Raw genomic sequence first — 60,948 nt, forward strand, 5'->3', positions numbered from 1 at the left:
CGATCCAAAATAGATCTGCTCATGAGGCTCACCTGCAACAAGGGGTCAACGAACCCTGAGTACAAAAGTACTCAACAAGACTTAACCAAAACAAAATTGAGAAGACTCAGGAATGCAGGCTCAGGGATTCAAGGTATAGCTTTAACAATAATCAAAGTTCTTTTGCGTAAAAGCTCTTTAACAAAATTCTTTATATAGAAAACTTCATAAAATCATATACAAAGCTAACACGATCCATGTTGAGATCATGAAACTTCATATCCAACACCTTCACAAGCCTTATTCGAGTTCTAGTTGTTAGTACTACGATGATGAACAGACAAGTGAGTCTCCATAACCGAGGAGCAACGACGATTCGAACCGATTAAAAACCCAGCTGGGGATTCCAGACCACATGACATATGTAGGTCCCCGACCTATATATATCAACCCACTCTCGGATCCTCTAAAGCAAGAACGGGTCCGCACCACCCGAGAATACAGTACTCCACCAATCCAGCCCATTGCCACATGGGCACACGCTATTCCCACCATCTCTCCACTCCCAATGCGCGAGTAGCCATTCTCATAATAGAATAGCCAAGTTAAGGCTTACCAGAGTATGTGGTTAGTACTACAAAGTCTCACTACACACAGTTCAACAACGGTACGGGCCTTAATCGACACAGGCGGAAAGAACCCGCTCACAAGACCTCCATGTCTTGTGGCTCACACACACCGAGTCCTCCCGGTCTAGATTTATTACTCCACCTTCCCATATCACATGATAACATAAGTTAATCAAATCCCGTTTAAAGTTCGCAGGTGACAGGTAATCACCTGACTTCATCGTTCTACGCATAGCTAAGCAAGACTAGGCATATACGAATTTAAAACTGGTAATATGGTAAATATGGAATAATAAGATTGGTAATGCACCAATTAGGCTCTTACTTAACTCCTAATCACTTAATGCAGTAACGGAAAGCAAAAGCGAAATTAATTTGTAAAACACAAGGTAGGGTTGTATGCATCCGGGGCTTGCCTTCGTTGACGGAAAGGTCTGGCTCCTGCGACGTTTCACAAGTATTCGATCCGACCTCAACAGACGGATTAACCTCCTCCACAACTTGATTAACTACCACGTGCTCACCTTCGTTCACTACACGTAGTAACAATGCCATGTTTAACATGATGCGAGATACAAAATATGATGCTCGATGATGGATGCCAATTAACAACTAATTAAACATATTCATAAAACTTATTTCAATTGAACTCAAAATTTTTGTAAAGGTTCATCACATGATAACAAAGTGGCAAAACAATTTTCGTAATTTTTGAATAATTAATTAAGCCTAGAAAAATCATGGAAACTTATTTATTAATTAATTGAGCAATTTTTTTCACATTCAAAAATTATAGAAAAGTAACATTTAATATTTTTTCTAAATAATATACATCACAGAGAGGTCACACAAAAATTTTCATAATTTTTGGAGCTCTAAATAAATCTACACAAAAATAACAAATTATAGCACTATTCAATCATTTCTGAAAAAGGAAAAATTCCATTTTGAACTCACCCGCTCACACAAACAACTCCGAAAGAACCAGGAGTCACACAAACAACTCGGAAAAGAACCTGGAGCTCACAAAAACAACTCGGAAAAGAACCTGGAGCTCATACAAACAACTCGAAAAAGAACCTGGAGCTCACACTAACAACTCGGAAAAGAACCTGGAGCTCACAAAAACAACTCGGAAAAGAACCTGGAGCTCACAAAAATAACTCGGAAAAGAACCTGGAGCTCACAAAAACAACTCGGAAAAGAACCTAGAGCTCACAAAAACAACTCGGAAAAGAACCTGGAGCTCATAAAAACAACTCAGAAAAGAACCTGGAGCTCACAAAAACAACTCGGAAAAGAACCTGGAGCTCACCCCGAACGCACTGGAGCATAAAGCTGGATCGGAAGAGCAATGGATGAGTGGTTCGACGTGCACAGGAAGCACCAGTAGCTCACCCTAAACTCGATGGAGCAAAGAACAGGGCTAGAGAAGCAACGGTGAAGCAGGTCGACGATCCGAGCAACCACGGCGGAGCAAAACGTCGACGGTGGCGGTGCTCCGGTGACTGCGGTGGACAAAACGGAGAGCTCTAGCCACGGCGACACGCTCACGATGGTGGTGCTGCCGGCCGCGAGGAAGAAGAGCAACGAACGGGGGTTCCCAGCGAAATCAAGTGACCAAAACTGGCTGGCTGGGTGCGCAAGGATCAGGCGAAGCTAGGACAGGCTTTGCTGGGACGGCAACGGCGCTGAATCGATGGTGAAAGCTCGATAGAGCAGCGGCGATGGCGACGGGAGAAAACAGAGGAGAAGGGAAAACGAAGAACAACGACTGCACAGGCTTTATAGGGCGGCCAGGAAGCAAAGAGAAGCCACGCAGGGGCCTTTCCGATGCCAGCGCAAAGCCAAGGGCGGCCACAGTCGCGTCTGGAAGCAGAAGGAAGATCGCAGACGGTGAGTTGGCTTCCACGGTTACTGTTCATCAGAATTACCAAACTGCCATTCGATTTAAAAATCCAAATTACTCCCAAATTTATGTAACAACTCAAAAATCTCCAAAAATAAAAGTTGTTCCAAATTTAAAGTTCTAAAACTTTGCTTTTATAACCATACCCAAATTCGGTCTACATTTTGAAATGCAAATTTGAATTCAAAAAGGGAACATTTAAAGAATCTCGCCTTTTCAAATTACTTCAAATTTTTCTAAACAACTTTGAAAACTCCAAAAACAAACTTTGTATAACTTGACAAGCTCTACACTTTTGCTTTTAGGCTCAACCCCAAAATATGATTAGATTTTGAAATGAGTTTTTCAGGGTAGGCTTTAAATACTGAAAAATCAAGGTTTTCTTGAAAATTCAAAATCCAAACCAAATTTTTAACTCAATTCAAACCATACAAGGCAACACTCATAACATAAATGTAAACTTGTTTTAGTGAATGCATATCAAAGTTTTCCATATGACCAAATGCTTTGCAATGCATATGATGACATGTCATGTTTCAGTATTTAAACACCCGAGGTGTTACAATCCTTCCCCCTAAAAGAAATCTTGTCCTGAGATTCAAAGTCATAGGATAAGTAATGGAAAAGGAAATGTGTCAGTCCAAAAATATCCAAAATCTGTTCATAAAACAGCTGAGGTTCCTTTACAAACTTGATTGGTAACAACATAGTACACTAACATTATTCTATATTGCCGCAAGAAACTCTAGAAATTTTTCTAACAAGTAATCTTCGGATTCCCAAGTAGCTTCTTCTTCTGAATGTTGATTCCATTATATTTTGTAGAACTTGATTGTCCTCCTTCGAGTGACACGATCTTTCTAATCTAACACTCGGATAGGATATTCAGAATAAGTTAAATCCGGTTCTAGTTCCACTCCTTCAACTTCAACATTCTGTTCAGGCACTCGGAGACACTTTTTCAATTGAGAAACATGGAACACATCATGCACAGCTGCGAGATGTTCAGGTAATTTCAAGCGATATGCCACTTTTCCATACCTCTCCCAAATTTGATATGGTCCAATGTATCGGGGTGCCAACTTTCCTTTAACACCAAAACGGTTAACTCCCTTCATTGGTGATACTTTTAGATATACAAAATCTCCTTTGTTGAATACCAATGGTCTCCGCCATCTATCCGTATAACTCTTTTGGTGGGACTGAGCTATGTTCAGATTACTCTATATTTGCCTAACCTTGTCTTCTGTTTCTTTCACAAGGTCAACTCCAAAGAATCTTCTTTCTCTAGGCTCAGACCAACTCAATGATGTTCTGCATCTACGACCATAGAGTGCTTCAAATGGAGCCATTCTAATGCTTTCCTGATAACTATTGTTGTATGAGAACTCAGCCAAAGGTAAGCACTCATCCCACTTATTGGAATAGTTAAGGACACAACACCTTAACATATCTTCAAGTACTTGATTGACTCTTTCAGTCTGTCTATCAGTCTGTGGATGATAAGCTGTACTATACAAAAGTTTGGTACCCAATGAAGAATGCAATTGTTTTCAAAAGTTGGAGACAAACTGTGTACCCCTATCTGACACAATAGTCTTGGGTACTCCATGGAGACTCACAATTCGCTCTAAATACATCTTGGCATACCGTATAGTGGGATATGTATTCTAGACTGGAAGAAAATGTGTTGATTTGGTTAGTCGATCTACAATAACCCATACTGAATCAAATCCCTTTGATGTCTTGGGTAGACCAATAATAAAATCCATACTTATGTCCTCCCATTTCTAAGATGGAATAGGTAATGGTTGTAATTCACCAGCAGACCTCAAATGTATAGTTTTCACCTTTTAACAAGTATCACACTTTGCTATATATCTAGCAATCTCTATTTTTATTTTAGTCCACCAGAATCTTTGCTTTAAGTCATGGTACATCTTGTTGCTTCCCGGATGGATAGATAACCTAGTAGCATGTGCCTCTTCTAGAATTGACTGCCGCAACTCAGGAACTTTTGGTACCACCAGGCGATCCTTGAACCATAACACATCTTCATCATCTATGCTGAAGCATTCTGCTTTTCCATTCTTGACTCTTTCCTTGATATGGGCTATACCCTTGTTTTCCTTCTGAGCAACAATAACTTGATCTTGAATAGTGGCTTCAACAATTATGTTGGTCAAACTACCTTGTTGAATTACTTCTACATTCAACTTCTCCATTTCTTGACATAGCGTCAAACCCATTGTTCTCACTGCTAGACAATTGCAATAACTTTTGCGACTAAGGGCATCTGCAACCACATTTGCTTTACCCGGGTGATAATGTACTTCCAAATCATAATCCTTAATCAGTTCTAACCATCTTCTTTGTCGCATGTTCAATTCTGACTGAGTAAAGATATACTTTAAGCTTTTGTGGTCTGTATAAATATAGCACGTATTACCAAGCAGGTAATGCCGCCAAATCTTCAGAGCATGGACAACTGCGGCTAACTCTAGATCATGAGTTGGATAGTGTTCTTCATGTTGCTTAAGTTGCCTGGATGCATAGGCAATGACTCGGCCTTCTTGCATCAACACACATCCAATACCAATACCTGAAGCATCACAATAAACATCAAATGGCTTCTCGATATCAGGTTGGGCTAATACTGGTGCAGTGGTTAACAGTCTTTTCAAAGTTTGGAAAGCCTCTTCACAATCAGATGACCAGACAAACTTGACTTGGTTCTTCAACAACTCAGTTATGGGCTTTGATACTTTAGAGAATTCTGGAATAAACCGACGGTAATACCCTGCCAATTCAAGAAAACTCTGAACTTGATGAACTGTGGTTGGCGGTTTCCAATCAAGCACATCCTTCACTTTACCGGGATCAACTGCAACTCCTTCGGCTGACAAGACATGTCCAAGAAATTGCACTTCCTTAAGCCAAAAATCACACTTGCTGAACTTGGCATATAGTTGATGTTCTCTCAAGCGGGTCAGAACAATCCTAAGATGTTCCGCATGTTCTTTCTTATTGTTGGAATATACTAAAATGTCATCAATAAACACCACTACAAACTTGTCTAGCTCAGGCATGAATACTGAGTTCATCAGATACATGAAATGAGCAAGAGCATTTGTCAAACCAAAAGACATTACCAAGTATTCATATAATCCATATCTTGTGGTAAATGCTGTTTTGGGAATATCTTCAGGCTTTATCTTAATTTGATGATACCCTGATCTCAAATCTATCTTGGAGAAAACTTTGGCTTCGGCCAATTGATCAAAAAGCAAATCTATCCGAAGTAAGGGATATTTATTCTTGATGGTCACTTCATTCAACGGACGATAGTCAACACATAACCTTAGGGTCTCATCTTTCTTTTTCACAAATATTGTCGGATATCCCCAAGGTGAGGAACTAGGTTGAATAAACCCCTTCTCAATCAATTCTTGTAACTGAGTCTTCAACTCGGCCAATTCCTTAGGTGGCATCCTATAAGCTCTCCGAGAAATCGGAGCTGTTCTAGGTTGCAACTCTATGTTAAACTGGACATCCCAATCAGGTGGTAGACCGGGTAGATCTTCTAGAAACACATCTGGAAATTCACACACTACTGGAATATCTCTAATCTCTTTGACAGCAGTTGCACAAACCTTGCCCATAGATCTTCTTAGAGTTGGAAGTTGGATGAGAAGTTGAGAATTACTATCAGGCAAACTTACTCTTAATGTCCTATTCAAAGCATCTATAATAGCCTTATGCTGATACATCCAATTCATTCCCAAGATTACATCTATATCCTGATCCTTAAGGATAATCATGGTAGTGGGAAAAATATACCCACCTAGGTTTACGGGTACCTAGTATACCATTTCTTTAGTACACAGACGTCCCCCGGGCGACTGTATAAAGAAACTTTCCTTTGTTGCCCCAATTGAAATTTCATGCTTCATGACAAATGTTCTATTGATGAATGAATGCGATGCGCTAGAATCAAAAAGTATAACTGCAGGGTGATTGGCAACAGGAAACATACCCATCATCACTGGCTCCCCTTCTGGAATTTCTCTAGCTTGAATATAGAACACCCATCCTGTCTTCCTCTCATCTTTGCCCTTCTGAGCATTCTGATTGGGGTTCTTGTTTGGTACCTGAAACTGTTGTTGATTGGTAGGGGTCTTCTGATAATTTTGATTAGCCTGCCTAGGATATGGACATTCCCTAGAGAAATGACCAGTCCTTCCACAATTGTAACACGGATAGTTGTGACCCTGGGACGTTGGAGCATTGCCACTAGGAGCATTGGTTGACTGTGAGTTTGGATAGGTTATAGCAGGACGAACATTTGACTATTGCCCGGCTTGAGACTGTGGTGGACGGTAAGGAGGACGATTATGATGTACTGGATGATAAATCACCCTCTGCCTCTTCTGATTTCCCCCAAAAGATCCAGACGGCATACTCTTTTTCTTTTTGAGCTCCTTATGCTGTCGATACTTTGACTCTAAAGCAATTGCAATATTTACGGCCTCATGGTAAGTGACATTGGTGCAAGTTGTCATCATTATTTGTAGCTTGGTATTCAAACCTCTCATAAACCACCTCTTCTTGTTGACATCAGTATTGACATGTTCTGATGCATATTGTGACAGGTGATTGAATCTTCCCACATACTGCATCACTGTTTGATCTCCTTGTTTCAAAGCAAGGAATTCATCTAGCTTCATTGCCATCACTCCTTCAGGGATATAATGGGCTCTAAAGGCAGTACGGAACTCAGCCCAAGTTATTGGAATGCCAGCTAGTTGCATAGCCACTAAGTTTGCCCACCAAGCACTTGCTGCACCTCTTAGTTGTTGGGCGGCAAACGTAGGTTTCTGATATTCCGTGCATGGAATAAGGTCAAATTTCTGCTCCATGGTTCGAAGCCAGTCATCAGTCTCCAATGGTTCATCTGCCTTGGTGAACACTAGTGGTCTTGTGTCTGTAAAATCAACATATGTAGCCTCCTGTCTGTTATGGTGACGACCATGGTTTCCTTGCATCTGATTCTGATTACTTAGGGTGATCTCATGAAGCAAACGGGAATTTTCAGCCATCACATTGACAAGTGCGGTTATAGCATCAGCTAGATTTGTTGGAACTAGTGGCAGATCTGGAATACCATCCTCATCTTGTGAAGTTCCAAGAACATACGAACCCCGCGTATGATGCATCTGCTCATAACAAACCAAACTTTATTTACAAGCCTTTATTGAATTGCACAAAAGCTTACTCCAGACATATTACATAGGGTTTACTAATGTACAGACAAACCCACGAGTACGAAAACAAAACTACATAACTTAACTAGAGTTACTATTATACAACTCTACTCCTTTCCTCAATTACTTCAAACTTCAGGCTCGGTATCCATTCCGGAATTATTACCGCCTTCATCATCACTTTCATCGATCATTACTAATTCTTCAGGATCTTCTTCCTCTTCCTCTCCCGATTCATCATCATCGGCAAGGATGACACCGGGGTCCATGGCATTAGCTTGAGGCTCATGATTCGGATTTAGTAGATTGCTAAGCCTATGAACTTCCTCATGTAGATAGGTATTATGTTCTTCTAAATCTTCTACATAGAATTCTAGCTCATGAGTTCTAGCTCTAGCTACATTTTCCCTCTGCCAAGCTTCATTTCTTCCCTCCACCATACAAACCAACATACGTTCGCAGTTCCTATGTGCGGTGGTGAGATGCCTCAATTGACCCTATAATTCTCCTATTTGTATAACATCCAAAGCCCTATCTCTAGTAGATTATGCTAACTCTATAAAAACCCTCAATATCTCTGCCTGGGGATCAGGCCTAGCACTGCTACTGCTAGCACCATCATTTCTAGGGGCAAGTTGGTGACAAGGAACTCCTTTGGGTCCAGTGGACTTACAGGGCGTCATCTTGCCACGAGCCATACTGTAGGAAACCAATTTAATCTAAGTAAGACCATTTGATCAAAGTCTAAAGAGCAGCTATGATGGATTACATTACTCAAACCAGTCTCACTACTCAACTCCAGACTAAGAGGTGAAGGAAGTAACGAGTGAATTAATAATGATGCATGAATCGTTCTTACGAACCAAAAACATCAAAGTTTATAATGCACATAAACAACATTTATTTTTATATAGGGCATAGTAATATTACTACTCCACCACACAAAACCTTTTTAATCAAATACGGAATAGGGAGAAAGAAATGAGATAAGTCAGAAGCAATTTGAACCAAATTATCAAGTTAAATTTAGTCATCCCAAATCAATTTGAAGTTTTTGTAAAACAATATAACAAAAACCTTGTAACGATCGCTCTGATACCATTCTGTGGCAGAACCTCCTAAGTTATAGGGCCCACATGCACCTGTCACTGTCCGACGACCTTTGACATTTTATGCATACATTTCCATTAACTTAAAAAGACTGTTAGGTGTCCTCGGGGAACCCCGAATCATCCACGATTTTCGAGCAAGATCATGTTATAGAGTCATTGTAGTATTACAACATTTATTCAAATATCAATACCATAGTAAAAACAGCGGAAGTCTTATGATAACATAGTTTACAAACCAGTTGTTTCAAACCTTACAAACTAAGTTCGATAATTATTACAAACCTTAGTAGTAGTGGAGTGGCATAATTAACATATACATAACACACAAAATAAACATCCTGCCCAAGGATCATACATTTACTTCTCATCGTCAGAACGAACGATAGTCATGCAGCACGATCCAAAATAGATCTGCTCATGAGGCTCACCTGCAACAAGGGGTCAACGAACCCTGAGTACAAAAGTACTCAACAAGACTTAACCGAAACAAATTTGAGAAGACTCAGGAATGCAGGCTCAGGGATTCAAGGTATAGCTTTAACAATAATCAAAGTTCTTTTGCGTAAAAGCTCTTTAACAAAATTCTTTATATAGAAAACTTCATAAAATCATATACAAAGCTGACATGATCCATGTTGAGATCATGAAACTTCATATCCAACACCTTTACAAGCCTTATTAGAGTTCCAGTTGTTAGTACTACGATGATGAACAGAGAAGTGAGTCTCCATAACCGAGGAGCAACGACGATTCAAACCGATTAAAAACCTAGCTGGGGATTCCAGACCACACGACATATGCAGGTCCCCAACCTACATATATCAACCCACTCTCGGATCCTCTAAAGCAAGAATGGGTCCGTGCCACCTGAGAATACAGTACTCCACCAATCCAGCCCATTGCCACGTGGGTACATGCTATTCCCACCATCTCTCCACTCCCAGTGCGCGAGTAGCCATTCTCATAATAGAATAGCCAAGTTAAGGCTTACCAGAGTATGTGGTTAGTACTACAAAGTCTCACTGCACATAGTTCAACAACGGTACGGGCCTTAATTGACACAGGCGGAAAGAACCCGCTCACAAGACCTCCATGTCTTGTGGCTCACACACACCGAGTCCACCCGGTCTAGATTTATTACTCCACCTTCCCACATCACATGATAACATAAGTTAATCAAATCCCGTTTAAAGTTCATAGGTGACAGGTAATCACCTGACTTCATCGTTCTACGCATAGCTAAGCAAGACTAGGCATATACGAATTTAAAACTGGTAATATGGTAAATATGGAATAACAAGATTGGTAATGCACCAATTAGGCTCTTACTTAACTCCTAATCACTTAATGCAGTAACGGAAAGCAAAAGCGAAATTAATTTGTAAAACACAAGGTAGGGTTGTATGCATCCGGGGCTTGCCTTCGTTAACGGAAAAGTCCGGCTCCTGCGACGTTTCACAAGTATTCGATCCGACCTCAACAGACGGATTAACCTCCTCCACAACTTGATTAACTACCACGTGCTCACCTTCATTCACTACACGTAGTAACAATGCCATGTTTAACATGATGCGAGATACAAAATATGATGCTCGATGATGGATGCCAATTAACAACTAATTAAACATATTCATAAAACTTATTTCAATTGAACTCAAAATTTTTGTAAAGGTTCATCACATGATAACTAAGTGGCAAAACAATTTTCATAATTTTTGGATAATTAATTAAGCCTAGAAAAATCATGGAAACTTATTTATTAATTAATTGAGCAATTTTTTTCACATTCAAAAATTACTGAAAAGTAATATTTAATATTTTTCCTAAATAATATACATCATAGAGAGGTTACACAAAAATTTTCATAATTTTTGGAGCTCTAAATAAATCTACACAAAAATAACAAATTACAGCACTATTCAATTATTTCTGAAAAATGAAAAATTCCATTTTGAACTCACCCGCTCACACAAACAACTCGGAAAGAACCAGGAGTCACACAAACAACTCAGAAAAGAACCTGGAGCTCACAAAAACAACTCGGAAAAGAACCTGAAGCTCATACAAACAACTCAGAAAAGAACCTGGAGCTCACACAAATAACTCGGAAAAGAACCTGGAGCTCACAAAAACAACTCGGAAAAGAACCTGGAGCTCACAAAAACAACTCGGAAAAGAACCTGGAGCTCACAAAAATAACTCAGAAAAGAACCTGGAGCTCACAAAAACAACTCGAAAAAGAACCTGTAGCTCAGAAAAACAACTCGGAAAAGAACCTAGAGCTCACCCCGAACGCACTGGAGCATAAAGCTGGATCGGAAGAGCAATGGATGAGTGGTTCGACGTGCACAGGAAGCACCAGTAGCTCACCCTAAACTCGATGGAGCAAAGAATAGGGCTGGAGAAGCAACGGTGAAGCAGGTCGAGGATCCGAGCAACCACGGCGGAGTAAAATGTCGACGGTGGCGGTGCTCCGGCGACTGCGGTGGACAAAACGGAGAGCTCTGGCCACGGCGACACGCTCACGACGGTGGTGCTGCCGGCCGCGAGGAAGAAGAGCAACGAACGGGGGTTCTCGGCGAAATCAAGTGACCAAAACTGGCTGGCTGGGTGCACAAGGATCAGGTGAAGCTAGGACAGGCTTTGCTGGGACGGCAATGGCACTGAATCGACGGTGAAAACTCGATAGAGCAGCGGCGATGGCGACGGGAGAAAACAGAGGAGAAGGAAAAACGAAGAACGACGACTGCACATGCTTTATAGGGCGGCCAGGAAGCAAAGAGAAGCCATGCAGGGGCCTTTCCCATGCCAGCGCAAAGCCAAGGGCGGCCACAGTCGCGTCTGGAAGCAGAAGGAAGATCGTAGACGGTGAGTTGGCTTCCGCGGTTACTCTTCATCAGAATTACCAAACTGTCATTCAATTTAAAAATCCAAATTACTCCCAAATTTATGTAACAACTCAAAAATCTCCAAAAATAAAAGTTGTTCCAAATTTAAAGTTCTAAAACTTTGCTTTTATAACCATACCCAAATTCGGTCTACATTTTCAAATGCAAATTTGAATTCAAAAAGGGAACATTTAAAGAATCTCGCCTTTTCAAATTACTTCAAATTTTTCTAAACAACTTTGAAAACTCCAAAAACAAACTTTGTATAACTTGACAAGCTTTACACTTTTGCTTTTAGGCTCAACCCCAAAATATGATTAGATTTTGAAATGAGTTTTTCAGGGTAGGCTTTAAATACTGAAAAATCAAGGTTTTCTTAAAAATTCAAAATCCAAACCAAATTTTTAACTCAATTCAAACCATACAAGGCAACACTCATAACATAAATGTAAACTTGTTTTAGTGAATGCATATCAAAGTTTTCCATATGACCAAATGCTTTGCAATGCATATGATGACATGTCCTGTTTCAGTATTTAAACACCCGAGGTGTTACAGTTCAGAAGCGGACAGGGACATTTTGACCTTTCTCGTTCGATTCTAACCTCGAGCCAGACCCACAGAATCTCTATCGAGGAGAGGCCAATGGGCCACCTGAGCCCAGCGAACGGCTCGGGCATCTGCCGGGAGGTGGGTTAAGAAGTTGTGGAATGCCACATGAGGGCTCTACCGACCCCGTCAGTAAATGATGGATCCGGATTCCACACGAACATACCCGTTAGCGAGCTCATTGAGCGCAACACTCAAGCCATCAAGGCAAGTGTCGTCAACTCGGCCCCTCTGGTCGCAGAAACCGAGGACACGATAGCGCGCGAAAACACGGCCGACCCCTCGCAGACCCTAAAGGGCTCGCGGGCTCAAGCCGCTCGATCCAAGATCAAGAGACCGAGGTTCGAAGGCTGACCAGCGAAGGGTCTAGGGCCGCCTCGCGTCAAACAAGAGCTAGGGGAGAAAGCACGAATGAGCCTCAATGGCCTTTGCCCGACCCGCATTAAGGTGAATAGGGTCATCTTAACCTTCTTGTTCAATCCAGCCTCTAGCTGAGCCCATAGAAACCCCATTGAGGGGGAATCCGTTGGAAGGCGGGCCAAGGAGCAACAAAACGCCACCCGAGGGCTTCACCGACCCTGCTGCGAAGCAAACGGGATCGGATTCCATCCAAACATCCCCATTAGCAAGCTCATAAAGCACGTCGCTCGAGCCATCGAGGCAAGAGATGTCGCCTTAACCCCTCCGGTTGCGAAAAACCATTGATGGGATGATGATCATGGGCGAGCCGACCCTTAACCAAATCCCCACCATGCACGGGGGCTCGGGGAAGGCCGGACCAGCGATAAGACCGAACGCATGGTCACATAGTGATCATCAAGGTCCTAGGTAAGGGGTACGAGTAAATACAAAATGTGAGTTCACCTCCCTCGATCCGGTCTCTAGTAACAACCGACCCCAGCAACCGCAAGGGGTCGGATCTCACTGGGGGGCTGATAAAGGTATGGGTACTTCCTTTCTTTTTTTCGAAAAAAACATTACATTAGATCTCCTCCTCGCATCAAAACTGGCGGCAAGATTTGGGGGAACAGACTGGTAAGACCGCAAAAAGCCCACGCCCCAACAGCTACGGTGATTTTGCTCACCAGCACACTTAAAATTTCCTCCACAAAACTTCGGGCCCTACGGTCTTCACAAATGGAAGAGTCAATTGTTGAAATCTTTCCATCACAAAAAAGAGAAGAAGGTAAGATTAAACAAACGAAACGAAAATTATGAAACCATTTCCAGGACATAAAAATACTAACACTTGTTCACATATTACAAATAAGTGTTTATCAAGCTAACTACTTCCGCGAAGGGAGAACCCCTTGTTTCAGCTGGTCCGCCAGTTTCCACACGAGGGGAGCCACTGCCTTTTCCATCTTGTCTAGCTCATCATCAACATAAACAGGCACAAAACCATGACTCATTACCTTCAGGTTGATCTCTTGATTGTAATGGGAATGGGCGACGGCAAAGGCTTGGGTGATCCCAGCATGAAAGGCGTCCTCCTCAAGTTGGCCTACCCGTGTCGTGATTCCCACGGCACGAGCTGCAAGCGAGCTGGATCCTTCTGGCTATGCCACCTCCAGGGCGTCGGTGACCACACTGATGGTAGTTTGCAGAAGGTCATGCTCGTAGCTTTTGACCCGGAGGATCCCTCACACCTCGGCAAGCTCCTTCTCCAACCTGGTAACAACATTCTCAACGTCCAACCTCCGGCTCACTGCATCCCCAAGATCCGCCCGGAGGAAGTCAGCCACCCCACGTGCCTCGTCGTGCTCCCGGATGGCCTAGTCCACCCTCTGCTGCAATGCCATGGACCTCTCCTTAGCCTTAAGCTTGAGATCTTCCTCCATCTCTAGCTCTGCCAGGAGCTCGCCAACCCACTCACTGGCCGTGGCGTCCTTCTGTAGTAGCTCGTCCCGCTCCTTTCGAAGCCCAATGGTTTCCTCCTCGTCCAGCTTCACCCTCGCCAATAGATCCTCAAACATTCCATTAGCCTCCTCCACATCTCGATGTGCCTCGGCGTCCCGCTGCTATACGACAGCAAGTTGCATGCCTACATCTCCTCGTAGCCTTGCCTCCTTAGTAAGGCGGTACCATTCCACCTTTTGCTCACGAAGGAACCAGGACTTGTCCCGGCTATGAGCAACAATGTTCCGAAAAAAGACCATAATTAGAAGACTCGAAAAAATGTGAAGAAAGAAGAAAACAAGCGAGAAGATCAAGCGGATACCTGGCCAGAAGGAGCGAGGATTTTGCGCCAAGCACCAGTGGCCTCATTCAAGGCATTCAACGCAGCCGAGAACCCGATGTCGAGGTTCTCCCGCTCCAGGCTCTCAGCAGCATCGTCGAGCGAGAATAGAGCCAATGATGGGTCCTCGGCGGCCATCCACTGGAGCAGCGGCTCTCCCCTCACGGGAGAGCGGTTGCCTCTCGACAAAAGGGCCAATGGCGGCTCCCTTTGGGTCCTCCCCACCACCGTCATGACGACCGAAGACCCTCTGGCCATGTCCTCCTCCATCCGACCTACCCCGGGCACCACAGCCTGGACCACCGGTGGTGTGGATTGCGCCGCCCCCTCGGACACCACCACGGCAGTATCTGACCTCGCTGGGATTATCGTGGTCGCGGCCACCTCCGGCTGGGCCCCTGGCGGTGCGAGCTGCGCTACTCCATCGGACGCCACTACAGCGGCATCCGACTCCGCTCAGCCCACATCTGGCGCCGTCACATGGGCTGCCGGGGGCGTGAACTGCGCCACTCCATTGGACGCCACCGCGGCGGCATCCGACTCCGCCCAGCCCACGTCTGGCACCGTCACATGGGCCGCTGGGGGCATGGAATGCGCCACCCCCTCGAACACCACCGCGGCCGCATCCGGCTGCTCCCAGCTTATCGCGGTCACGGCTGCCTGCTCGACGACCACCAAGGGCACGGGTGCCACCATGGACGCCTTCGGACCAGCCAACGAGGCCACAGCGACAGCGTTACTCCTGCCTGGAACAGGGGTGACGCCGGGTAGCATGATCCATCCCTCCTGAAGGGCAAGGCTCTTTCTAGGTGCCGGCCCCAAAGGGTGGCCCCGTCGCAAGAATCTGCAAAATAGAAAAAGAGCATAAGGTTGGAATGGAAAAATAAAGGGGGAGAACGAGGGGAATCAGCGACATACTCTAAAGCTTTCAATCGACGGGTACATTTCGGGGATGAACCCCTAGACCCCTGCTCCAATTCATGTGGGCGGGACCATTTCAAGCCTACCCCTGCTCTGACGTAGGGGGGCTCGTCTCTCTTGCCTCTAGGGGCATGGCACTAGAGCCGCTCCTCTCCATCGGCTCATGGGGCACGGCGCCAGAGCTGCCCCCCTCCATCAGCTCATAGGCCATGGCATCGGAGCCACCCCCTTCGCTAGTACCTCAAGGACGGCCTCGGATCCGCCCCCTCCCATCCACTAATCCGCTGCCGGCACCCCACGGGTGACGGTGGATCCTCCGGCTCCCGCCGGACCTAGAGGTAGGCCCAGCTCTGCTGTCCTCGCGGACTCATTTCCCTCCACATGGAATGGAAGGGGTCCCTGTAGGGACGATGAGTCCTCATTCACCAGGTCACCCCAATCCACGCCGGCTACCATCTCATCATCATAGTCATCATCATCATCGTCGTCGTCACTACTAGTCTCCTCTCCTCGATCGCGAGCTTGCTACTTTCGTATCGCCTTCTTCTTCATGAGCTCCCTCGTCTTCTTGTCCCAACCGGCCAGGGCACGGTTTGCTGCCATCTAGGCTAGGTCCTTCGGTAGCGAAACTGGGCTATTCTTAAAGAACAGTCCCCCCCGGCTAAACCCGCTATCCCACAGTTAGCGTCAGAGGATCGAAAATTTCAAGCGAAAGGAGGAGCAAGGGAAAAGAAAACTTACAAAGTCGACAAATCCCGGCTCTGGCCGCATCGAGGGATGTCTCAGCACTGGATACACAAAGTCGAGGACGGCGCCAACAGAGTCCTTCATGGGCTCCATCGCCTCCTTAATACGTTGTGCCACCTCGGAAAGAGGGAGCGCGCCATCAGCAAGCATCATCCCTTTGAACGACGCTTCAGGCACCATCTGATACAGGGGAAGCGCGTGCACCATCAGCGGCGCGGCCCTCCTCGCGTGGTAGGCACCAATAATCCCTAACCCCTTCACACCCCTCTCCTTCAGGGTTCAGAGGGCAGCGAGAAGGCCGTTGAGGTGCTTCTTTTCCTTGGCCTAAACGCCCCATCCCCACGACTCCAGGGCCTCCAAGATGTAGTGCCCAGTGAAGGCTGGCAAGGGAGCGGTGGCGTCGTTCTTGACGTAGAATCATTACGAATGCCACCCCTTGTTATAGGTGGTCAGGCGCATCAATGGATACGCCCCGCCCATGTGCTGTGGAGGTGGATGCTGGCGCACCCCACCGGCGCGTGCAGATCCTCCTTCCCGACCTGCCTCTTCACGAGATTAATGGTAAAGAGGTACCGCCACAGGTCAAAGTGGGGATCGATCCCTAAGAACCCCTCGCACAGAGCGACAAACGCTGCAATATGCTGAATCCCGTTAGGGGTAAGGTGTTGAAGCTCCACCCGGTAGTAGTCCATCAGTCCCCAAAAGAACTGATGGGTGGGCATGGCGAATCTCCGCTCGTGGAAGTGGGCGAAAGAAATGACGTACCCTTTGGGTGGCTCCGGTTCCGCTTCTTCACCGGGAAGCCGCCACTCCACGGCAGCGGTCAACGGGCGAAGGAGGCCTTGGTGGACGAGGCCCTCTAAGCGCTAACGAGAGATGTTGGATTTGTACCCTGGGTTCATTGAGACGGTAGGAGCAGCATGGGGAACAAGGCAGCAGCGAGATTAACGACGGAGGCCAAGGACGCGAAGGCGAGGAGGCAAAATGTGGAACCCTAGGGATGAACCTCATGGTTTTATAGGGGCGATGGATGCGAGAAGGGCAACCATCCCCCTCGATCTTTGAGCCTGCCACGCGCACCGCCGTGTCACCTCGTGGGATACGCGCACACGATCCCTATCCCTTCCCGAAAAATTGCGCCGGACGGTTTGCCTTCCCCCGGCGGACTGGGACTCTCTATCCATCAAGGGGACATGGGTGAAGGGTCAAGATGGCGGACTAGAGGGGGGATGAATAGTCTTTTCTAAAATTAATCATGTTGGCTAACCAAAACAAGTGCGGAATTATAACTATCGGTCTAGCCAAGACTACACCCCTCTATCTATGTTCTCTAGCACCTTGCAAAGATACTAATTATGCAACTAAGGTGCCGGGCTAGCTAGAGCTCTCCTAAACAATTCTAGGAGCAAGGTTACACAAACCTATGCCACTAGTACTTTAAGCGACAAGGGAGCTCCTACACATGCTAGTAAGCAAAAGCACAAAGCTAACTAAGCTCACTAGCAATGCTCAATAATAAGGCAACCAATGCCTAATTAGTGAGCGCAAATACTTAGCTACACAAACTAAGCAATGTGACTAACAAGGTTACTAAAACCAAATTAGCCATGCAAGGGAGCTACTTCTATGCTACACAAGCTATCTAATTACAAGAGCAACTACACAAGCTTAATATGTATAAAAGTAATTGCAAGCTTGTGTAATGGGGATGCAAACCAACGGGAAGAACAAGATTGACACGATGATTTTTCTCCCGAGGTTCACGTGTTTGCCAACACACTAGTCCCCATTGTGTCGACCGCTCACTTGGTGGTTCGGCGGCTAATTAGCATCACCCGCTAAGCCCACACGTCGGGCGCCGCAAGAACCTACCCCGGAAGTCAGGGTAGCTCAATGACATGCTTTACTAGAGTTGCTCTTCGTGGCTCCCGCAGGGCGAGCACAAGTACCCCTCACAAGCTCTTCTCCGGAGCCCCGCACAAGCTTCTTGCGGGCTTCGACGGAGACCACCACCAAGCTGTCTAGGAGGTGGCAACCTCCAAGAGTAACAAGCACCACCGGCTTGTAACTCGATCACCTAGTGCCACTCGATGCAACCTCACAATGCAATCGCACTAGAATCGCTCACTCACACAGTCGAATGATCACTATCAAGTATATGTGTGATGGAGGGCTCCCAAGCACTCACAAGCATGGACACTAAGTCCCTTGAGGTGCTTTGCACCAGCCATGGCCGAAGGCCACTTTTATTTATAGCCCCAAGGGCTAAACTAGCCGTTACCCCTTCACTGGGCAACGGTTGCGCCGACCGGACGCTCCGGTCGAGTTGACCGGACGCTGGACCTCAGCGTCCGGTCGCCCGTAGATGGCCATGTGTCTCGGTTCCAATGGTCACTTGACTTGACCGGACGCAGCAGCTTTCAACTAACTGGACGCTGAACCCCCAGCATCCGGTCGTTTCTAGTAAGGTACCGACCTCGACCGGACGCGTCCGGTCACACTTGATCGGACGCAGCCCAGCGTCCGGTCACACTCCAGCTTCTATGTCACCGTACGTTAGCCTGACCAGACATAGCCAGCTAGCGTCCGGTGCTTTCAGACCCAGTGTCTGGTCAGTTGACCGACGCCAGCATCTTCGCGATTAACTCGTTTTCACTTCTAACTTCTTCACCCTTGCTCCAATGTGCTAACCACCAAGAATTTGCATCTGGCGCAATAGAAAATAGGCATTCCATTTTCTCGAAAGCACCGAATGTACACCACCATGTGTATGTGTGTTAGCTTTTCACAATCATTTCCCAAAGGATGTTAGCCACTCAACTTGCCACGCCACTCGATCCTAGCGACGACGCAAAGTTAGATCACTCGAGTGGCACTAGATGACTGATATGCAAACAAGTTTGCCCCTCTTGATAGTACGGCCATCTATCCTAAACCCGGTCATAAACTTCTCTATACACCTATGACCGGTGAAATGAAATGCCCTAGGTTATACCTTTGCCTTGCGCATTCCATTCCATCTCCTTCAATGTCGATGCAACACATGCACCAACATGATCAACAATGATATGATCCACTTTATATCATCATGTGATCATATTGGTTCATCGATCTTGACTTTACTTACTCTTCACCGTTGCCATTGTCCATCGGCGCCAAGTCTTGCTCAAGCTTCACCACCACGCGGTCCATCACTCCAAAGCCTTCGACTTGCCCTTTACGCTTGCAACCGGTCCATCAAGCCAAGTCTTGTCTTGATCTTCTCCACCTTGATCACATGACTCAATGTCATGTCTCATGTGCATTTAAGCTCCTTCATCATCATGTGTGTGAACTTTGCAACATCTCCAAGCCATTTTCACCTTCATGGCATATGTTGCTCACACACATGTACCTATGGACTAATCACCTATGTATCTTACATAAACACAATTAGTCCACCTAGGTTGTCACTCAATTACCAAAACCAAACAAGGACCTTTCAATGGGTCATAGAGCTTTTCCCTCCGGCCCACCTAGGGTCCTGAATCCAAAGACCCATCCCAATGAGGGATAGGCTCGCAAACTATTAAGACTCAAGGGTGCAACCGTCACCGGGGCCTCGATCCGCAGTCAGGTCCTAGCTAGGCCGGCACTAACTGAAATATCCTATCGATGAAAAACCAAGTCTTTCAGCCTTACCCATGAAGGGTCTGATACTACCCCCAGGTGATTCTACTCAAATCACCCAGGGGCTCGGGGGGCTACACCCATCAGGTGCGCCCGTGCGCACCCTCTAGCAAATTAACTCCGACGAAATCAAAAACACCCCCGAGCGATTCTGCCTGAATCACCCGAGGGCTCGGGGGCTACTATCAGGGACCTAACACAGAGGTACCCCAGGAGGTGGAACCAATAACCATCGAACGTTAAAAACTCCCGGACGGACAAGGACGCTGCTGCTTTCCTTGTCCAAATAATGGGAGTTTGGTTCCACCTCGCCCGACGCCCTTGGGCTAGCCCCTCCTCGCCCGAGGGCTAAGGGCTAGACTTTGCCTTGCCCGACCCCCGAGGGCTAGGCTCGGTCTTGCTCGAGGGATAAGGGCCAGCTCTGCCTCGCCCGAGGGCTTAGGGATAGACTCCGCCTCACCCGACCCCCGAGGGTGGGCTTCGCCTTGCCTGATGTCCAAGGACTGGTTTCATCTCACCTATCAACCTCTCCCCGCCCCCTCATGATGATAGGTACAGAGTAGGACAAGATGTTCAGGTCAACCGCGGCTTCAAGGACCATACCCTGCGCTCCGATAGGAAAAGTACTGCTAGGGAACGATGGGATAGGTGCTTTAGACCCTCCTAGGCATAGCAGAGCCTAAAAAGTGTTATGAGTGCATGCTCTTCGCCCTACAAAGTTGTAGGCGCTGCCTTCAGCTCTCGGACACAGAACCCGACGTAGACATACGACAACCACTACGGTCCAGGAAAGGACTCGCTTCCACCACAAATGATGGATGTGCTGTCACCATGTTATGGATCCAAGGGAGCGGTGCCCGCTCCATAGCCCCTTGGATCCACCAGATTGGAGCACTCGCTTTAGCCTCCGGACACCCTCTTCGATCGGAAGGCCTTGCCCACAACGCTACTTTTGGACCCTGACCCCGCATCCCTCCGATGGGGACTCATAGAAACCAGAAGGCGTGCGGAGCAAGGCTAGGCAAGGCTCATAAGTCAAAACTACTATACCAGAGTTCATACCCTGCGCGAAGCAGTACTCTGTAGCCATCCTGACATTCTATAGTGGCATCGACAGTATTATAGGTGCTTACCATCCTCTCGCACCCGCCGGAATGGACTACAAGGCTTGGTAGACGTGAACAATAAGGCTGGGTAGCATACGCATCCTTGCCCTCTCACTTGTAAAGCCGTCCCCTTCATCTATAAAAGGGGGTGTGCTTCCTCCAATAGAGAGGGGGAGAACTTTTGGACAACACAACACACATCACACACAGTCAAGCTGCTAACAAGCTCTTGGCATCCTTTCGACCCTTCCATCAGAGACTTGGGACCAGTCCCTCTCTTGACCGTTTGTACCCCCTACTATGAACTGTTTTCGGTGCTAATAACACGAGCAGCAACAGACTGGACGTAGGGATATTCAGCCCGAACCAGTATAAATCTTGTGTCCTTTAGTGCACCATCCGAGCCTAACGCGCATCACTATAAATTTACTTGCCGGTGCTTGTATGAAACACTGACACTGCCGTCACGCGTATAGCATGGAGGAGAGATGAAACCATAAGCTGAGGAAGCCCAAGTACTGAGGAAGCCCAAGTACTGTGCATATCCTAGGCATGTCCATTTACGAAACCACGGGCAACGACACAGGTAAGGCACAAGCCGGATGAAGAAAGGAGAAGGAAGGAAAACACAGGACGCAGGCCCACGGACGCGAATCCAGGTCGGGTGTACTGCCAGTGATGACCCTGCCACGTGGGTGGCGCACGCCTGCCTAGGTGTGGCGCAGGGGGCAACTGTGCTGGGGCCGTCGCTTCAGAGGCCACCCACGGCGGTGCGCCGCCCGCGTAGGGGCCTAACGTGGCCGGCTCGCCCATCGCTGCTCCGGAGCCACCAGCGTCGGGGAGGAGAAGAAGAGGACGCCCACGGCCGCTCCGGGGGCGGCCCGCGTCGGGGTAGGAGAGGAAGAGTGCGAGGTACCGCCAGATTGAGGCACCAAGTTTCATCGCCGCCGTCGCCGACGGCGAGAAAGAGGCAGCTAGGGTTTCGTCGAGCACACGTGGACCGGCGGGATGAGGCAGCGTCGGGGGAGAGCAGGGGCTCGGACGCGGCCGCGGCCACCAGCGTTGGACGGCGCACCATGGCGCTGTGCCGGGGGACACCACTGCGCCGCGCACAGGGTACGAAGAGCCTCGGCGGTCGCGACGAGGAGCGAGGAGAGAGCGAGAGCGCGGAGAGGAGAGAGAGGAGGGTAGGAGTGGAGCTGCTGTCGCCTGTCATTTACATGAGAGAGAAAGAGAAAGGAGCATCATTTTATATGAGAGGACCACGGTGGAGCCCAGCTCTGCAAAGCAAGCAAGGCCCCAGCAGCATGCATGCACACGTACTCATATACGTGTCGACCACCATGCTAATTAGGCACCGGTCATGCATGTCGAGAATTCATCGTCCCCTGCTATACGCCACCGTCTATTTGCGTGCCGGGTACGATCACTAGAGAAGCGATATTTCATCGAATACGTTCACTTGCTTCATCTATCTACTACCGAATACACGTAGAAAGACCGGTTATGGCGCGATTCATGTGAACGTGGAATTTCTATCAAACAGAACGTACGTAGAGCTGTAAGGCCGCCTATTCGACGTGCCTTGGTATCGTAAATCCTCTAGTCCACAAAACAAATCCCCGATCTACTCCCTGGCCCTAAGCCAAACCCAAATTCCCCACCCCACGCCGCCACCGCCATGGGAAGAAAAGGCTCCTCGTCGTCCTCCGAGGCCGCCGGCGGCGGGAAAAAGGAGAAACCTATGTCGGTATCCGCCATGCTCGCCTCCATGGACGCCCCCGCGGCGAAGCCCAAGTCCTCCAAGTCGGCTGCGCCGTCCAAGGCCAAGGCGAAGCCCTCCAAGGCGCCGGCGTCCTCCTACATGGGCGACATCGACCTGCCCCCCTCGGACGACGAGGACGAGGAGGAGGCCCAGCGCGCCGCCGCCGCCAAGCCCAAGGCGGCCCGCGCCGCCGCCGTCGACCTCAGCGCCGGCGTCGCGCCATCGCAGAAGGACGCCAAAAAGAAGGACAAGCGCGAGGCCGTGGCGGCCGCGGCCGCCGAGGCCGCCAGGCAGGAGGCGCTCCGCGACGACCGCGACGCCTTCTCCGTCGTCATCGGCGCGCGCGTCCCCGGCGGGTCGTCCGCCGCCGGCGACGACGGCGGCGTCGACGACAACGTCAGGGACATCGTGCTCGAGAACTTCTCCGTCTCCGCGCGCGGCAAGGAGCTGCTCAAGAGCGCCTCCCTCCGGATCTCGCACGGCCGCAGGTACGGCCTCGTCGGCCCCAACGGCATGGGGAAGTCCACCCTGCTCAAGCTCCTGGCCTGGCGCCAGGTCCCCGTGCCGCGGAATATCGATGTCCTGCTCGTCGAGCAGGAGATCATTGGCGATGACCGCTCGGCCGTTGAGGCTGTGGTCGCCGCTGATGAGGAGCTCACCGCCCTCCGGGCCGAGCAGGCGAGGCTCGAGGCCTCTAATGATGCTGATGACAACGAGCGGCTCGTGGAGGTGTATGAGAAGCTGAATCTCCGGGACTCTGATGCGGCCCGGGCCCGAGCGTCCAAGATTCTCGCGGGGCTGGGGTTCGATCAGGCGATGCAGGCCAGATCCACAAAGTCCTTCAGTGGTGGCTGGAGGATGCGTATTTCGCTTGCCCGTGCGCTCTTCATGCAGCCAACGCTGCTGCTCCTTGATGAGCCGACTAACCACCTGGATCTGCGAGCTGTGCTATGGCTGGAGGAATACTTGTGCTCGCAGTGGAAGAAGACATTGATTGTTGTGTCCCATGACCGCGACTTCCTGAATACAGTGTGCAATGAGATCATACACTTGCATGATAAAAGTCTGCATGTCTACCGTGGGAACTTTGATGATTTTGAGGGTGGGTATGAGCAGAAGAGGAAGGAGATGAACCAGAAGTTTGAGGTGTATGAAAAGCAGATGAAAGCAGCCAGGAAGTCTGGGAGCAAGGCCGCACAGGATAAGGTTAAGGGTCAGGCGCTGTCCAAGGCTGCTAAAGAGGCAGCGAAGAACAAGGGGAAGGGTAAGAGTGCTGCAGATGACGACGATGACCAGAAACAGGTGGCTGTGCCACAGAAGTGGCGCGACTACAGTGTTGAGTTCCATTTCCCAGAGCCTACAGAGCTCACACCACCACTCCTTCAGCTCATTGAGGTGGGGTTCAGCTACCCTGGTAGGCCAGACTTCAAGCTCTCAGGTGTTGATGTTGGCATTGATATGGGAACACGTGTAGCTATTGTTGGGCCCAATGGAGCTGGGAAGTCTACCCTGCTTAATTTGCTTGCTGGTGATCTTACCCCAACTGAAGGGGAGGTAAGGAGGAGCCAGAAGCTGAGAATTGGGCGATACTCACAGCATTTTGTTGACTTATTGACAATGGAGGAAAATGCAGTTCAATATTTGTTGAGGCTTCACCCAGATCAGGAGGGAATGAGCAAAGCAGAGGCTGTCCGTGCTAAGCTTGGGAAGTTTGGGTTACCTGGACACAACCATCTCACTCCAATTGTTAAATTATCTGGTGGGCAGAAGGCCCGAGTTGTGTTCACTTCTATATCAATGTCTCAGCCTCACATACTCCTGCTTGACGAGCCAACGAATCACTTGGACATGCAAAGTATTGATGCATTGGCAGATGCACTGGATGAATTCACTGGAGGTGTCGTCTTGGTTAGCCACGACTCACGATTAATATCTCGTGTTTGTGAGGATGAGCAAAGGAGTGAGATATGGGTTGTGGAAGCTGGGACTGTGAATAAATATGACGGCACATTTGAGGATTACAAGGATGAACTAATGGAAGAAATAAAGAAGGAAGTTGAGGAATAATGCTGCTCCAAGTTAGTTGTGCTTTCCTGTTCTTTTATAGAACAGGCTGTTTTCTTGAACTGAAATTGCATGTACTATTAGTGAGTTTTCTTTACTCTGGTTTGCAGAGTACTCATATTCATATGGTTACAACTCTGGAACAATATGAGACACGCTTGTTTTATGTTATATACAAGAGAACCTGAGAATATGGTATTATTTATTTGTATCTTTTGTTCCGACATATATGTGACTGGACTGGAGCAGTACTTCTCAATCTGCCCTCAAGATTATAGAAGCTGAACAATCGAATACCCTTTTCTTTACCTTTAGCATAGCTACTCTAGCAGTAAAAGCTTCTTAGAGTAAGAGTCAGCAGAAGCTGTCCATCTGGGAAGGCCTGTTTCTTTTTTCCCTGTGGTGTGAGGAGCAGCTTTAGGCCTCTTGTGAAGTTGGCAGACTGGCTTTTTATTGGGTAGACTAGCTATCTGAATTCTAGTTTTCGACCAAATTATCTGCAGTCTGATCAACTAAATTTTTGTAAGTAAAAGGTTGAACTTCTTACCTTTTTAATATTCTAAATTATTGTGGCTTGTTTGTAAGATGACCGGGTCAATTTGCTTTTTTCAGAACTAAAATTCGTTGAATTGCCACCTGAACTCTGCATAAATACTTCTCTCAGCTTCTTATTTATTTCTTATACAATAATGACATAATGTCTCAGATCCAGTGCTGCTTCTTTCTATGAAGTTGAAAATCCAATAGGCCAATAGGCTTCAATAATGCACCTGTTTGACTTAGCAGCACTAAAGGTTCCATTACTGGTTCAAATTTGAATTTGTGTTTATGTACAGTAAAGGGCAGACCCAGTGCCAGAGGCTCCCACATGAGTGGGGTCTGGGGAAGGGAAAAACCGAGGCAAGCCTTCCCCCCGCAAAATCTGCGGAGAGGCTGCTTCGAACCCGTGACCTGGTGACTCAGTGAGACGGCTCTCACCACTGCACCAGGCCTGCCCTTCGTTTATGTACAGTAACAACTTAAATTTATCTAGCTGCAAAATCAGCTTGTTGCACTTTGCACATGAGAACATACGTCTTAGTTTCCCATAAACTGTAGTAGATTGTGGGCATAAAGCTTATAAAGGTTCTGTTCACTTGTTCGTCACATCTTTTTTGCTCAAATATACTATTAGTTCTTGTCATCATGGTTTACCCCCTTGAGTTTCTTGGACAAGATATACAAGTTGTTCCATATCCCCTTTGTTTATTTTCATTAATGATTGGAATGTGGGAGCAGCTCATCATTTGTTGTCAACAGCATGAATATCCTCCCTCTGCGCTTTGTCTTCACAAAAGCGTTTATATTTACCACTTGTTTGCAGATTCTGGAAGCACTTAACAGCAAAGAAATGGTAAGAAGAATTTTTGCAGGAATCATTAGAAATATACTTGGGGATTCTTTCCTAGTATATCACAACTCAACATGTTTTAGCAAATAACAGCATCAGCATCAGGGCATGCTCATCAAGAAGCAAAACTAGACTTCGGATGCAGCTTGCGCCAGCTGCAGTAACGATCTTGTGCTACTCTTACTCCTTGTCTCTTACTACTAGTCTAAAATAATCTTGTGGTGCTCTTACTCCTTTTCCAAAATATTTTTTGATTATAACATTGACGTGGTCTCTCTAAGGTTTGATACACTAACTGTGCATTTCTATTAAAATATGTTATTTCTGATAACAAGACACCTGTGAAAGAATTTCATGATGTAGATGGTAATATCAAGGCATTCTAATATATTGATGCACAAAAGTATATTTTTTGACTAATATGAACCAGATGGAATACATACAATGGTTCCGCAAACTACAGACCATTTCAGCTCGTTATGATTTGAAGTGATGAGCTATCTATAGCTAACTTTGTACAGTAAAACATGCACACCTTTTGACCTTTATATACTTTATTATCACCACCACCACCACCACTTCATAAACATTGGTTAGGGCCAGTTTAGTTCACAAATTTTTTTGGCCAAAAGCAAAAATTTTGGCGTTTTGGCATTTGGGAACTAGACAGGCCCGAAAAATTTTGGGCCAAAAAATTTTGCGAATTCGGCCAGCTATGGCCTTGGCCTGCATGCCCAACTCTATCCCTCCTTCCCGCAGCAGACGTCGAACCCTATCCATTCAGCTTGCTCACCCAACCCTATCCGTGCCTCTCTCGCCGTCTCCATCGCAACGCCGACGCTCTCGTCCTCGCCATCCCAGCGCCGCCGCACTCGCTCCATTCCATTGCCGGCGTTCAGATCCACCGCCTCCACCTATAGATCTACCCCACCGTCGTCCGGATCGACAAGTTCCTTTGCGCGGATTCGATGGCAAGACATGGCGACGACTTCAATGGCGAGCCCGCCGCATACGGGGACGCCGACGCCGGCTTTACCCTGGATTTCTTGGGTAATGTCGGAGCGAGCCTCGTCTACAACGACGCTCCGGGTTCCAGCACGTTACACGCCGCCGTCGGGTCCAGCAGCCACCAGAACCCCAACGAGCAGATGGGCCGGCTTGACCTAAACGGCGGCTTCGCCGGCATTTACCAGCAGTACGCGGACCACATTTAAGGAGCCCAGGACGTCTTGCCTCCCGTTCGCGTTCCGAGGGCCGGCGTGTCTCGGAGCCTCAGTTTCCGACCGCCTAGCCACGTCAGAGTAGGTGGAGCTACAGAAGGCGCTGCCTTCGATGGTCCGTCCGCATCTGTCGGAGGTGGCTTCATCTCTCCTCTGCCGCGTCCAGGAAGCGGTTCAATCCGTCGACGGGCCGGCCGCCCGCGTGCACGGGGGCCGGGGCCAGCCATCCACGACGACAATTTCGATGGCTCCTACGTTGTCCCTAACCCAGCAAGCACCTTCTCTGATGCATGTCTATTGTTCAAGTATGATGATGTATGTTGATGTGTTACAAGCTCAGTTAGATCATGTGTATTGTTCAAGTATGATGATGTATGTTGATGTGTTACAAGCTCAGTTAGATGCATGTGTATTGTTCAAGTACGTTGATGTATGTTCATCTGTTAGAAGCTCAGATTATAAATTGTTCATGTATGCTGATGTGTTAGAAGCTCAGTTTTTGAATTGTTCTTGTATGCTTGTTAGTGTTAGCTGCATGTGTATTGTTCAAGTATGTTCATGTATGTTGATCTGTTAGAAGCTCAGTTTATGAATTGTTCTTATATGCTTGTTAGTGTTAGTTGCATGTCTATTGTTAAAGCTTGTCAGTGTTTATTGTTCAATATTATTGTCCCTCTTCACCGTTTAGGTTTAGAAGCATAAAGCAAATTGGTTACCAGACAACATAGAGAAGTTTTGTGACTGCTACCTTGCCGAGATACATGCTGGGAACTGTCTAGGAGGATAGATGAACAAATTTGGGTGGAAGAACGTCGCTCGGAGGTACTATTTAGCATCAGGCTTGATGCATGACAGAGAACAGCTTCAAGGCAAGCTGAGGACACTCAGGAAAATATGGACATTGTGTGACAAAGCACAAAACCACACTGGCTTAGGTATAGATGCAGATGGAAAGATTCATGCTTCTGACCAATGGTGGAATGACAATGCTCAGGTAATTTGTTCTATAGGTTGCTCTGTTATTAACAAATGTTAATTCCCTAATTGATTGACAACTACATCGGTCTATATTGTACAGGGTGACAATGATTTGTTGAAGATTAGAAGGGATGGTGTGCCTGCATACTTGGACCAGCTGCATGGCATGTTCAAAGGAAACACAGTTGATGGCACAACCTCCTTTGTTCCTGTTGCAAGAGAGACCATTGACTTGAATGATGATGATTCTGATGAAGAAGCAGGACAAGAGCAGGAGGATGAACTGACCCCTATGAGTGTTGGAAACAAGAGGACCAGCAGTACAAGCACAACTGCATCCAGCCCCAATAAGAGGTCAAAGAGCCCAGCAGTGAGGGCAATGACCATCCAAATGACCACACACAATGACTTAAGCAGAGAGAGGCTACAGTTCTTCAAGGAGAGAGAGAGAGCAAAAGGGAGGAAGTGCTGCAGAGATTAGTTAAGGACAAGTCCTGGAAGATAACAAAGTGCGCCAGGATAGCTCTACAAGAGCTGGGCATCAGTACTACAACAAAGACTTTGTTTTCTGGGTTGCACAAGCTAGTGCAATCAGAAACTGAAATGGACTTCTTCCTTGCCCAGGACACTAAGGAAGGGAAGATGCACGTCATCGAGCTGAATATCCCGCAGACTGGCCTGGTGGACAACTAGAAAACTTAGCCTTATTTGCATGTAGAGCATTTGGTGCAGGGCGTATGAACTTATTGTGTCCTATTGTGTTGTGTCAGTTCAATTTGAACTTATTATGCAGTATGATGGGTTCATTTGCTGTTTTCCTATATTAACTTGTGGAATGGATATATGTGCTGTTTTGAAACTTGATCATGTGGGATGACAGGGAGTGATGCATGGGATTCATGGGTTGTTTGATCAAATGACTGACTTGCTCTTGTCTCTGTCCATGACAGGTTGGTGATGATGATCAAGATGCAAGAAGACAACAATTGTTGCAGATGATATTGGATGATGATGATGATGATGATGAGTTGATGGAAGAGCTAATGAATGATGATGAGTTTCTCCATGGTATGTACCAGTTTGCTGTGCACATTGACAAGTATATGAATAGGACTCAGTATAGGACTCCAAGAGTTAGTGGTTTCCAGTGGGTGCATGATAAGCTTGACAACATTAAGTCTTGTTACAACATGTTTAGAATGACCCCAACAATGTTCCATAGCCTTCATAACTTGTTAGTGGATAAATATGGGCTCAAGTCTACCACTAAGTCCACATCTGTTGAGGCTTTTGGGATGTTTCTTTGGATGGTAGGAGCACCACAGTCTGTTAGGCAAGCAGAGGACAGGTTTGAGAGGTCATTGGGCACTGTTTCAACAATGTTTACCAAAGTTTTGAGGTGTCTGGTCAGGCTTGCTATAGACATTATTAAGCCAGTAGATCCACAGTTCAGAACAATGCATCCTAGACTAAGAAGTACTAGATGTTATCCCTACTTCAAGAACTACATAGGGGCTATAGATGGGACTCATATCCCTTGTGTTGTGCCAAACCATTTGTTTATTCAGCACTTGTGCCGCAAGAGCATCACTACACAAAATGTAATGGTCTGTTGTGACTTCGACATGAGGTTTACATTTGTTAATGCTAGCTGGCCTGGATCTGTTCATGACATGAGAGTGTTCAATGATTCAACAACAACATACTCCGCAGTCTTTCCACATCCACCAAATGGTACGTAGGTACACATGAGTGCAATTGTTCCTTGTTGGTTATGTACCTGTTGCTCATAATTTGTTTGCTGCTGTAGGCAAATACTATTTAGTGGACTCTAGGTATCCTAACCGGCTGGGTTATCTTGCTCCATACAAGGGAACCAAGTACCATCTCCAGGAATTCCGCGACGGGCCCGAGCCACAACGTAAAGAAGAGCTCCTCAATTACACACACTCTTCTCTTAAGAATGTTATTGAGAGGTCATTCGGGGTACTGAAAATGAAGTGGCGGATCTTGCAAAAGATCCCTCCTTATTCACTTGAGAAGCAAGCCTAAATCATTGGTGCATGTATGGCTCTTCATAATTTTGTGAGGACTAATGGCTTAGCAGATAAGCATTTCGGTAGGTGTGACCGAAATGAGAACTTTGTGCCGAGACAAGCTTATGAAAATCAACCTGAACCCGAGGTAGTGGAGGATGAGGAGTGGTCATGCATGAATGCCATCCGTGATTCGCTTGCTAATGCTCTGATGGATCGTAATTGACAGCTTTGTGTGGTTCAGTATATGTTTCTATAGTACAGTGTGTTACGGCTTCTGTGAATGCTTGAGCACAGTCTGTGATGTAATAGGGATGAATAATTGTTGTGAATGTTGGATGAGAAAAGTCTGTTCATTGGCCCCGTTCGCTTGTCTTAAAAATGGCTTGTTCGGCTTCTTTTTTCAACCGGAACAGTATTTTTCTCTCACAACAATTCAGCCGGAACAGTGTTTTTCAGCCAGTTTCAGCCAAGTTTCAGACTAGCGAACAGGGCCATTATATGTGTTTGAATAATTGTTGAATGAGAAAATTCTGTTCAATAATCTGCATGCAACCAGTTTGTAACTGCATGAAAGTACCATGCGTACAGTTTGCATGGAGTCTGCACCAGCAGTTTGCATGGAACACAATTAATGCAACCGAAATCTACTATTCAATGCTGATATCGATGCAAAATTCTTGGCAACTAAACAGCAAAATACAAAAACTTTTGGTGTCAGCATTTTGGTGTGCTGCTACCCCATTTTAGCTTTCATGTATTTGGCAAAATTTTTAGGGAACTAAACTGGCCCTTAGTCATGCTTGTTCCAGGTGCAAAGCCATATCTGTTGACTGTTGTTTCTATTTGCTAGTTTGCTTGCTTCTGGCTGCTTCAACGAAGTCCTGAACTACTACTTCTAGTTTCTATCAGTCTTCTGTGGTTCTGCCCCTGCTGTTGGGCTGGTCCTGCTACTGGATAGTGGATATGTCATGGTCGGCCGCATGTACCGGCGGAGCCGACGGGCCAGGGATGCACGCCGCGACACCGAACGCGCTGAGCGCGCACTGGATGAGCGTGCGGGCGTGCTGGACGCCAGGCTAGGGCCACGCCTAGTGGCTAAGCATGGAAATAGGAGATAGCTTTTAATTAGTTTCCTTTTATGTTTTATTTCCCTAAATTATAGGAGCTGTGGCTCACGTCAGGTTGGGCCTTAGGCCATATATATATATATATATAGTCTGTATTAGGCTATTGAAAAGCAAGCAAGAATTATCAATCCAATCTGCTATCTCTCTCTACTGACTTAAGCCTGCGGCTAGGGTAACTTCGCCGGAGAAGACAACGGACCAAGGCTACGAACTCCGTAGCCGAGGGCCGGCTACCCGGGGGTTTAACGCCCTTGACAGGATACTGCTTACTGAAGTCTTAACTTACGTTTTCTGTGGTCCTCAGTTAAGCCTAAACTTATATCAATTGTGATGTAGAACCTTATGTGTCATTTGTCTTTGTGAGACTAAGCTGTTATGTACTTATGCCTCAATTCTGTTATTTACTGGTGAACTTCTGTCACTTCACACAGGCACTATGATGCAAATATGTGTCATTTGACTTTGTGAGACTAAGCTGTTATGTACTTATGCCTCAATTCTGTTATTTACTCTATCTGGTGAACTTCTGTCACTTCACATAGGCACTATGGCTATGTTTAGTTCCTAAAAAGTTTTCTAAAAAGTGCTACAGTAGCCATCACATCGAATCTTGCGATACGTGCATGGAGCATTAAATGTAGACAAAAAAAACTAATTGCACAGTTTGGTTGGAAATCGCGAGACGAACGTTTTGAGCCTAATTAGTCCATGATTGAACACTAATTGCCAAATAAAAACGAAAGTGCTACAGTAGCCAAATTCCCAAATTTCGCGAACTAAACACAGCCTATGATGCAAATATGCAATATATTTCTTCTGGCTAGGGCCTTGTTTAGTTAGCGAAATTTTTGGTGAAATGGTACTGTAGCACTTTCGTTATTATTTGGTAATTAGTGTCCAATCATAGTCTAATTAGGCTTAAAAGATTCGTCTCGTGAATTTCGTCTAAACTGTGTAATTAATTTTATTTTTTATTTATATTTAATGCTTCATGCATGCGTCCAAAGATTTAATGTGACGGAAAATCTTGAAAATTTTTGCAAAATGAAAGGGAACTGAACAGGCACTGGGCTAAACTACAGAAGCGCAAGCGTGCAGCTGGCCTGCTCCCTGCTATCTGCCTGTCTCTGCTCCAATCAGGAGGTTGGTCCCGGTTTGGTCTGGCAAAACTTCGGTTCACAGATTCCATACACCTTTAAAAGCCAAAAGCATGAAATCTGAGTTCCAAACCTACAAGAAGGGGGCTTGTCTATTTTGCAATGCACAAATGATATGGTTATATTTAAGCAAGCAAAAGACATGAAGATACTGCTATGTGTCTTGAAGAAACGATAGTCTCAAAACTAACTTTAACGAAAGTGAACTTTTCTGTTTTGGACAAGCAAAGGATTGTGAATATCAATATTCATTATTGTTTTGTTGCCTTACGTTACATATTCATTCTGATGCACTCTAGATATCTCGATAACAAAACAGTAATCTGTTGGTGGTGGAGACTAGGCTTGATTAATTGGGTTCTATCTATCCTACCTATATGCTTTATTTTTTTAATCCCTAGATGTATCTTAAAAATTGATGTATTTTAAAACAAAATTTATCTGGAAAAATAATCAAAAGGGGGAATTTAGACATTCTAGAGTTTTGGCAAGAGTTGACGAAAAATAAGTATATCAAAAATCAAAATCAAAATCAAAACTTTATGTCATGCACAAAAGAAACCAGGAGACTTTTCAATAGAAAATAGTCCACAGACCTCAGACATGTTTGGTTGGGCGACCAGGCAAGCAACAACTCTAGGTCATGGATTTTGGTCGGCTGATGGCTAGCCAAGCAGGATTGATGTCTGGCAGGCAGACCTAGGGTATGTTTGATTGGGCGGCCGGGCAATGGCTTTAGGCCATGGATGCGAAGCCACCAACCAACACATGCCCTAATACATGTCAAGAAACAACTTTGAAAATCACCAATGAAATTAATGACAACCAAAATTGGATTTGGGAAGATAGCTGGACTAGGAACCACAATAAAATACTAGCATCCATCTTTACATAATAACATTGTTTGCTGTTGCTAATGTTTTATGTACAGGCCTACTAAGAGCATTATCGGGTAGCAAACTAGTATACTAGAATGGCATTTGGTTGCTAGGATTGCAAATGTTTACATAAATGGAGGAGTGATAAGTTTTTTCCCCAAATCATATTACACATAGATAATTATACATGCATGTACATTTACCTTTATGAACACGCGCACCTCCGGATGACTAAGGCCCCGGACGACTAAGGTCATGTTCGCTTTACTGAAAAGCCATGGTTGAAAGTACTGTTCACTGATTTATTGTGAAAAAAAAACACTGTTCGTTCGCTGAAATAATACGGCTTATAAGACAAACGAACAAGGCCTAAGTTGTGAACTTCAAGATTCACGGTAGATAGAACTTCATTAGCAAAGATTTGTAACTAATGCCTTACATTTGAGTTGCTATGAAACTTAGGCCTTGTTTAGTTTCTCTCTATAAAGTTTACTCCCTGTTACATCGGATGTTTAGACACATGTATGGAGTATTAAATATAGACTAAAAAAATAATTAATTGCATAGATTGCGACTAAATTACGAGATAAAATTTTTAAGCCTAATTAGTCCATGATTTGACAATGTGGTGTTACAGTAAACATGTGCTAATGACAGATTAATTAGGCTTAATAAATTCGTCTCGCAGATTATTGAGGACTTCTGTAATTTGTTTTATTATTACTATCCAAACACTCCCATATGACACCCCGATGTGACATCCTAAACTTTACTTTCTAGATTTAAACACCACCTTATATATAGTTTTATCCACTATTTGGTGTGCACTATTCTGCGACTTAATAATAAGTTTGGACTAATACCAATAAATGCCCCTAGGAGGCTGAAGCCGAAAGTTCTTTCATTTTACAAAAAGTAAAATGCATCGGAGGTCCATTAACTTTCATTGGGGTGTTATCTAGGTCCATCAACTTTAAAACTGTATTTTTTGGTCCATTAATTTTCGTTGGGTGTCATCTAGGTCCATCAACTTTGAAACTGTATTGTTGGTCCATGAACTTTTAAATGGTTCACTGCAGGTCCACGCATGCATGCATGCACGTCGGCTTCGGCCTCCGGTCTTTGCGCGCGTACAACAGCCACTGCATGGACCTCCGGCGGCGCTCCCGTAGTCCACGGACCTCGTCGCATCGTGGCTGGGCACACGGATCACGGCCGCCTCCAGCTCCGGTCTCCTCAGCGCCGGCATAGCCACCCCAGAGGCCGGTCGTGGCTGCAGCGCCGCCACGCGCGTCAGGTGGCGCGGCAGGTCTCATCGTGGAGCTTGTGATGCTGCAGGTGGCGCCGCCGGGGAGGAGCGGTTGTCGGACGTCGACACGACGGCGTCGTCTACGGCCACGCCCAAATCCAGCCTGTCCCGCCTGTGGGCAACCCCACGGCAGCCGCCATCGCTCACGTGTTCGACAACAGGTGCAAGTTCCCTGCCGCGGCCACCATTGACGACCTCCTCGTCGTGTCCATCAGCACAGGGACGTCACCACCTCATGCGCAGGCTACCGTGAGGGGATGCTCATGAGCTGCTCACCTCGTCCTGCGACGACGGTCAAGCTAGGCTTGTGCATACGGCCATATACGGTATACGCGTGGCAAAGCGAAGCGAGAGCAGGCGAGCGAGTAAGCTGAGTGTGCTGTTGGGTGGTGGAGGAGAGCACCTCGGCGTCGCCTTTTATAGGCCGGAGGAGGGGGGTTGGCCGGCGAGCACAGCAACTCGCCTTCAATGGCAGCACTGCAGCGGGCGTCGGCTTGCGAGCGTCGCCTGCTTGCGACGACGGTGGCGCTGAGGCGATGGAGTGTGCAGGGGGAGTGATGGCGCGACAGAGGTGAGTGGAGCAGGGCGCCGTGTGTGCCTTGCTGCAGCGGGTGGCGATGGTGTAGCCAACTTGCTCTGCCGTGGCTCAGGGCGATGGGACGACGCGAGCAGGGGCTGGGTGGCGTGTAGCGGGGGAGGTGAACTGAACGTGAACACGCGGTGGCGAGCTCAGCTGCCTGTGTGCTTGCCTCTTGCTGTGCGCAGGCCTGTGGGCAGGCAGGCAATGTGCACGGCCTCGGCGACGGAGTGTGGCCACCCGCCTGCTGCAGCGCCTGATCCTCTACACACGCCGCCGCGGTGCCGGTGAGCCACCGAGCCTTGCGGCCTGGGCTCACGTGGGCGGGTGGGCACAGCACAGGGCAGCCACTGCCAGCCACTGCGACGGACGCTGGCCCCACAACAAAATACGAGATTAACCTCCAAAAAAACATAAAAAATTGAATTAACCCATCAATTTCCCATGTTGCTACCACTTAAACTCTATAGCTGACATATGTTCTCTCAAAACACATGGTGATACGCTAGCCTGCCGCAATTTTTTAGAGTGCAGTGCATATGCTCCTACTCCTACATGCTAGAAACTAACATCGGCAGAGGAACCACATACTTTATCTGAAGAAAGGGCGTGAGATTAAACAAACACGAGCAAATCTTGTTCCTAGATGATGGTTAGCACATCTTCCTAGACACCAGTAGCAGTACATGCTAACGACAGCCAACCACCAACCCGGCTGTCTCCAAATGCCAACACGAGCTCTCACCCACGATTCAGACTTTCAGAGCCGTGGGCACACGAACTGGGCCGGACAAGCCAGCATGTCAACGTCAACGTCAACTTCAATGAGTTGCTTCATGGAATCATGGGACTCAGTCAGGACGTGGTGCATGCACATTCATGACGGTTTGAACATTCTGTAGTACGTACGAGTCTCGCTGTACAGTGTACTACGAAACAGCACCTTCTGCTGGACCAGACGGTGGCTAGCTACTTCAGGCTGCAGCTGTAGCCGCCGCCGCCGCTGTGCCGCTTCATGGAATCATGGGACGACGCGACGAGCGGTCCATGGACTACGGGAGCGCCGCCGGAGGTCCATGCGGTGGCTGTTGTACGCTGTAAAGACAGGAGGCCGAAGCCGACGTGTATGTATGCATGCGTGGATCTGTAGTGAACTATTTAGGGGGGTGTTTGGTTTCCTGGACTAAATTTTAGTCCATGTCACATCGAACGTTCGGATGCTATTTAGGAGAACTAAATATGAGTTAATTATAAAACTAATTACATAGATGAAGACTAATTTACGAGACGAATTTATTAAGCCTAATTAATCCGCCATTAGCACATATTTACTGTAGCACAACATTGTCAAATCATGGACTAAAATTTTCCTGTAGAAACCAAACACCCCCTTAAAAGTTCATGGACAAAAAATGCAGTTTCAAAATTGATTGACCTAGATGACATCCAACGAAAGTTAATGGACCCAAAAATGCAGTTTCAAAGTTAATAGACCTAGATGACACCCCACCAAAAGTTAATGGACCTCCGGTGCATTTTACTCTTTGTAAAATGAAAGAAACACCTCCAGTGTTATGGTTGAAAGTACTGTTCACTAATTTATTGTGAGAAAAAAATACTATTTATTTGCTGAAATAGTATAGCTTATAAAACAAACGAACAAGGCCTAAGTTGTGAACTTCGAGATTCACGATAGATAGAACTTCATTAGCAAAGATTTGTAACTAATGCCTTACATTTGAGTTGCTATGAAACTTAGGCCTTGTTTAGTTTCTCTCCATAAAGTTTACTCTCTGTCACATCGGATGTTTAGACACATGTATGGAGTATTAAATATAGCCTAAAAGAATAACTAATTGCACAGATTGCGACTAAATTGCGAGATAAAATTTTTAAGCCTAATTAGTCCATTATTTGACAATGTGGTGCTACAGTAAATATGTGCTAATGACGGATTAATTAGGCTTAATAAATTCGTCTTGCGGATTATTGAGGACTTCTGTAATTTATTTTATTATTACTATCCAAACACTCCGATGTGACACCCCGATGTGACATCCTAAACTTTACTTTCTGAATTTAAACATCCCCTTATATATAGTTTTATCCACTATTTGGTGTGCACTATTCTGCGACTTAATAATAAGTTTGGACTAATACCAATAAAAGCCCCTAGGAGGCTGAAGCCGAAAGTTCTTTCATTTTACAAACACTAGTAGAGAAACGACTTTTGATCCACTTCGAAATTTGGCTTTAGTTCTGGCATTTTTTGCGCCCGGGACTAGAGAAATCTTTAGTCCCGGTTGGTGTCTCCAACCGGGACTAAAGGTCCCTGCCCAACAGCTACTGCGCTTGGCACAGTGGCAGGGGACCTTTAGTCCCGGTTGGAGACATCAACCGGGACTAAAGGTGGACCTTTACTCCCGGTTGGAGCCACCAATCGGGACTAAAAGTCCTCCAACCTTTAGTCCCGGTTGGTAACACCAACTGGGACTAAAGCTTGAAACTGTAACCGACAGTCTTTTGAGCCGGGACTGACAGCGTGCTGTCCCGATTGCTGTCCCTTTAGTCCCAGCTGATCCGATGCAACTGAACACGACCAAATCAATTAGTCCCGGCTGGTATTACGAGCCGGGACTAAAGGTATACCTTTAGTCTCGGCTGGTATTATCAGCCGGGACTAAAGGTCTTTTAGTCCTGGGCGTTTACAGGCCCAGTACGCAATATGCTGGAATTGCTGGCCAGTCCCACCTATTAGCACCACCTCGCTTGCTCAGAAGAGTGAAAGCTAACTTAAAAGCTCAGCTCTTGAACCAAGTAGCACGAACTTGAACAGGATTGTACCGCTGATCCTTGACTAAAGGTCCTTCGTACTATAGTTTATATAAAATGTTGAACATTATAAACGTACGTATATTCTAGCAACGTAGAATGCGTATTCAAAAACCAAAACGAATCATCAATTAAAAATAGGAAAAAAAAGAAAATAGAAATAGAAACAAAAAAACCTGGTAGCAGCGTGAAAATAGGAAAAAAAGGAAAATAGAAATAGAAACAAAAAAAAGGAAAAAAACCTTTAGTCCCGGTTGGGGTTACCAACCGGGACTAAAAGGTGGGCACCCTCCTGGCATGTCAGGAGATACCTTTAGTCCCGCCCGGTGGACGGGTGGGGAACCGGGACTAGAGGACTGTACCAGTGAAAAGAGGAACGTTCACGAGCGCTTCCAAATTTATGTGGCCAAACCAAACTCTGTCTTGAATTTGGTTGGCACTTCTTCTGGAACGTACCAACAAAATTTGGTTCATGGGGAACAAGTACAACTGTTTTGTCGCTGTCTAGCCATTTGAGTTTCACAGGACAAGTGACCACGATATCCGTTGCCGCGCGCTGGTGCTGCCCACATAGGACAGAACACACCCCGCCACGTCACCCTCCCACGGCGAACTGCGAGAGCGCGCCTCGCAATCTCCGCCACCGCACGGCCGCACCTTTAGCCAAGCGTGTTTTCCTCTCCGAGTAAGGCTGCGTTTAGTTGATGAAATAAAAATTTTTGATGTCACGTTGAAGGTTTTGAAGGATATCAGAAGGGGTTTTTAGATACTAATAAAAAACTAATTACATTGCTTGTCTGAAAATTACGAGATGAATTTATTAAGTCTAATTAATCCGTCATTAGCACATGTTAGTACTGTAGCGCTTATGGCTAATCATGGACTAATTAGTCTTAAAACATTCGTCTCGCAATTTTCAACCAAACTGTGTAATTAGTTTTTTCATCTATATTTAATACTCTATGCATATATCGCAAGATTCGATGTGATAGTTTGTGGTGAAAATTTTTGGGAACTAGGTCTTGTTTAGATTGCAAATTTTTACAATCTAGACACTGTAGCACGTTTCGTTTGTATTTGACAAACTTTGTCCGATCATAGACTAACTAGGCTTAAAAGATTTGTCTCGTGATTTACAACCAAACTGTGCAATTAGTTATTTTTTTACCTATATTTAATATTACATGCATACGTCTAAAAATTGATGTGGTGGAAAGAGAGTGAAAAAATTTGGAACTTTGAGGCAATCTAAACAAGGCCCTAAACCAGGCCTAAACCAGCACAACCTTGTGCCTGTTTAGTTCCCAAAATTTTGCAAAATTTTTTAAGATTCCCCGTCATATCGAATCTTTAGACGCATGCATGAAGTATTAAATATAAATAAAAAATAAAATTAATTACAATTTACGAGACGAATCTTTTAAGCCTAATTAGACTATGATTGGATACTAATTACCAAATAACAACGAAAGTGCTACAGTACCATTTTAAAAAAATCATTCAACTAAACAAGGTCCAGTTTAGTTTGCAAAAAATTTTGCAAAATTTTTCACATTTCCCGTCACATCGAATCTTTGGACGCATACATGAAGCATTAAATATAAATAAAAAATAAAACTAATTACACAGTTTAGGCGAAATCCACGAGACGAATCTTTTAAGCCTAATTAGACTATATTAGACACTATTTATCAAATAACAACGAAAATACTATAGTACCCATTTTGCCTAAAAATTTTGGAACTAAACTGGGCTCAAGTCCCATGTCAGTCCAGCAAACAGTCTCAAAACCAAGAAGATCTCCCACGCTGACGCCACCGCACCGCATCTCCCTTCCACTCCACTCCAGTCCGCCGCTCCCATTCCCTCGCCGCCGCCGCCATGGCCGCCGCCGCCCCCGCCAACTCCCTCCTGCACGCACCAGCCCCCCGCGGGGCCGCCGCCACCCGCTTGCCCCTCTCTCCTCCCGAGCCCGCTCCTCCCTTCCTCCTCCGTCTCCGCGCTCGGCGCCCTCACCGCCGCCTCCTCCGCTCCACCTCCCCGACCGCCGCCTCCGACCTCACCGCCTTCCCTCCCCCGAACCCGAACGGGATCTTCGCGTCCGACCCGCCCATCGACGTGGACGCCGCCACGGAGGCGGAGCTGCGGGAGAACGGGTTCCGGAGCACGCGCCGCACCAAGCTCGTCTGCACCGTGGGCCCCGCCACCTCGTCGCCCGACCAGCTCGAGGCGCTCGCCGTCGGCGGGATGAACGTGGCCCGCCTCAACATGTGCCACGGGGACCGGGAGTGGCACCGGGCCGCCATCCGCGCCGTCAGGAGGCTGAATGAGGAGAAGGGATTCGCCGTCGCCGTCATGATGGACACCGAGGGCAGCGAGATCCACATGGGCGACCTCGGCGGCGCGTCCTCGGTCAAGGCGGAGGTGAGCTGCTCATCATCGGTTATTTTGGGCTTGGCGGTGCAGTTTTAACCTTTCAGAGTGAACGGCTCACTTTTTTTAGTCTTGTACGTATTCCATGGAAGTAAATTGTGCTCCCCAATATGGATGAGGGAGAAGGGAGGGAGGGTGTTCGCCCGTCGGTCAATTTCTGCATTGTAGTAATTGATTCATGCTTGTACCAAACCTGGCAAACCCAATTTCACCGGAGTTCTCTCTTCAACCAAATGGCTCAGTTGATCTACATTTTCGGCTCAGGCTTGAAAACATTATAGAAGGGAAAACCATGCACATTTGTTGTGAAACATTCAATACTGAAACTGGCAGAATATTTCAGGGCTTTCAAAAGTAACTGAAACAAAATGCATGGTAAAAATTACCATGTATTCGCTTTCTTTGCATGTCAGCTGGGTGCCAAGACTCTAGTAAAATTGACAGGCACTGAGCTTCTGAAAGTAGTTTTCTAGATCATAGGCCTAAGCCTCGACCCTCAGGTAGATTCTTGAAAGTAGCTAATGTTCATGTCCACATAGAAATGTAACTGGATGGTTGAATCTGGTGATAGTTATGTTTTACATAATACATTCTATCATATAATACAAAGAAACTAAACGGCTTCTATAATCGTCAGCTGATATCAGCGCTCGGGTCACTACCCCCAAAAAAGGAGATTATCTTAGCATTCAGCTGTTTATTTTAAGTTATTAACCATACAGTTAGAAGCTGACTGTGTGCCTGTGCAAAATTCCTTGTTTTCTTCAGCCACATTATTTTCCAAATGATTTCCATTTTCTTATAGTATCAAAATATTCCTGAAGTAATTAACAAATCCTGTCACATTTGTTGGATTCCACAGGATGGAGAAGTATGGACGTTTAGCGTTAGATCATTTGAACTGCCTCTCCCAGAACGAACTATTAATGTGAACTATGATGGATTTGCTGAAGGTATTTAAGCTAGCCTATTTGTTGATATTGTTTGTAGTTCTGTTCTTTAGCATAACATTGCATTTAAATCCTACACAGATGTGAGAGTTGGTGATGAGCTTCTTGTGGATGGTGGAATGGCTCAGTTTGAGGTGATTGAGAAGATAGGACCAGATGTTAAGTGCCGTTGCACAGATCCTGGTTTATTGTTGCCACGTGCCAATCTTACATTCTGGCGTGATGGCAGTATCGTCCGTGAGAGGAATGCTATGCTTCCTACAATTTCATCAAAGGTAAATCCATTAGCATAATAAATGTCTTGCTGTAATTACCAAAAGGCTGTAAAGCAAAACCCTATAAATGTATACCATTGCTCGTGTTACAATGGATTTACACCTTCTTTTTCGATCGATACCATGATCAGTTCAAAACATTGTGCACTGAAACTCATCTCTGGATAATTTATCAGCTATTCCTAAAGAAGTCTGCTACCAACTAGAGTTGTTTAGTTGAGAAATGGAATCTTCTAGTAGTAGATATCAATATATAACAATGCTGCTCCTTTTCTTGTGACAACCTGTGCAGGATTGGCTTGACATAGACTTTGGAATTGCCGAAGGTGTAGATTTCATCGCTGTTTCATTTGTCAAGTCTGCAGAAGTAATTAAACACTTGAAAAGCTACATAGCTGCAAGGGGCCGTGGCAGGTACCAAGCGTATAATTTTATATTAATTTAAGTTTGTGCTTATTCGGAAGACTTTATTCAGCATTGTTAAACTGATGATGGGTGTTCCTAGAATTGTTCTGGATGCTTAGCCATTGTTACTGGTTGCTTCCTGGTCACTGGTCATTTCTGGATGATTATTCATATTGGTAGCCATTTGATGGGATGTATTCAAATAATTTTGTTCAACAATGTGATTCACAGTAGAATTATAACTGTTTAAAATTGCATGACCAACCTCAACCATAACTTGGTGTCATCTCAGCCCCTATAATTCTTCTACATGCATTAAAAAACTGTCAGTATGTGTCCCCTGTTTTTATTTGATGTGCTACAGTCATTTTGACATTGTACATCCATCTCATGTTCTGTGGTTAGTTAGTGACACTGCACAAAGTTACCTAGCTTAAAACCTAAAACCTTTAAAGGCCCCAACTCCCAGAAAATATCAAACTTACTGTGTTTTCTTTACGCTTTACTTAATTAGGCCTTGCAAACATCCAGATAAAAGCATTGCATATGTTTTTCTTACTAGAAATGCCGTAATGTTGTATTTCTGACATGTTTCTTTCGTTTCATCAATATTTGTTGCTTGATTCCTCTAATGCTTTGTTGTATATGATCAGTGATTTAGCAGTCATTGCAAAAATTGAGAGCATTGACTCTTTAAAGAACCTGGAGGAGATCATCCGAGCATCAGATGGTGCCATGGTAGCCCGAGGGGATATGGGGGCACAGGTTCCCTTGGAGCAGGTCCCCTCAATACAACAAAAGATAGTTCAACTGTGCAGGCAGCTTAACAAGCCAGTCATTGTTGCTTCTCAGCTTCTCGAATCGATGATAGAGTATCCCACACCCACCAGGGCTGAAGTTGCAGATGTTTCTGAAGCTGTCCGCCAGCGAGCTGATGCTCTAATGCTTTCTGGCGAGTCTGCAATGGGAAGGTACCCGGATAAGGCTCTTAGTGTTCTAAGGAGCGTTAGCCTAAGGATTGAAAAGTGGTGGAGAGAGGAGAAGCGTCATGAGGCCCTGGAACTTCAAAGTGTTTCATCTTCCTTCTCTGACAAGATATCAGAAGAGATCTGCAACTCAGCAGCTAAAATGGGTATCTGCTGCCATCTTCCTGTTGTTGCATATATATATTTCGTGTTTACTGACAGAATGTTTCCATTCCGTTTCTCTTAGATATATCTAAACAAAACTGATTTCATTTGCAGCTAATGGCTTGGGAGTAGACGCCGTTTTTGTTTTCACCAAGACTGGCCACATGGCCTCCCTGCTCTCGCGGTGCCGCTCCGACTGCCCAGTTTTCGCCTTCACAACCTCGACGTCTGTCAGGAGACGGCTGAACCTCCAGTGGGGCTTGATCCCCTTCCGCCTCAGCTTCTCCGATGACATGGAGAGCAACCTGAACCGCACCTTCTCCCTGCTCAAGGCCAGGGGCATGATCCAGTCTGGCGACCTCGTGATCGCACTCTCAGACATGCTGCAATCCATTCAGGTGATGAACGTACCCTAAGATAGAGCCTTATCTGCATGTCGCACGATCCTGTATCAGACGGAACACGCACATTATCGACACCTTGAAGGACAGGTCCTTGCGCCTAAACCATTGGCTTTTTCACTGTATTAGATGCTGCTATGCTAGGCTTAGTCTGGCCCAGGGAACTGTGGCAATAATTTGTGGCCTTCAGGCTGTTGTAGAACTGTTATATTACTTATAGGCTTAGGTGACGTTTAATGTGCAAGTAGTTGTTTTGATGTTTTTGCGCGATATAAAGCGGTTTCCAGCTATGTTCTCTTGTGATGTTGTACGATGATGCGTGCAGCTAATCTGCTTAAACTTTAGTTATTGACATCTGTATACTTTACTTGGCACATGAGCATGGTGTATACATTTGTCTAGAGAAACAATACGAAACAAGAAATGAAAGTTCGGGTGATATTGAACATGGAATGAAATTTAGGGGTGTAACAAGAAACATGAGTTTGTGCCTATCGAATCGGAAATTGAAATTCCTATATATAACCTTTGCCTCTTCTATGTACTGATACATATTCTCCAATGCTATATGCACACAGATATCAAAGAAACCATTTGGTTAGAGCAGTGTTTTAGTCATCATTTTGACTAAACTGATTATTAGATAGTGGCCAGAGCCAGAAATGAGGTGCGACGAATGTGGAATTTGCGATCATTGAATTTGAATTTGTGAATGTTAAGTTGTTGTTAACTTGTCAAACTAACGGTGATGGGCGTAGTAGTATAACAAATCTGAATCTTAGAACTTCCAGTCTTACTAGTATAACAAATCTGAATCTTTTGATGGCAACAATAATAAAACGAGTTTTACATACGCAACATTTTTAGAACTATGATATGATAGGGAAATAAAACGCAAGACCGCGTAAACATCAACAAATCCAAATCCTAAAAACAAATCAAATGGTAACAGATACGCTCTCTTCGACCTACTTGACCCCCAAGAGGCTTCCCCTGTACAACCCAACAACGCTACACAACTTTCCGAAATTCACCACCTCCTCACAACTGCCAGTCCGTGGATTATACACTCGCACCACGCTGTTCGGTCCTCGCACCCAGAACGCAATGCGTCCATCATCCAGCACCATCAACGGCTTCGCCATGCTTTCTCCACCGCGGAGAACCTTGCCTAGAGGAAGAGACTCCACCCTCAGCCACGTCCCCTTGTCCAGGTCCGTCAGCACCCACATTCCCATGGCGACGGACAGGTAGTCGAGGTGCACAAACACCAGGCAATCGTTGAGCTCGACCAGGCTCAGGCTGTCGCTGCAGCAGTAGCGCTTCGCGGAGGAGAGCGGGCACTGGAGGAGCGCCGGCCTCCACTTCTCCGTCGCCATGTCGAACGAGGCGATGACATCGTACTCCGCCCTCTGAGGGATCAAGAAGTGGGCGACTCCTCGGGTGACCGCCCAGTGCCGGGAGGGCGCCGTGCCGACGACCACCGGAGGGCTCGGCGCCGGCCTCCAACGCTGCTGCTTGCCGCCGCTGCCGCTGAGGGTGAGGATCTCGCACGACTGCTTGGTCTCGCCGTATTCGGCGGTGTAGACGCGGAGCACCTTGTGCTCCCCCGTCGCGGGGACGTGCCCGAACACATACGCCGACGAGATCTTGTTGCCGTTCGCGTACGCCGGGATGCTGGTGACGTCGCCGGTGGCCGGGTCGAGCACGCTGACGGCCGCCATGCCGCCGGTGCCGACGAGGCAGAGGAGGCCGCCGGTGACGCCGAAGTGGCCGTTGCCTTGGCGGTCCAGCCGGGCGACCGTCGCGCCGGACGCCACGTCCACGAGCTTGACGTCGACGCAGGAGATGTCGGCGGCGTTGTAGACGGCGGCGACGAGAAGCGGGTTCGTCTTGCTGGTTGGCCGTCCGACGGTGCGGAGGCAGCCGAGGAGCTTCGTAGGCGGGCGTAGCTGCCCGCCGTCGTCATCCGTGGGGAGGACGGCGGCCCCGTTGTTGGGCGGTGCTAGCAGATGTGCCATCAAGTCGAGTCGAGTCAATACTCGATCGAGAACCAGAACTAGCGTGATATGATTGTGTCCGTGCGCTCTTGTGGTGGCTTATTATAAGGACCGGCTGAGTGTCCTTGAGGCGAGTGCGAGTCAGCGAGCCTCACCGTCACCGACTCTCTCAAGACTCAAGTCTCGATCCTCTTGCCCTCCCGGACGAGTCGACTGGCCTCCCGAATCCGATACGCGATCTCCTCCCACAATTTTTTCTTTTCTTTTTTCGACTCCAGCCACGCGCCCACGCCACACCACGATCCCAAATTCCCAACCCACCTCTGCGGCTCTGCCTGTGCACCTTGGGCCTTGGCCTTTGGCCAACCCAGCGCGAGCTCATCGTGGCCTCGGCCCAGAGCGAGCCTTCGAAGCTGACGGCCCAGAGCGAGCCTCGAGGCCTGCTGCGGAGCTCCTAGCGCCACTGATCCACAGACTGCACAAATTCTCCTAAAAAATGCACAAAAAGTCCTTCCGACTGCCTCAATTATTGTATTAATCCGATTTACGTCCTTCAACTATAAAACCAGATCTTTGCACTCCTTAACTATTGAAACCTTCTTATTTACAAACATGAGTAGTTTTAAAAAGCGGTTTTGGTTGACGTGGCGCCACGTTAGTTGTCCTGGTGCCTCCCCAGCCACAATGGAGATAAATCATACTTTCAAGGTTAATTAGACTTTATAAAAAAAGGTTGTAAAATATTTTTTTCAAAAACTATCTAAATATTTTTTCCTAGAATAAATTAATATTTAAAAAATACTAAAATCTGATTTAATGTTAGAAAATTCATAGAAATTTTGTTATGACTTAAAAAAATATGAATCTAGTTTCATGTTTTTCCTAAAATCATGATCTACCTTTTTATTACTTGCTCAGAATTATTTAAATCTTATATGATCTCCTAAAATTCAAAACTAGGCTAATGTGAAATAGAGGCTGCAAATAGAGTCAAATCCTTGTAGACTGCATTGTGAATCAATATGTAACCCACCGTGCAAATTACAGAGATGTTTCCTCAGCAGCAATGTGTAGCTTAACTAGAGAAGAGGAGATCGAAGACGGCCTCACCCCCACCCCTCAAGGAGTGCTACATGGCCCACACGGAAGACGACGCTAAGACTTGTAAGACGACCGTGGAGGCTACGACGATCATTTCGAGACGCACACCTCCACAGCCGGCCACAACCACCGATAGTTCTAACTATAAAAAACATAGAGAATGATTTTAGGAAAAAAAAAATATGCAAGTGGTTTCATATTTTTTTGAGATAAAACATAATTCTTCTATGCTAGGCTTAGTCTGGCCCAGGAACTTATCGGCACCTTGAAGGACAGTTCCTTGTGCCTAAATCAATGCCTTTTTCACTGTACTAGTTAGCATGTCCTTGTGTTGCTATAGGATAACTAACAATTTATACTAAAAACACACGGATCGCACGATAAGATAACAATACTGTTAAATTAAATACTAACATTAAAGTAACATTTAATCTAAAAAGCAAAGTTTATGAATTTAACACAGTCAGGGAGTGCGCGGTGTCGCAAGCTCACAAACTCTAGAGCTTCCAGAAATTGAGTCGAATCCAACCTAGAGCCTTGGAACCCTGCATCTTTTCCTAGACGGGCTTCACTTCGGATGCATCGGTAGCAATATCAACGATCTCCAGTCGATGGACCAAGTCATATGGATCCACATACAATGGCTCGGATATATAGATTTTGTTCTCCCTGTACTTGGATACACTTGTTCCACTAAAGTTTTCATTGAAATGTTTAGACACGAACAGTGTCTGATCACCGATGTCCCTCACCCTGGACCACTCCGGCGTACGGTCGTGGAGGTTTCACTTGTAGATCGTGCTGCTGTAGGTGAAGCTCTATGTCTCGTGGAACGTGCTCACCATGGCACCCACAATGTGCAGCTCACCGTTTGATTCTAGGTAGCCACGGTGGCAGAGCCCCGTAGGTGGCAACAGCGATGGCAGCAGCGTCACGGTTGGAGTAGCGCCGGCGGCGTTGCTGCTGTAGACGGAGATTTCTCCAGTGCAGTCGATCGCCAAGAACTTATCTTGGTAGTGGACGATGGACCCTACGGAGAACTCCAGTTTGGTGTCGAGCAGCGTCCATGTGCTATCGACTTCAACCCGGCAGAACACGACCTCCGTGGAGCACCCAAGCATGGCCATGGCCACGCACTCGCGACTGGCGGCGTCAGGCGGCGCCAAGAGCACGATCTCACGGAAGAACACGTCCCTCATGTCTTCTAGCTTGATGGCTCTACCTGCGGCATCCGCGTCCCCGTAGCCGTTGGTGGGATGGAGGACCCACCGACCGTGGACCATAGACACGTGTTCCGATGAGGACGCCGCTGCGACATGTTCGCCTGCTAGCGGGAGCTCAATGCGGGAGGCACGGGCACCGGTGAATGGATTCAGCAGCGTCACGAACGCCGCCTCGTCCATGAGCGCCAACCACCCACACGAGGAGCCACACGCCACCTTGCTGCGCACATCAGGCAGCGTCTTGGACATGACCTTCTCTGGGACACAGTAGAAGCCGATGCGGTCCGAATCGGGGTCGAACAGGAGCAGCACGAAGGTCGCGAACAGGGACAGCGGCACGCCATGGGGAGCAAGTGGATCGGAAGGACGCCGCGTCACAGCCTAACCCGAGATGCTGCCCGATGGACTCGAGGAGATCCTTTGGCAGGCAGGATCTCCAGTTAGGGAGAGGTAGGGACCTTCTCTTAGGATTGGGAGGCTGAGCTATGGAAGACAGATGACATCAACTATGGTTCATGTAAGAAACAACAAGCGAGGGTGATGGAACATGTGAGCGTGAAACCAAATGAAAGGAGGAAAAAGCTGTCCCTTTTGCAAATGCAAAGAGAGGAAGTAATTAAATATAGACAGATTTGGCAAGGTTCTCATAAATACAAAGAGGTTCCTTTTGTCTTAATTCTTTTTCTTTCTGTGTTAATTCTCTTTGCTTTTGCTCGTTGCCATGTATGCTGGTGCATGCAAACATGCAATATGTATATGGATAGCACAATAATTTTCTACTTTTTATTTTGCCGTGATTCCTCTATGAAGGTCCTTGTGTGGTTTTGGTAATTGAGTGACAACCCTATATGGACTAATTGTGTTTATGTGAGATACACAGGTGATTAATCTATAAGTATATTTGTGTGAGCAACATATGCCGTGAAGGTGAAAATGGTCTGGAGATGTTGCAAAGCTCACACATGTGATGATGAAGGAGCTTATTGCACATGCGACATGACATTTGAAGGGTCGAGATGGCGGACTAGAGGGGGGGTGAATAGTCCTTTTTAAAACTTAATCACGTTGGCTAACCGAAACAAGTGCGGAATTAAAACTATCGGTCTAGCCAAGACTACACCCCTCTATCTATGTTCACTAGCACCTTGCAAAGATACTAATCAAGCAATAAAGGTGCTGGGCTAGCTAGAGCTCTCCTAACCAATTCTATAAGCAAGGTCACACAAACTTATGCCACTAGTACTTTAAGCTATAAGGGAGCTCCTACACAAGCTGGTAAGCAAAAGCACAAAGCCAACTAAGCTCACTAGCAATGCTCAATAACAAGGCAACCAATGCCAAATTAGAGAGCGCAATTACTTAGCTATACAAACTAAGTAATGTGACTAACAAGGTTACACAAACCAAATTAGCCACGCAAGGGAGCTACTTCTATGCTACACAAGCATGAAGGTAACTAGCAAGCTACACAAGCTAACTAATTACAAAAGCAACAACACAAGCTTAATGTATATGAAAGTAAACGCAAGCTTGTGTAACGGGGATGCAAACCAATGGGAAGAACAAGGTTGACACGATGATTTTTCTCCCGAGGTTCACGTGTTTGCCAACACGCTAGTCCCTATTGTGTCGACCGCTCACTTGGTGGTTCGGCGGCTAATTAGCATCACCCGCTAAGCCCGCACGTCGGGCGCTGCAAGAACCTACCCCTTGAGTGAGGGTAGCTCAATGACACACTTTACTAGAGTTGCTCTTCGCGGCTCTCTCGGGGCGAGCACAATGCCCCTCACAAGCACTTCTCCGGAGCGCCGCACAAGCTTCTTGCGCGCTTCGACGGAGACCACCACTAAGCTATCTAGGAGGTGGCAACCTCCAAGAGTAACAAGCACCACCGGCTTGCAACTCGATCACCTAGTGCCACTCGATGCAACCTCATGATGCAATCGCACTAGAATCGCTCACTCACATAATTGAATGATCACTATCATGTATATGTGTGATGGAGGGCTCCCAAGCACTCACAAGCATGGACACTAAGTCCCCTTAGGTGCTCTACACCAGCCATGGCCGAAGGCCACTTCTATTTATAGCCCCAAGGGCTAAACTAGCCGTTACCCCTTCACTGGGCAAAAATCGGGCCGACCGGACGCTCCGGTTGTGTTGACCGGACGCTAGACCTCAGCATCCGGTCGCCCGCAGACGGCCACGTGTTCTGGTTCTAACGGTCACTTGACTTGACCGAACGCAGCAGCTTTCAACTGACCGGACGCTGAACCCCCAGTGTCTGGTCGTTTCCAGTAAGGTACCGACCTCGACCGGACGTGTCCGGTCACACTTGATCGGACGCAGCCAGCGTCCGGTCACACTCTAGCTTCTGCGTCATCATATGTCAGCCTGACCGGACGTAGCCTACCAGCGTCCGGTGCATTCAGATCCAGCGTCCGGTCAGTTGACCGATGCCAGCATCTTCGTGATCAACTCATTTTCACTTCTAACTTCATCACCCTTGCTCCAATGTACTAACCACAAGAACTTGCATTCGGCGCAATAGAAAATAGGCATTCCATTTTCCCGAAAGCGCCGAATTCCGCCTCGCAAGCTCGGTGGGAGGGAGAGAGGGACCCAAACCCATCTCAACCCTGCAAACACCACCTCCTTTGTAAATGTGCCAACACCACCAAGTGTACACCACCATGTGTATGTGTGTTAGCTTTTCACAATCATTTCCCAAAGGATGTTAGCCACTCAACTTGCCATGCCACTCGATCCTAGCGATGATGCAAAGTTAGATCACTCGAGTGGCACTAGATGACCGATATGCAAACAAGTTTGCTCCTCTTGATAGTACGGCCATCTATCCTAAACCCGGTCATAAACTTCTCTACACACCTATGACCGGTGAAATGAAATGCCCTAGGTTATACCTTTGCCTTGCGCATTCCATTCCATCTCCTCCAATGTCGATGCAACACATGCACCAACACGATCAACAATGATATGATCCACTTCATATCATCACATGATCATATTGGTTCATTGATCTTGACTTTACTTGCTCTTCACCGTTGCCATCGTCCATCGGCGCCAAGTCTTGCTCAAGCTTCACCGCCATGCGGTCCATTACTCCAAAGCCTTCGACTTGCCCTTCATGCTTACAACCGGTCCATCAAGCCAAGTCTTATCTTGATCTTCTCCACCTTGATCATATGACTCAATGACATGTCTCATATGCATTTAAGCTCCTTCATCATCACATGTGTGAGCTTTGCAACATCTCCAAGCCATTTTCACCTTCATGGCATATGTTGCTCACACACATGTACCTATGGACTAATCACCTGTGTATCTCACATAAACACAATTAGTCCACCTAAGTTGTCACTCAATTACCAAAACCAAACAAGGACCTTTCAATTGAGTCATGTGATCAAGGTGGAGAAGATCAAGACAAGACTTAGCTTGATGGACCGGTTGCAAGCATGAAGGGCAAGTCGGAGGCTTTGGAGCGATGGACCACGTGGCGGTGAAGCTTGAGCAAGACTTGGCGTCGATGGATGAAGGCAACGGTGAAAAACAAGTGAAGTCAAGATCAATGAACCAATATGATCACGTGATGATATGAAGTGGATCATATCATTGTTGATCATGTTGGTGCATGTGTTGCATCGACATTAGAGGAGATGGAATGAAATGCGCAAGGCAAAGGTATAACCTAGAGCATTTCATTTCACCGGTCATAGGTGTATAGAGAAGTTGATGACCGGGTTTAGGATAGATGGCCGTAATATCAAGAGAGGCAAACTTGTTTGCATATCAGTCATCTAGTGCCACTCGAGTGATCTAACTTTGCATCATCGCTAGTATCGAGTGGCGTGGCAAGTTGAGTGGCTAATCCTTTGGAAAATGTTTGTAAAAATCTAACACACATACACATGGTGGTGTTGGCACATTTGCAAAGGAGAAGAAGTTAGAGTTGTCATGAATCAACTTAGAGAAGAGAAAAATGTTTTTCGGTGTACTTCGAACTATAGGATGGTCCTTGGATTGGAATATTGTTTTGATCCATTATGATTTGGATCAAGTATGTGGGATGTGTAGCCCTCTGAGTAAGCTTTCCAAAATGTCCAAGATCATCAAAATTGGAGTTTAGAGCTAAGAGTTATAGACGTTTTAGCGCTGAAAGGTCTGTGACCGGACGCTGGTGCGAAAAACGACCGGATGTTGGGGTCCAGCGTCCGGTCAGCACCTGCGAGTTCGGTCACAGCGTCCGGTCAGTGTTTTTAGCATGTCCAAAGGCGACTGAATGCTGGGAGAGTCATCTGGTCATTGAAAAACATCGCTGGAACCTCTCTGTTAGTGACCGGACGCTGGGTTTCAACGTCCGGTCGTTATGACCTGCGTGTCCGGTCAGTACGTGCTTTGCCCAGTGAAGGGGTAACGGTTATTTTAGCCCTTGGGGCTATAAAAGGAGTGTGTGGCTGGCCTTGGGCTGGTTGCTTAGCACCCTCATGCCTATGTGGCTTGTGTAGGATTGCTTGGATGCCCTCTAACTCACTTGTGCTTGCAAGAGTGCGAATCGATTGCGAGTGAGTGTGATTCTAGTGCGTTGCATTGTGAGATTGCATCGAGTGGCACTAGGTGATCGAGTTGCAAGCCAGTGGTGCTTGTTACTCTTGGAGGTTGCCACCTCCTAGATGGCTAGGTGGTGGTCTTCGTCGAAGTCCACAAGAAGCTTATACGGTGCTCCAGAGTAGAGCTTTGTGAGGGGCATTGTGCTCGCCCCGCGGGAGCCGTGAAGAGCAACTCTAGTTGAGCGTGTCATTGAGCTACCCTCACTTTTGGGGTAGGTTCTTGCGGTGCCCGACGTGTGGGCTTGATGGGTGATGCTAATTAGCCGCCGAACCACCAAGTGAGCGGTCGACACAACGGGGACGTAGCGTGTTGGCAAGCACGTGAACCTCAGGAGAAAATCACCGTGTCAACCTTGTTCTTCCCATTGGTTTGCAATCCCCTTACACAAGCTTGTGATTACTTTTATATACATTGTGCTTGTGTAGTTGCTCTTGTAATTAGTTAGCTTGTGTAGCTCACTAGTTACTTTTTTGCTTGTGTAGCATAGAAGTAGCTCCCTTGCGTGGCTAATTTGATTTGTGTAACCTTGTTAGTCACTTTGCTTAGTTTGTGTAGCTAAGAATTTATGCTCTCTAATTTGGCATTGGTTGCCTTGTTATTGAGCATTGCTAGTGAGCTTAGTTGGATTTATACTTTTGCTTACTAGCATATGTAGGAGCTCTCTCATTGCTTGAAATACTAGTGGCATAGGTTTGTGTGACCTTGCTCCTAGAATTGGTTAGGTGAGCTCTAGTTAGCCCGATACCTTTGTTGCTTAATTAGGATCTTTGCAAGGTGCTAGAGAACACAGATAGAGGGGTGTAGTCTTAGCTAGACTGATAGTTTTAATTCCGCACTTGTTTTGGTTAGTCAACGCGATTAAGTTTTAGAAACGACTATTCACCCCCCTCTAGTTGCCATCTCAACCCATTTTACTCTATACACCTTAGCATCATTTAGTAGTAATTACTCTCCCACAATTGTAATCAATGACCACAAATGTTCAAAATGTAGATAGGTTGAGATTATCAATGTCAATCAATGGGGTGTGGATCATTTACCCAAATTTGGTTCAATCTAGAATACTTGCCAAAGACATTTAACTCGGTTTGATCCAAGGACAAGCTTCTTCACACCTCTAAATAAGGGTTATCTTATACCATGTTGAGTTAAACACTTAGAGCTCATTTTCTAGGTCAAACACTAGGTTTACAAGCCTACAAACATGTCATATGCTTCCACTAGATCAAAATAAGCATAGAAGCAATAGTGGTACCATACAATCATCAAATTCATTTGATTTTCATGAATAAGCCTATTAGATATGAAAGATGTCTAGATGCACTAAACATATCCGTAGCAAGGATGTATGCCATGCCAATCAACTTTTATCTTGGATTGCTTGAAGGAGAGGCATGCCATATAAATGTTTGTTTTGAAGCTCGCACATATGCATAGATTGAAATTGTGGGAGAGTAATTACTACTAAATGATGCTAAGGTGTATAGAGTAAACCTTTGAAGCGTGATACCAATCGGAGTTGCACCTTTAAATTCATCTTTAGCACCATGGTTAGCTAGATATCACTTGGAAATAAAATCACTAGATATCTCATGAGATCAACATTAAAACCAAGGTACTAGCATTACTTGAAAAGCATACCAAGTGTCTAGCTAACCATGGTGCTAAGGATGAACTTAAAGGTGCAGCTCTGATACCACTTGAAAGGTTCTAATGACTAGAGGGAGGGTGAATAGCCTAATAAAAATTTCTACAACAACACTCAACAAACCAGTTAGACAATTATGAGACGAAGCAAGTGTTGCGCTAGCCTACTAAAAATGCAAGCCACCTACCACAATTTTAGTTTCTATTGTCTCTAACCACACAATAGCTATGGCACTACAATAAGTTAGTGTGCTCTCAAAGACTAACTAAAGAGCCACACTAACCAAACTAACAAGCTCTCATAACTAGGTATACTAAAGAACTTGATAACTAGTTTGTGGTAATGTAAAGAGAGAGAGAGCAAGAAAGTTATACCGCCGTGTCGAGGAGTGAACCAATCAATCACAAGAATCAAAATCAATGAAGACCAATCACCTCGGAATCAAATGATGAACACAATGATTTTTTTACCAAGGTTCACTTGCTTACCGGCAAGCTACTCCTTGTTGTGGTGATTCACTCACTTGGAGGTTCATGCGCTAATTGGCATCACACGCCAAACCCTCAATAGAATGTCGCACAACCAACACAAGATGAGGATCACATAAGCCACGAGCAATTCACTAGAGTACCTTTTGGCTCTCCATCGGGGAAAGGTCAAGAACCCATCACAATCACTACGATCAGAACCGGAGACAATCACTAACCTCCGCTCGACTATCCTCACTACTCCAAGCCGTCTAGGTGGCGGCAACCACCAAGAGTAACAAGTGAATCCCATAGCAAAACACAAATAATAAGTGACTCTAGATGCAAACACTCAAGCAATGCACTTGGATTCTCTCCCAATCTCACAAAGATAATGAATCAATGATGGAGATAAGTGGGAGAGTTTTGGCTAAGCTCACAAGGTTTCTATGTCAATGTAAATAGCCAAGAGAGTGAGCTTGAGCTAGCCATGGGGCTTAAATAGGGAGCCCCCATGAATAGAGCCATTGGGCTCCTCACTACACTAAACACGGGCCGATCAGACGTGCCAGTTAGATTGACCGGATGCTAGACCTCAGTATCCAGTCACGCGATGCACGCCACGTGTCCCCTCTCTTCAAACACTGAGCGCCTGATCCCAATAGTCAAGTGATGACCGGACGCGTAGCTGTGAAGTGACCGGATGATGGACCTCAGCGTCCGATCATTTCCAGTAAGCATCCAGAAACGAGAAATCACGATTGAACGCGTTCGGTCATGCTCGACCGGATCATCCAGTGTCCGGTCACTCGACGTCTCCTCTATGCACTACCATGTCAGTAGGACTGGACGTAACCCTCCAGCGTCCGGTCACTAAGTGACCCAGCATCCGGTCAGAGACTGACGCCAGCATCTTCGCTGCTTCTTCTGACTGGATGCACCAATCCTACCACGACCAGCGTCCGGTCACTTACAGTGACTTCCATCTTTTCTGTCTAGGGCGCCATGAAGTTTCCTACCCTTGCTCAAATGTGCCAACCACCAAGTGTATCACCTTGTGCATATGTGTTAGCATATTTTCACAAACATTTTCAAGGGTGTTAGCACTCCACAAGATCCTAAGTGCATATGCAATGAGTTAGAGCATCTAGTGGCACTTTGATAGACGCATTTCGATACGAGTTTCATCCCTCTTAATAGTACGACTATCAATCCTAAATGTGATCACACTCTCTAAGTGTCTTGATCACTAAAACAAAATGGCTCCTACCATTTATACCTTTGCCTTGAGCCTTTTGTTTTTCTCTTTCTTCTTTTCAAGTCCAAGTACTTGATCATCACCATGGCATCACCATCATCATGTCATGGTCTTCATTTGCTTCATCACTTGGAATATGCTACCTATGTCATGATCACTTGATAAACTAGGTTAGCACTTAGGGTTTCATCAATTCACCAAAACCAAACTAGAGCTTTCAATCTCCCCCTTTTTAGTAATTGATGACAACCCTTTCATAAAGATATGAATTGAAATTCAATTGAATCCATGTTGCTTGTGCAAGCATATTTACCATGTGTAAAAGGATATGGATAAGTTTCGTGAACCCCAAATGGTAGCAATTTCTCCCCCTACATATGTGCTAAGAGTTTGGATTGTAGCTCGCACATATGCTTGGATAGGAAATATAGGAGACAATGTCTACCAAATGATGCTAAGGTATAAAAGATGAACCTTTGAAGCGTGATACCAATCAGAGTGCACCAATATACCATCCTTAGCACCATGGTTAGCTTGATACCACTTGGAAACACTTGAAAATGAAATCACTAGATAACCTATGCATGCTAGATTTTCATTTCATCATTCAACCTATAACTAGCATACACCACATAAGCATGAATATTGAAATTTAAAACTTGTGCCATGCAAGCAAACATATGAAATGCACATTCAAATGCATCATACAAGTTCATGAGCTTGCTCCCCCTACTTGTGTGCTCAAAATTTTAATTGATCCCTTTCCTTTGTGAAAGGGTTGTCATCAATTACCAAAAAGGGGGAGATTGAAAGCTCTAGTTTGGTTTTGGTGAATTGATGAAACTCTAAGTGCTAACCTAGTTTATCAAGTGATCATGACATAGGTAGCATATTCCAAGTGATGAAGCAAATGAAGACCATGACATGATGATGGTGATGCCATGGTGATGATCAAGTACTTGGACTTGAAAAGAAGAAAGAGAAAAACAAAAGGCTCAAGGCAAAGGTATAAATGGTAGGAGCCATTTTGTTTTTCTCTTTCTTCTTTTCAAGTCCAAGTACTTGATCATCATCATGGCATCATCATCATCATGTCATGGTCTTTATTTGCTTCATCACTTGGAATATGCTACCTATGTCATGATCACTTGAAAAACTAGGTTAGCACTTAGAGTTTCATCAATTCACCAAAACCAAACTAGATCTTTCACTCTATCACATGACAGGTAATATTCAATCAAGGAGAATGGCATGATCAATCAGTAATTAAGATGTCGTGGGATCATAGGCGTGGGCAGACAGACAAACCAAAACAAATGTCACACCAAAAAATGTCCACACTTTGTTCTTTTTAGTTGTAGGAGATTAGATGATACTATGCTAGGCTTAGTCTGGCCTAGGGAACCGTGGCAATAATTTGTGGCTTTCAGGCTGCTGCAGAACTCTTCTTATATTACTTTTAGGCTTAGGTGGCATTTAATGTGCAAGTAGTTGTTTTGATGTTTTTGCGTGATAAAGCGGTTCAAGCTATGTGAACCCTGATGTTGTACGATGATGCGTGCAGCTAATCTGCTTAAACTTTAGTTATCAACTTCTGTATACTTGACACATGGGAATGGTGTCTAGATTTTTGTCTAGAAAAATAACTTTGTCAATTTCACAATGTTCTTATGAGGTGTTTTTTTTGACGAGGATGTCATGAGGTGTTATAAATATACGAAACTAAGAAATGAAACCTCAGGTGATGAACTACAGAAACTACCCTACCCCCGCGTCGCTCTTCGACATGGGCGGCGCCCAACACACACACACACCAGCGCTGCCCCTTCGCCACCTCCCCAGCGCCTCGCCATCGCCGGAGGCAGCCACCAGAAGCCCACGTGGCTCCAAAGGATGGCAGCAGCGGGGATCTCATCCCTCTCCTGGATTCAAAGCTATTGGTATTTATTAACTTGCCACTTGTTTAAGTAGTCACCTAATGTAATTGATATTTCTTAGCATCACTTTTACGAAGTTGTCATCCCTAGCGATGGTGTCAGAAATGCTTATTGGTAGTACCTAATGCCACTTCTAGAATGACACTAAGAAGTACTTTAGTATTTCATGTGACTAGATAGAATATATATAATTGAAAGGAGTCTACAAGCGCACAGATAATATACCATTGTAGCACTTCATCCGGGAGTATTCTAGGTATCGCTATTTATATTTTTACCATAGGGAAGGACGGGCAGTGGGAATATATTGATAACTTATACACATGATGGAGAAATAAACCATAACCAAACTTCTACTCACAACATGGGTAAGTCAACAGATAAATGTATATGAATGGCAAGTAATAACTAATCATTGATCACTCATAGTACTCCTTTTTATGGCATTAGCATGGCTAAGTAGAATATTAGAGGAATAATTCCTAAGTCATTCTTAATTACAAGTCAAAGCATACATTGATTAGTGCAATTACACTTAGTCATAGGATAAATTATGTATATGATAAGTATGGTTTAATGATAAATCACTCAGAGTACTCCTTTCTATGGCATTAGCATGGTTAAGTAGAATATTAGAGGAATAATTCCTAATCATTCTTAATTATAAGTCAAAGTATACATTGATTAGTGCAATTACACCTAGTAGTCATGGCTAAGGTCATCTTTATATCTACACATAAGGGATATTACTAAGGAAGATTAAGAACATAGCTTGTTCTTCCTTCGTAACCAGACCCTACTTGCGCCTATATTCGAGGAGTAGACTACAAAGGACTCAACAGGAGTATCATATCCGCGATCTACCATATGACCCGAAATATAGGGTGTATCCATAGGTAAATAACGTATAAGCACCATGCTTACACAATGTCGGCCACTCACCCTTAGATCCAAAGAGTGAGCGCTATACAAACTTATGTATGAACATGATAATAATATAACTATACTAAGCATACAATCAAAGTAGACGATGAACATGATAACTAGGAACATGATTAATACGAAGAACAATATCATAACAATTGTAGCAAACATATAAAAGTAATAAGAGATACAAAAGAGAGGGGGTACAAATGCTATACCAAGCTGCGCTCTTGACATGATCAGGAATCCAAGCAAAGATTGCCTCCCCCTAGACCTAGCCTAGCTAGCTATGTCCTAGAATATGGTGGAGCTCTAAGGGTGATTAGGGTTTCTGTCTTCTCAAATAACTTGATCAGGGCTTGATGCCTTAGGGGGTGGCAAGGGATGGTATATATAGGCCAGAGCGTCAATCCTGAGCCCTCAGATCAAACCGACTTGAATGGATGGCGTAGATGCAACCTAGGAGGCGGTGGGGAACCGATATTCTAAGGAGGGTCTGATAGGTGGGGCCCATAGGTCGGACGGCCTGCAGGTGGGGCCGGTCGGCAGCCACCTGCCCTCCGCTTCGGTGGGTTGCCTCCTAGAATCTTCTAGAACCTTCTAGAGTTGTTTTCACTATGAATAAGCATGATTAATTCTGACATCTAGGTCCACCTTGACAGTTTTCTGGATAAACACTGCAAAAAATACAGATTCACCAAAACTCATGGAATTTGTTAGTTTAAACCCCTAAACCTTTGTTGGTGATTATTTTCATGCCCATATACATGTTATATTGATTATTTATAATATTTGTTAACTACCGTCAACAAACTCCCTCAAGCTTAACCTTTGTTCATCCCTAAGCAATGCTAAACTTAGCAAAAGGATCAGGAGTTGCTTCAATGTTTTCACTCCTCAAAAGTACACATGCGTTCAAACAAAAATTCTCCTCCGAATTAGAATAAACCGATCCAACTTTCAAACTTACCCATATTACCTTCAACCATGTGGCTTCTTAGCCTTCACTTGGTTCTTGAGCAATCGAAAGATAGAACGATCAAGTCAAGCACTAAGTCTCAGATTCTTTGCTCAACCATTATTCTAGAGTTTTTATAGATTTTCAAAATAAAACTCAGAGCTTCCATTGTATGACACTCTCAAGTCTCTCAATGTATGTGGTATTTGTGGATCTTCACCAAGGCAATAATGATATTATGCCTTTCTCTTCCTACAACTAAGGCTTATGTAGAGCTTATGGAGTAGAAATAGCATGAAAGAGCATATTTGCAATACATATATCATAAAGTCAAACCTCGGATCCAAAGAGAGTTGAGTCATATAATCAAATCAAGATGTGCATGTGTATGGTGGATATATGGTGGCTAACCTAATTTTACTATGCTCCTTAAAAACATATCTCTCTTTTGGAATTTAGAAACATCTTTGCAAGAAAACATGTGCTATCATATTCATCTTTCTCTTTTTTTTCAGGTAGGCATCTGAGTACCCATTGTTTTAGATATCTCGGACACTTGTTTATTTTTTTCAACTTTTTCTTCTTTTTTTATGAATAACTTTTGTATAGCCCAATGCTTCTTTTCTGCAACAAAACTTTTGATAGATAGCAACAAGAATTTGGAGCATTTATTTGGTGGATGGAAATCCTATCAAGCATGTTTTTCACTCCCAGTGTAGAAGTAAAACATTTTTGGGTGGATCTAAATAGAATGGCATGTTTTTGCGCCTATCCCCAGTGTAGGAGTAGTGCATATAT

General features: G+C 45.7%; 3 protein-coding genes and 1 pseudogene across 3 annotated transcripts; 3 read left to right on the top strand and 1 right to left on the bottom strand.

Moving 5' to 3' along the window:
• Window positions 1-22,672: 22,672 nt before the first annotated feature.
• LOC136550998 (ABC transporter F family member 4-like) lies at window positions 22,673-25,109 on the top strand. The gene has a single exon (XM_066542593.1). It carries the CDS (start codon window positions 22,754-22,756, stop codon window positions 24,902-24,904), a length of 2,151 nt encoding a protein of 716 aa, XP_066398690.1. The 5' UTR covers window positions 22,673-22,753; the 3' UTR covers window positions 24,905-25,109.
• Window positions 25,110-29,092: 3,983 nt separating this feature from the next.
• On the top strand, window positions 29,093-30,751 carry LOC136548089 (uncharacterized; annotated as a pseudogene).
• A 9,446-nt stretch (window positions 30,752-40,197) lies between these two features.
• LOC136551000 (pyruvate kinase isozyme A, chloroplastic-like) lies at window positions 40,198-44,457 on the top strand. Its single transcript, XM_066542594.1, has 6 exons — window positions 40,198-40,832; window positions 41,704-41,794; window positions 41,873-42,066; window positions 42,359-42,480; window positions 43,125-43,603; window positions 43,716-44,457. The coding sequence occupies exons 1-6, from the start codon at window positions 40,290-40,292 to the stop codon at window positions 44,015-44,017; spliced, it is 1,731 nt and encodes a 576-aa protein (XP_066398691.1). The 5' UTR covers window positions 40,198-40,289; the 3' UTR covers window positions 44,018-44,457.
• Window positions 44,458-44,970: 513 nt separating this feature from the next.
• Window positions 44,971-46,023, bottom strand: LOC136548090 (uncharacterized). Its single transcript, XM_066539732.1, has one exon. It carries the CDS (start codon window positions 46,021-46,023, stop codon window positions 44,971-44,973), a length of 1,053 nt encoding a protein of 350 aa, XP_066395829.1.
• Window positions 46,024-60,948: the final 14,925 nt, after the last annotated feature.

This window comes from Miscanthus floridulus, chromosome 4 (assembly GCF_019320115.1).
Source record: "Miscanthus floridulus cultivar M001 chromosome 4, ASM1932011v1, whole genome shotgun sequence".
In the NCBI taxonomy this organism is placed as follows: domain Eukaryota; kingdom Viridiplantae; phylum Streptophyta; class Magnoliopsida; order Poales; family Poaceae; genus Miscanthus; species Miscanthus floridulus.

Coding starts and splice junctions, on each gene's coding strand:
- LOC136550998 (XM_066542593.1), top strand. CDS start 22,754: ATGGGAAGAAAAGGCTCCTCGTCGTCCTCCGAGGCCGCCGGCGGCGGG.
- LOC136551000 (XM_066542594.1), top strand. CDS start 40,290: ATGGCCGCCGCCGCCCCCGCCAACTCCCTCCTGCACGCACCAGCCCCC. Junction 42,067..42,358: donor TTCCTACAATTTCATCAAAG/GTAAATCCATTA, acceptor CAACCTGTGCAG/GATTGGCTTGACATAGACTT. Junction 43,604..43,715: donor CAACTCAGCAGCTAAAATGG/GTATCTGCTGCC, acceptor TTTCATTTGCAG/CTAATGGCTTGGGAGTAGAC.
- LOC136548090 (XM_066539732.1), bottom strand. CDS start 46,023: ATGGCACATCTGCTAGCACCGCCCAACAACGGGGCCGCCGTCCTCCCC.